Source organism: Lissotriton helveticus, chromosome 12, assembly GCF_964261635.1.
Source record: "Lissotriton helveticus chromosome 12, aLisHel1.1, whole genome shotgun sequence".
NCBI classification, from domain to species: domain Eukaryota; kingdom Metazoa; phylum Chordata; class Amphibia; order Caudata; family Salamandridae; genus Lissotriton; species Lissotriton helveticus.
In genome coordinates this window covers 828,958,743-829,030,831 of record NC_136073.1, presented here as the reverse complement: position 1 = coordinate 829,030,831, position 72,089 = coordinate 828,958,743, and the positions used below count along the sequence as shown (strand labels likewise).

General features: G+C 44.5%; 1 protein-coding gene across 1 annotated transcript; it reads right to left on the bottom strand.

The window, feature by feature from the left end:
- Positions 1 to 23,172: 23,172 nt before the first annotated feature.
- Positions 23,173 to 62,325, bottom strand: LOC144798972 (uncharacterized). Its single transcript, XM_078670113.1, has 3 exons — positions 62,124 to 62,325; positions 35,005 to 35,089; positions 23,173 to 26,948 (listed from the first exon to the last, which is right to left on the bottom strand). The coding sequence occupies exons 1-3, from the start codon at positions 62,298 to 62,300 to the stop codon at positions 24,481 to 24,483; spliced, it is 2,730 nt and encodes a 909-aa protein (XP_078526239.1). The 5' UTR covers positions 62,301 to 62,325; the 3' UTR covers positions 23,173 to 24,480.
- Between the last annotated feature and the right edge of the window lie 9,764 nt (positions 62,326 to 72,089).

Genomic DNA, 72,089 nt, shown 5'->3' with positions numbered 1-72,089 from the left:
CCTTCTGGCAACAATGTGGAGTGTCGTACAAATTCACCACCCCGTACCATCCCTAAGGAAATGGCCTAGTGGAGCGGTTCAACCGGACTCTCAAGGGGATGATCATGGGTCTAGAAGAGCCCCTCCGACGCAGGTGGGACGTCCTCCTCCCCTGCCTCCTGTTCGCCTACCGAGAAGTCCCCCAAAAATCCTTGGTGTTCAGTCTATTCGAGTTACTCTATGGACACCGCGTCCGGGGACCCCTTAGCCTGGTCAAAGAAGGGTGGGAAACGGCACCCCCGAGAAAAAGATGGCTCCGTAGAGGGAGTCAGCCTCTCCTCCTCCCTCACTCCACAGCAACGCGAAGACTGCCGCCAACTGTTGGGGCAGTTCACCGACCTCTTCTCCCTCGTCCCCAAGGTCACCGACTGGTGTGTCCACGACGTAGACACGGGAGACAGTCCACCGGTACGGCACAGAGCCTACCGCGTCCCTGACAGAGTTCGGTCCTGCATACAGGTCGAAGTCGCCAAGATGCTAACGGCTAGAGTGCTCGACCTCGGGACCTGGGTTCGAGTCTCGGTAACGACGCCAAAACCTCCTGTGATTCTGGGCAAATCACTTAATCTCCCCGTGCCTAAAAATGAATGTTTGTGTCCGTCCTCATGTAACGTAACTGGTGCTATGTAAAGCGCTCTGATACCTGATTCGGTTCGGGTCTAGTTCGCGCTATATAAAAAAAAACAAAAAAAAACTCTGCTGACCCTGGGGGTGGTCGAACCCTCCAACAGTCCCTGGACCAGCCCGGTGGTACTGGTCCCAAAAGCAGCTGCCCCCGGTGTCGCCCCCGAACTCCGGTTCTGCGTGGACTACCGGGGGCTTAATGCGGTCACCTGAGCCGACGCTCACCCTATCCCCCGCGCAGATGAGCTCATTGACCGTCTCGGGTCTGCTCACTACCTCAGCACCTTCGATTTGACCTGCGGCTACTGGCAAATTGCGCTCACGGAGGGAGCCAAGGAGCGGTCCGCTTTCTCCCGCCCGGATGGGCACTATCGCCTCTGGGTGGTGCCCTTCGGGATGAAAAATGCCCCAGCTACCTTCCAGAGACTAGTTAACCGGGTCTTGGCCGGACTAGAGGAGTTCAGCGCCGCATATCTGGACGATATTGCGGTGTTCATCTCCCAGTGGAAAGAGCACCTCCAGCATCTCCGGAGGGTACTGATGGCCTTGCGCCAGGCCGGCCTCACAGTCAAAGCCAGCAAATGCCAGATCGGGCATGGCTCAGTGGTTTACCTGGGTCACCAGGTCGGAAGCGGGCAGGTCGCCCCTCTACAACCAAAGATCGATGCCATCTTGGCCTGGGAACCCCCCACGACCCAAACAGAAGTCCGGGCCTTCTTGGGGCTCACAGGTTATTACCGCCGATTCATAAAGAGTTATGGCAGCCTAGTGGGTCCCCTCACAGAACTCACTTCGAAGAAACAGCCGAAACGAGTGCAGTGGACCCCCTCCTGCCAAGAGGCGTTTACCGCCCTGAAAACAGCCATGTGCACAGCCCCCGTGCTCCAAGCTGCCGACTACTCCAAGGAGTTCGTAGTACAAACTGATGCCTCCGAGCATGGCATTGGGGCCGTCCTCTCCCAGCTCCACGAGAAAGGCCTCGATCAGCCCGTAGCCTTCATTAGCAGGAGGTTACTGCCCTGAGAACAACGGTGGAGCATCATTGAACGCGAGGCGTTCGCCGTAGTCTGGGCTCTAAAGAAGCTACGGCCCTACCTATTCGGAACCCACTCCCGAGTCCAAACCGATCATCGTCCCTTGCGGTGGCTCATGCAAATGAGAGGCGAGAACCCCAAACTGCTCCGGTGGTCAATCTCTCTCCAGGGGATGGACTTCACAGTAGAACATCGCCCGGGTACTGACCACGCCAGCGCTGACGGCCTCTCTAGATTCTTCCGCCTCAGCGACTAGAACCCCCAAGAGGATGGGTAGTTCTCCCCGACTTTCAGCTGGGGGGGACGCATGTTAGACCCGGCCTCGTGGCGTGGGCCTCCCTGACCCATACACCACACCAGGCCCCTGGTTACCCCGGCCTACCCGACTCCCTCCAACAGCCCACAGATAACACAGGACTTCCCCGGCATCACCCTCCATCTTCCCGGTACCGGACGCCCCCCCCAACCACATCGGCCCCAAGGGCCTCCGGTGCCCAGTCCCCTGCACCTAAAATGGCCGACCACGGCACCAGCGCGACCTAGGACCTAGACGCGCCATGCCCTGCTGGGGGGTAGAGAGTTCCCGGGAGCAGGACAAGGAGGAGCAGTTTTGCTCACACCTCCGACCTCCTCTCGAGAGATGGCTTTCGATCGCCCTCCGCCCCCCCCCCCCTGGGGGCTGGCTCCCCGCATGCTGGGTGTCTGGAATTCCTCCAGACCCAACTTCAAAGGATCAAAGGGCCGAGTGGCAGAAAACCCCGACAAGTGGCCCCCAGGCGCTAAGACCCCTGCCGGCGAGGACTCCGGACTCCAAAGGAGAAGCGACCTATAACAAGGGGTGCTCTGGAAAAGATCAGCAGTTGAATCCTGGAACGAAGAGAGCCCTGCTGACTTGGTCGCGGATCGACAGAAAAACGAAGACGAACTACTTGAACCCTGGAACCTTGGTGAGCCCTGCTGACATCTTCGCGGCTCAAGCTTGGCAGAGAAGGACTTCTGCCGGGAACATCTGAGCCCTGCAGACGTGGTCGCGGCTCCCTTGCAACCTTGAGAACACCTGAGCCCTGCTGATTAGATCGCGGCTCCCCAAAGATCGTAAGAACTCTTGTGACTTCCTTCTCAAGCCCTGCTGATTTTGTCGCGGCTCGGAGACTATCCTGGTACGGCTGGACCCAAGATCGTAGCGTATCCCCCGGCTCGAGGATTGAGAGCTGTGCGCCGCATACGCACCTGCCTTGACCCTGAACCTTAAGACTGTCCCGCTCTGCTTGTAAATACGAATCCTGCGGATCATAAAGATCCAGTTCCTTGCTAAGATAAAGAATACGTTCTTCAGAACCTACGGTGTGGTGTCCCTTTGTCAAGTGGTGCTAGCTCAGCGCGTGCGATCCTAGGTACGAGACTCTTCCCCTGAAGGGTCTCCCGCCAGTGCTCGGCCGTGTTCCTAGAAGAGTTGGGTCCCAGGGTGGTCAGGTACACATTCTGTCCTCCCCTGAGATCGCCCCTTCTAACAGATCATGAGGACTGTGCTCCCAAATACTGGAAGTGTACTGTTTGCATTTCTGAGCAGGAGGGGGAAGACCCAGACACTGAAGCAAGGAAAAGAAATGTTATGATGCTTTTGGTGAGCAAGAAGTTGCTGATTAGTCTGCTATTGAGTGGATGGCAAGGCTGTGTGGAGAGACTGCAGACTCCGTTTGGGAATTTGAGGAAGAGTCCAGGAGAGGTTTCTCTTTTTGCGTTTGCTTAATTATTCCTTCAGTTGGAATGATGACAACCAAGTGCAGAAACCTCACACCTCTTTGTGCCTCTCTTGTCTGTTGTTTAGGATGGAGCTAGTCCCATTGCTGCCTTCTGTGTGAAGCCTCACTTTACAGAACAACCTGGAAAGGACGCTGGTGCTTTCATTGCTCCCGTCCAGATTGGGCTATACCAGTGGAACATCCCCAGGGCGCCTATGGTATCTTTTTAGATCATGTGCAAATACTGCAAAAGATCACAGTCAGCTCCCTGGTTCAGAGGAAGCACTGGGATCATTTGCTTTTAGGAATATGATCTCTCCACTAATCAGCTGGATGGAGAGTCCTACTTTAATCCATGTGCACTGTAGAAGGGCCAATGTGTCCCTGATTTTCCAGTAACAGAAGTAAATGGTATTAGCCAAATTAGGCCCTGTTACAAGTGAACTTCAGGCAAATAGTTGTTCCTACATTTAGGAAAGGGTGAACTGAAGAATAAACGTTCTCAGTTCAGGCTGGGCCTGGCCATCTCTCTCAATTAATTTAGGGCCAGCCTAAAGAGCCTTAGTGCCAATATAGGCAACTCACCCAATATGAAGGACATAGCATGCACATCATAAATAAACACACAAGACAAATTTGTTGGGAAACCTTTTGCTGCACGTTTATTTCAGGTTTATTTCATACAGTCAATGGCCAGGAAAGGGTCAGCCTAAAGCCTATTACTAGCCACTTGATAGTTTAGGCCATTGTTAGCATGCATGAACGACTTCCCTGTCTCACTGGGCCAAATGTAATCTAGAACTGTGGGTTAACTACTCCAATATCTACCGCTGTCCTATTTCTGTTTTCCACAGTGTTACTTTTTTGCTTCTGTGCTTCCTCAATGGATGTGCTACTATGTTTTCACCAAATATATATAACAATCTTGCACACTTGTAAGGGTCTTCACAGCGCTAAACAACAAAATCAATACATAAATAGATGAACAAATATATAAATACATACATAATACGCAGGGCACAAGTCCTAAAAAAAGAAGTGGTGGGGACGCTGACGTCATGACACGAAGTGACGTCACGAAAGGTGGCTTGCACCATCAGACTCATTGCCGCCCCTCGCTCACCCCTTAGATGAGATTGCATCAGAGAAGCCTGCGCGTGAGCAGCGTTATGAATGGGCTCCGATCTCGCCCCAGAGAGGCCAAAGAGTGAATGTGTGGCTCCATTTGCTCCAGTTATCGAGCTCCCGGTAAAACAAGTGGGGGGACGCCGTGGTACCCAGACTAGTGCAATTTTATGAAAGTATTAACTTGACATTTTTCATTCTTATTAGCTGCGAGTGCCAGTATATGAGGCATAGTTGTCTTACTGTAAATAAAAAGCACATTACAGAACTTTAAGCAACAAAATCTGTGGATTGTGACAACGTCCTACCTGAGCGGGGTCGGTTCTTCCCGCTCAATAAGTATCGTCTTTGCCAATTAATCAAATTTATTGCTAACAGATTCCCTGCTTGAACTGTGCTCTTCAGGAGGCGTTGCTACCTGTACTGAGTAATGTATATTGTACAGACAACGCCGTTTGAATTCTTCATAGTGCAGCAGGGAGCATGGTTATGTAGCAGTTGTGTGTTTTGCTGCTTACACACAGCTCGTGGTTGTTTTTTTGCTGCTAAATTGATTGAGCTCTGGGGCTCAAGCAAGTCTCGTTATGCTAAATTGATTGAGTTATGGTTATGGGGCTCAAGCAATTCTCTTTTATATGGCCACTGGGGCGAAGACAACATAAATCTATTCGTCCTTGCTGCTTTGGGTGAAAAAAGGGAAACAAAATGCTCGTCCGGGTACATGGCCTCCTGACCATAAACACCCCCCAAAATCAGAGCACAAAACACGTGTAACTAGACGGGAGCTCCATTTACAAGGATCCCGGCTTGTGCTGGCTCTACCCTTTGTGACCCGGAAGAAGCTCTTCTTCTCACCAAGCCCAGCAGCCACAGATCTAATAATGCCCGAGACGAGCCTGTTTTCGAGCCCAAGCTATAGATCTTAAGGCTCTACGTCTCGCATTTCTCTCTAAATCGCGTCTGTATTGATCGTAACACTGGATAAGAGACCTAAAATGTGTAATTTTGAAAAATATTTCACCTTTTATTAATTTTGTCTTGAATATTGCTCCCTGAACACCAAAAAGTGAGGGTTTATGAATGGTTTTAGAATTGGGAATCAAGACACCAAATTGTTAGGGAGCGCTGAGCCATAAGCAGAGCCAGCCAACATATTTTTTGTATGTAGTTTTACAACAAAGGTTTGATAGAGATATAATGAGTTCTCGTTTTAAAAAAAAAAGTATATTTAATCATAAACAGAAGATTTTCATTTTAGTAAATTATATCATTGCCTTTAGACGTGATAGTTTCCAGCAAGAAATTTTAAACATTCATGCCCCCACCATCACCGCCTGGTCACAATGCCAGTAGTGAACCAAGAAGAAAATCGCTCCTCTTGAGCCTCCTCTCCTACATGTCACCCAGGGTGTTGTTATCAATACAGCACCAATAGTCTATTAAACAATGCACAAGAGGTCGAACCTGTCTATTTCAAGGTGCTTTCATGTGATGAGGAAATCATATAAAGCACTGTGAAGTAAAAAAAAGACCTAAAGTAACATAACATGGCCAAGCTTGGAAGATGTGACCGATGCCGGATTCCTAGTATCACATTGTGCATTTCAGCCACTACATGACTATCTTTTGCTCGATCCCATTTTACATCAAAACTAAGGGCCTGAATTAGATCTTGGAGGACGTGTTACTCTGTCACAACAGTGACGGATATCCGATCCGCCGGAATGTAAATCCCATAGGTTACAATGAGATTTATATTACGGCGGCCGGGATATCCGTCACCGTTATGACGGAGTAACCCATCTTCCAAGAACTAAATCAGGCCTTCAATACTTAGGCCATCCTGATGTGAAAAGGGACCGCCCACTATAAGTGCAGCAGTCCCGTGGGGATAATTAGGATGCACCAGCCACACTGGCAGGCACATCCTGCATTTATAAAATTGCGGCGGGCGGTGCTTTCAGCAGCACCCGCCGCAATGCCAAAAACGCATGTTGTGCATATGCATGCACAACGTGGCAGGCACCGCGCGGTGCTTGCCATGTTGTTTATGCACATTCAGGGGAGTACCAAAGGTACCCCCCATCCCCCCAACATCCATGGGGTCCGCAACGGGCTCCCAACTCCAGAATCTGCATGCCTTTCCATGGCGGCAAATGCGTGGCGGGCAGGGAAGGATGTAAGGCGGATCGCCACCGCCATGCGATCCGCCCTATATCCAAATGGACCCCATAATGTTTAATTCTTTGCCCTAAATCAGAGTTAACACATATTACATGTTAAATTAAGCTTATTAAAGAAGCCCTGTTAAATAAATACAAAGTTAAAATAATGGAATATGGGGTACTCAGAGCGTAACATTAGCTCCTGCAGCCCCCGGGGTAAAGGGGGTTGTGGTCCGGAGCTCCAGGGGGCCCCCTCCGGCACAGTGCATTGGTTGCGGGCCCTGACTTGAGAGTTCCTGCTTGGGACTAGGGGGACCTCCAAGTACTTTGCAGGGGGCCTCCTCAAGTTTCATTACGCCACTGGGAATACTCCTATTTTAATAGTGAATAGAACATACAACAGGTAACCATGAATATTGGCTGGCACTAATCCCCTCAGATGCACTGGTTACACTCCAGCGCTTTCAGTTACATATACCAGTTCGTCAGTGGTTCTCCGAAGGGGAAAGACAGTAAATGTTGATACTTCCTTTCTTATATTTAAAAGTCCATTTAATTCTTATAATTTTATAAAAGTTTGATCTTGAATTTCACAAGTTTCGCATAGGTCATGCCATTCACTAGATAAAACAGAAATATATTTTGTGGCTAAATCGCTTCTTCAGGGCTATCTGTCAGGTATAGTTGAAAATGAAGCTGATCATTATTCATCAAGAATTCCTAAGGGGTATCTTCCTCCCCCATGGTAAGGATATAAAACCAATACAAACTATTTTAAAGGTTTAATCCATTGGTCAGTAGCTTCTTGTATTTTTGTTAATTCACTGGGTTTGGGGGCAGCAGTTCACATTATCACATCTCTCTCAAGTGCTATGAAAGTACACCAGCTGCAAATTGATTTCACAACAAATAATAAAATCATTAGTATGAGGAGTACTTTCACAGCACTCCATCTGGTCTCCTGCATCTGCCCATCTGTGAAAATAGTGCAGCACAGTGAAGGATTTATGCTGCAGGACAGGGAACAAAGGGCATGCTCAAGGTTATATGAAGGCTCAGCTTTTTTTCAACTTGAGGTTCCAAGAAGGCCATGTGCTGAGCCAGAGCCATGCATCTAGCTCAAGCCAGGCTTGAAACTTCAATTGGTAGCTGTGAGAAGTTGGCCTGATATATGATGCTCACTAATTCTAGTGATCACCTTGTATCAGTCCAAACAACCCTTATGGTGATTGGTTGTAAAGTCAACCGTATAGACCAGCTATCCTAGTAGCGTGGACAAAAGCAGTCTTTAGGCTAAACTCTTTTGGCATGTGAAGCCAGCTGTTTTACCACAATATAACCCCTTGAATACCAGATGAAAGGACACCACACAGGTTGTTATGAAAATAAACGATATATTTATTAAAACAACACCTCTGAACTCTTTATGAGGTCAGAGGGCTAAGCACATGACAATACTACAAAAGAAATACGAGTTCGCACAATATCTACAAGTGTGCCTGAGGGGCACGGCAAACCATATACTCAAAACAATGGAATGTGAGGAAGGAAAATACTGTAAGGAGATCCAGAGGCTGGAGGATCGCTGGGACTACGCTACAAACGAGGTAAGTAAGGAGCAGGAGGCCCACGGGACTCACGTGCAGAGTGGGAACTCTCACACGGGATGCGTACCAACGTCTATGGATCTTACAGTTTGAAAAGTTACGGATTCCGGACGAACCCGGCTGGATGGAGGGAAAACAACAGTGGACCTGGACACTAGGATAGTGGACACAGACTTCAGCACCTAGAAGTTTTAGTTACCTAACCCACAGGCTGCGGGTGCATAGGGCTGAAGTTGCGTCAGGTTTGCTGCGTTGATCCCGGTGATGCCTGAAACAAGAAGTTGCTGGCAGGCAGCCAGATGGAGGAGTCCGGTGGTTCCAAGGATGGAACTGGAAGCAAGAAGTCCTGAAAGGGAAGGGGACAGAGTCTCGGTCACTAGCCAGTGACGGTGCTGGAACCAGGAGGGAACCAGATACTGTCGCCGCAGTCAGGTTATGGAAGGGTCGCTTCTCTCTGTAGCTGCGCGGACCAGGAGCTGCTCTTCGCGACCAGGCTGGAGGCACGAGCTGTCCCACGTAGTCTGCTGCTGTCGGCGGTGTCGGATCGTCGATCTGGACAACAGGCCTTGGCTAATGCAAGCCACGCGGTGGAACAAAGATGGCGTCTAGAGTGGACCAGGAGGGTCCGGGATACTTCTCTTTCACAAGGAAGCAAGGGCCAGTCTGGGGGACCAGACTAGCAGTGTTGATTTCTTCGGGTCGTTGCCTCAGAGGTCACTAGCCAGCCGGTAAGTGACCAGACAACAGGAAGGGCAGCAACCAGGCAAAAGGGCCCCACGCAGATCACGGGGATGCTGGGGGGGCTGGTCTTTGGTGCAGGAGCTGCGTCGGTGTGGGGCTTCTCAGTCCCCAATGCACTCACTCGAGGAACCCTCAGGAGTCGTGCTGGAAGCGCTGTGCAGGTTTCTTCAAGATGGCCGTCTCCACGTTGCTTGTCGCACCCACGGGTCCCAGCTGTGCTGTGGATGTGGGTAGAGGTCAGAGAGGTCTGGAGGTCCGGGTCTTGTCGAGCTGGGTCGTCGGATTCCGGGATGGAAGGACTCTGCAGCAAACCGCACAGGAGCTTGATGGTGCCTGCGAAGCAGGATGGTCACTCCCTGACCATAGCGGAGATTCTTCAGTCTTCTGATGATCAGGAGGTTGAAGGTCAAGAGTTCTTCGTGGAAGTTGTCAAGAGTAATCTAATCTGGAATGGGACCAGCTCCTACCTTTATTCAGCTAAAGGGGGCTGCACTACGACTAGGTCCCTCCCCTGGGTGGGACCAGGAAGGGGGGTGGTTAGACCCCCTATCCTTTGTCCAGTTTCCCGCCAGAGCTGGGGCTGGAGTGCCCCAGCAACTGGTTGGAACCGGTGTATGCACAGGGCACCTTGTGTGCCCCAGGCATGTCTCATTCCTTTCAGCCTGAGCCTACCTAATACACAAAATCCTGTCTGGGGTGGTGCTAGCACCTCCCAAGGCAGGAAACCCTTTGTCTGAGCCTCCCTCGCTGGAAGGACTCCCAGCAGCAGGAGGTCAGACTTGTGTCTGTGGTGGCAGCATCCATTTTGTGATGCTGAGGCTTGAGTTAACTTTAACCGGGGTTTACAGTTACATACATGTCGTGTCCCTCTAGAAGGGTGGAATGCTAACCCCGTCGCCAGAATTGGCGAGGGGTTAGTATTCCAATTCGTATGACACCTTACTCGACATGTTTTGATAATGCTATGCCAAAGTTAGCATTTAACCGCGAGGATTATAATGCACTTAAGAGTATATGGTATAGCGTTATCATGGAACAGCTATAAGGACTTGGTTCCGCAAGCTGCAAACGGGCTCAGCTCATGCCAGAGCACCATCTCACATAATTCTAAGCACTCTGCCTTCAGGATTGATAAGGCCTGCCATAGGAGTGACTGATAGGAATATATGTGTCCATTTTAGGGTTAGATACAGAAATACTATATCTAAAGCAAAGGGTGATTACACCACCTTGCCCCGGCTGTCGTGCAGCCAGTTGTGTCAGATTTGGGTGGCCAGCCAGGGGTGGCATAATACATGCTGCAGCCCCTGGTAGGCCCTGGGTACACCTATTCCCTGGATACCTAAGGTATACTGTACAGGGACTGATAAGGTGGCCCAGTACCAATTGGATATGTACCTAAGGTACATGGAGTCCATTTTAACAGAGAGAGCAGGAAGCCTGGGGTCCTGAATAGCAGGATCCCAGGCCAACTACGTCAGAAACCAGCAAAACACTAGGCAAAAAGTTGGGGGTAACCATAGTCAGATATCCACCTTCCTACAGTAGCCCACCTCTAAATGCTTCCAGTGTCACTTAAATACTTTACGTAACATTGAGTTTGGGCCTTTCTTTGTCTGTAGCTTTCCGATTATAAGAAGGCCACTAAAACTATGTATTAGTGGAGTCCCCACTTAGGCCACAGGTTTGATTAAATTAGGTGCCAAGAAAAGGCAAATTATACAGTGATGTGGGGTGTGGCAGTATTACTTTACTATTTTGTCCTTTTTACTCTGTTCTCCCCATTAATATGAATATAACTTTTAAATAAGGCAATCGGCAACAGAAAGATGACAGGTTAACATTTGTGAGGGGTCTGCCAGTGAACCTGATTTAGGTCACTAATACATAATCTTAAGAGAAAGATAGAAAAGGGTGTCAACTTGAAATGAGAGGCTTGCTTTATTGAGTGGACAGTGTTGGAAGTTTACTTTTTTTTTTAGATAGGACTCAGTCTGTGTCTTTTGTGTATTAGGCTCCAAAATTACATTGCTTGCTGCCTTCTGAGTCTGGGTCTTCTGGGTCTCGGTACTGTCACCTTTCGGTTGTAGGGTTCGGCTTATGTGACCCAGTCAGCCATCTGACTTAGAACTGTAATAATTGTAAGGCCTCAGAGCTAGGTCCCGATACAGTCCTGTCGGAGCAGAATGACTGTTTCAAATACAATAGTTTGAGAACTGTGTATATGGGGTATGAATCCCCTCAAGCGCAAATATATAAGAACATTTTTTTTAAGAAAAACATATAAAAGAGCATTATATAAAAAGACACATGGGTGCACCTATGGAGCAGCCTCCATCAACCTTTGGGAATTTTCCTCAACTTATAATTGTTTGAATAAATGAAAACACTGTAACTCAAACAGTCCTTTGTGTGATTTTATGTAAAGTCCTTTTATATGTCTTTCTTCAAATGTTTTTGTTCCGATATATTTTCGCTTGAGGGGATTCAGATCTCCTATATAGTTAGTAACATTTGTATTTAAAGGAGTCATTCTGCAATCCTCCTCTAGTAGCAAAGCTAGATATCTGAAATACTATTCAATGCACTAATTCTATCTCTGAGCCTGAATGTCTGTCTAAGGAGGGTATCTGATGAACGAAGAGACTTCCAAATCACGTTCTGTACACAAAACAAACCAGAATTTTGAAATAAATTGGAACTCTCTCTCAGTATACAGAACCTATAAAACATCATGTAATCGAACAATGTGTTATGCGAAAATCGGTGCCAATCTTAGTGGGCAACCCTGGCAAAGATATAAAATGACTCCTCTTATCAAATGGTCCTCCACCACTACAACTGCCATGCACCCCTGACTTTTGGGTTATTCTACAACAAAATCCCTTGACACTGTATTCCAAAGTTCAGGTGGAACAGACAAAGGTCTCAATAAGCCAACAGTTTAATGTGAGAACCCTTTAGCTAAACACTAATTGAACAGGTTTGTACATAATTGTTACCTTCAGCAAATCAAATTTACCACCAATAATGTCTCCTTATTTCTGCTATAACATTAGCTATTTTATGATGTCCAGCAACTAATGAATCATGAACCCAGTTCATAGTCTGTTTGTCAGGGTTGTACTAAAGCTGTGCAAAAGGTCCAAAGGAAGCAATGTCCTTTCTCCTTCTCTAACCACCCCTAACAATGACCATATACACCGATATGAAAGCCAGTGATAACGGTTGTAAAAGGGACTTGGGAGAAGAGAGAAAACAGAGACACAAGGCTCTACAATCTGCCTCATCAGTTCTGGGGGCCAATAAGGTCCAGATGTTGTGGTGGATCTTTGTATAATACAAAGAAGCCATAACTAACTTGTAATTAGAATATGGTGTGTTACTCTAATTGTGAATGTACATACCATAGCTGTAGGAGAGTAGGATCTGCTTCTTATAGTTACCCCCACTTTTTGCTGATGTTTCACTGTTTTCGACTTAGATTGGCTGGGATTCTGATATCCAGGACCCCAGCCTAGCTGCTTTCTCCTCTAAATTGATTGCATGTACTTTAGGTACACTCCAGATTGGATTCTGGGGTACCCTTATAATTCCCTAGTATTTTGTATACTAGGTACCCAGGGCATAGGTACCCCAGAGGCCTCCCAGGGGCTGCAGCATGTATTGTGCCACCCCTGAGAGACCACTGAAACTGACACCACAGGTCTGCTACAGCAGCCTGTGTAAGGTGGTGCATGCACCCCTTACTTAGACATAGGTGACCATTTACCCTGACTACACTTGGGCTGTGCAGCGCCAGCGAGACAAATTTGTGCCCATGAAGCAACTGCTGCAAGCTCTCGACTTGAAATATGAACTCCTTTCCCGAACTAAACTTTGAGTGGTGGACCAGGAGCGCACCTTCTTCACAACCGCTACGGAGGCTTTGAAATGGCTGGAGAGCAAGGGCTGCTCCCGCCCAATTGAGCGGGGAAATCCTACAAGAGAAGACTGGACAGTGATCTGGCTCAAAAGAAAAGTCTGCTGTGGATCGAGGGTTGCCCAAACGAAAGCGCAGGGGGAGAAGGAATGGGCAAAGGTAGTGACAGAGCTTCAATAAATGCGTAATATCGAAAGTTGTGAAGCTATGCTTTCTATGTTAAATGCAGCCAGGGAATCAGGCGTATTGCTGCCTGACCTCCGGGAAGCCACAATTGTCCTGATAAAGAGGGATAGATGGTTGAGGATTGTGCCTCCAATAGGCTGATCTCCCTAATCAATACTTAAAAGAAAATCCTGGCTGAGATTCTGGCAAACTGCCTCATAGAAGTGATTGATTCCCTTGTCGATCCCCACCAATCCTGTTTCATGCCATATAGGGCCACAAGGCACATCCTGAGGAGGTTGAGTGGTTGCTTGGCGCGCAGTGGACGCCTGCAAGAGCCGGGACTCCTCCTGGCCTTAGACGCCAAGAAGGCCTTTGACTCCCTAGAGTGGCCCTACATGATGGTAATCCTTCAGAAGATGAGCTTGGGCCCACATTTTTTATCCTGGATTAGCCTACTTTATAAGAACCAGGTGACGAGAGTTCGGGTCAATGGGGACTGTGAGAGGGATGGGCGAAAGGAAAAACGAGGAGGCCGAAGTACTGGATCAATTGTGACTGGATTTTATTCAAAGCCACTTCTCCATAAAACAAATCAAAAGAAGAATAGAGGACTTTCTCTTCTGACGTCTTCCTGATCTTCTTCCTGGATGGTAGGCGTCTCTTGAGGTGGCTGGACTTTCGCCCAGGTAGCCTCGGAAATGGAAAGAAAAAGGAAGAAAAGAAGGGGGTAAGTCCTTCTTGTCTAACGATACTGTGGAGAACCCTTCACCAGTACACCTAACGGTGCTGTACAACAAGGGTGTGAGAGTGACGGTTCGTAGGTTCAGGACGAAAAAAACAAAGGTGGAAGGCTCGAAAGGAAAAAATGAGGGGATACGTAGAGAGAGGCAGGTTTTTGAGTGTGGGAGGCCTTCAGTTGCTAGAAGGAAAGAACAGGAAAGTGCCAGTGTTTGTGACAACGTACTCGGGAGTGGAGGGGTATCGAAGATATACAGTGACGCAAGAGAATATTCACAGTGCCCAGGTATAGCCCATTAGACCCAAGGTATTCCCTCCCCCCTCTCGCGTCACGTACCGCGATAGCCGCAACTCTTCCAGAGTTACGGCGGCTCGTTCGCGTCCTCCGGGGGTGTCCACCACTCTTCGGACCAGGTTTCCGCTCCTCCTGGCTTTAGGGCGACGTCAGGGTCAGCGTCTGGACTTGGGTCTTCGTGCTGTTCTCGGGTTGCAGGGTCTTCTTCCTCCACGCTGTCCTCTTCCTCGGGTCACTGAGGTTCTCTCCGCTCCGTCGGTTCGAACAACCCCCGCCGCTGTTCTTCCGGGATCCCTTCATACGTCACGGGTGTTGCCTCCCCTTCATCCCATTGGCTCCTGCGCACCTCGGGCAGGGCTTCTCCCTGCACGAAAGAGGCAGTGGAAGAGATTAACTCCTTCTCTCCCTGCCTTCGTATATCGTTGTTGCTCTGTTCTGAGACAGTAGGGAGGAGCAGTACATCGGTTAAGGAGGCGACCTCCTCACAGGGACCTTTCAGATCGCTTTGGAATGTCCTGAGGCATCAAGCAGGGTAGCCCACTCTCGCCCTTATTATTTGCCATCACTCTTGTGTTTTTAAGCGGTTTTATATAGAGCACAGCTTCCCCAGCACAATGGCGTCCCGGCGCTGAACAGAAAACAGCAAATCAGAAAAACAACACACAACAGTCTATGATGGAAAAAGATGCGTTTTGATGGCCCTGCGGAATGCCATATAGTTTTCCTTGCTACGAATAACGGTGGGAAGCGCGTTCCAGAGTCTAGCCGCGAATACACCAAATGAACGTCCACCAGCACGCACCCTCCTCACCCGAGGGACCACCGCCAGATGCTGGCTCATAGACCGAAGTTGGCGGGATGGGATGTAAGGTGTAAACAGATTGGCCAAGATGTCTGGGGAGGAAGAGTTCAAGATTTTAAAAGACATGCACAGAGTCTTGAACTTGATGCGCTTTACTACAGGCAACCAATGTAGCGGACGGATAGCACTGGAGGTAGGGCATGTCCTGGGCACACCTAACAAGGCTCTAGCGGCAGCGTTCTGAACCCTTTGCAGTCATGTAATCTCCACTTTATTGACTCCAAAGTAGAGTGAGTTGGCATAGTCCAGTCTAGACAGAATAGATGCTTGGACAATTACCTGCCTCATGGCCGGGTCAAAAAACCTCAGCACTGGTTTGAGCCCCCGTAGAATGCCAAAACAAGTTCCTGTTACTTTCTTTGTTTGAGTCTGAAAGCTAAGGGTGCCATCTACCCACACACCCAGATTTTTTACCCCCTGTTTGGGAGCGGGCGCATCGCCCAGTTTGGCAGGCCACCAATGCTCACTACACAACTCAGTGTTTCTCCCGACCAGCAGGACCTCGGAATTGTTGCCATTTAACGGAAGACAGTTGGCAGTCATCCACTCATATATAAACTCTAGATCCCTCTAGAACTTGCAGGAGCCCTGTCCTGAGTCCTCAGAGAGAGCAACTACCAACTGTGTGTCGTAAGACACTGCTGTGAGCCCTCTACTTTTTGCCACTGCTGCCAAAGGTTGCACAAATACGTTAAATCAGGACCAGGATAGATGCCCAAATCAAGGGCATTCGACGGGACCCTGGCTGGGAGGACGTTGTCTCATTATATGCTGATAACATCCTTCGCTACCTTGCGGATCCCCGCGCTCTATGCAGAGAATCCTAGACATGCTGACATTTTTGGGATCTTACGTGGAGCTTTGAATTAGCTGGCATCAGTTAGTGGGTCTCCCGTGGGGTTGATGTCCCGCCAGTGGCAAGGGACTGCCCATAATGGTGGGCGACCCATGGGTTCCGGTATTTGGGTATTTTTGTCACACCCAAACATGAATTATACCGGCAGGAAAACCTGGAGAGGGTTCTGGAGGCCTAACATAGTAATGTGGAAAGATGGAGGAAGTTACCACTTACCCTCTTGGGTCAAGTGGCTCTATAGAAGATGATTTACCTGCCCAAATTCCTGTATGTTTTACTTAATACCCCTTACCGGAGCCCAGATAACTTCTTTCGCAGAGTGGACAGTGTGACAAGAGTATTGCTTTGGGATGGCGGAATTCCCAGAATAGCCCTTTCACAACTGACTAGACGCCAAAAGGAGGGAGGTATTGCCCTCCCGAACCTCCGACTCAACTATTGGGCCTCACAGCTGTTGACTGTCAATGACTGGGCCTTTTCCTCACCGCAGGAACCTTGCTGGCGTGCAGACTGTACCACAATGTCCCAGGAGGGATACCTCCATCGCATATACGGAGGAGGACTACCCTGGTACCATCCAGACACATACGGTAGTTAGTGTTGGAAGAGGGTGACACGTGCACTGAGATGGTGGGGTAGGATGATGCCGCGGACCCTCCTTTGGGACTCAGATTTTCTACATGGCTTGAGGGGCATAGAGGGCCATCCAAAATGGGACCTGCTGGGGATCTTCCAATTGGAAGACGTCTGAGCAATAATTCCATTTAATGACCTACAAACTGAATATGAATTGTCAGGGACTCAATATCTGAGATTTCAACAGCTGTGGTACCTACTCTGTAGGTGCAAAGTACTGCAGCCTGAGGAAGAGTACCCACTGAAGTGTAGCGTGCTGGGTTCCCCCCTGACGAGTCATGCAGTGTCGCAAATCTACTTTTAAACAATAGTATTCCCTGAGGGAAAAGTGGGAGAGGGATTTTACAGACTAAAGGACGACGACCAGAGTCAGGCATGTGGGTACCCTAAAGAGATATTGCGATCTGGGTGGATTTCCGACTGATCCAACTGAAGATCCTGCATAGGGCATTCTACACCCGGACCCATTTGCCAGGCCTCTAATGATCGCTGACTAAGGGGCTGCCACATGAGAGGAACTCTAATTCACATGATCTGGGAATGCCCAAAGTTAGGGACCTACTGGAACTGAGTGGGCGATAGGAACCAAGAGACCCTGGAAGACTACGAAAGGCTTACACACCAGTTGGTCACACTGGGAATCTGGGACAAACAAACACTGGAATGATATAACCTACTGCTTTGCAACTTGGCTTTGATGGCGGCCCGCAGGGATATTCTGCAACACTTGGAGGGGCACACTCCACCCATGATGCCGGAATGGGAGGAAGGTTTGAAATGGTGCACGGGGGTAGAAAAACTAGAGTACCAAACGAGAGGCCGCCCACACACATCTGGACAGAGGGGTGACAAGGGACTGAATAGGGGGGAGGAGAAAGGTGCCTGCCCAGACAGAGGACGGACCGGGCATCAAACATGGATTAAAAGACGAGGAGCCCCTTCAAAAACTGTGCTTGGGACGAACAATATCTGCTGCAATGATGCCCAGATCTGGCAAAGCCCGTGGGCTGATAACTGTATTAATGAATGTGTATTTTGTCTGCATGTCCTCGACTGGTGAGGGGGTGGAGGGGGATTTTGTTGTTAGCTTCTTTATGCAAAACAAAATAAAGAGATGTTTAAAAAAAACTCTGGAAGATCTAAAAATGCAGTCTGAAGCTATATGATTTAATTCATTAGTGTAGGTTTCAGATTATGCATTCTTGTCAATAAATACATTTGTAAGAAAGTAGTTCTGCAAGACAAACCTGGCGATGATAGTTTTATCCCCATTTTTATACTGTAACTCATCTCAATTCAAATACTAATTTCATGTGTCCAGGACATTTACTACAAATTGCTGTCTCTTTCTGTTGTTTTGAAAAATAATATACTGTCCATCTCAAAAACGTCTTCACTACTGTGGTGGACGAAAGATGTCTAGACTGTCGTACCAGGTACCTGTGGACGAGAAGCCCATGCTGCATAAAGAGGGTAAACATGGCGAAAACAAATATTTGTGGATTATATGCATGTAAGTGAATATTCAAGGAAAATGTATATTAAATTTACATTACAAAAATGCATTCTATCACTTCTCACGTGTCCTATAGACATGGGCGTGCATACCGGGGGAGACAAGTTTGCCACAGCCCACCTCTTCCCGCGTAGGACATACTACAACCCTACAGCCTGCAACTCAACAGAGGCACGCCTGTCCTTGCACTGCACAATTTGGGTGGTACTTGGCCATTTTAATGATGTTCATGCACTATGCAAATGCTAAGCAGCATAAAATGATGACTTATGAATGTACTACGCTAGACATACCAACAGCACAGTAGGGCTCACAAGGCCTTTAGAGGTAAAAAAACATATATTTTAGAAAGCTGTAATATGGTTGCTGTATAATCCACCACTGACTACGAAGTCACATCCTGGAGGCATGTAGTGCGTAAGAAGAAACCACCAAGTAACATTTCATAGCACTCAACTACCAGAGCACCATGAATACTGTAGATCTATTTCTCAATGGAGCATCATCAGGCAATGGGTATCTTTAGTCCATGTAGCTAGAACATGACGCGTGAGGTTTATCTGACAGCACCTTACATGAGATGCGGACCAAAACAAAATACTTGGATAGCCACCCTTCTTGGCGTCACAGCTAAGGAGGCAAAAACCGACTCCCCGGATATCCTATGTGCGATGCTATCCCTCCCAGGAAATACGTTTTTAGCTATTATCAATATATACTCTAGACCTACCAAGAGTGGACAAGAGTCAGTAGTCTTTAAACAACTGATGGAATTTGCACAGACTCTTGACCCTGGGACTGGTTTGATCATCGGGGGGGGGGGGACTTTAATTGCCAGTTTGACCCTCTTATGAAATCTGGCACGGAGGATATTGATGAGGAGAACCTCCACTGGAATATTCCCGAATCTAATATCCCACCGGTGAAAGCATGGACCCCTTTGGTTCTCCAAATACGTTCCCTTACTTTGTCTCCGTCTGTAAGGCCTTGCAATGGTCGGTTTATTTCGGACAGCCCAGGAAATGCGACCTTCAATAGAGTGGGCAAATCATCAATCATTGATTATATCTTGATTGAATTAAGGGCATGGGACAAGATCCAGGATTTTAAGATCTGTGAGCGGACGGACAGTGACCACAATGCCCTAGTTCTGTCATGAAACCAGGGAGTTGGGGACTGACCAATCCCTTGACTAACCAAGACTGTGCCCCACTGCCTCTCCTTCTCCATAATAATAGGCGGAGAATTAAATGGCCACACATAAGGAGCTGTCCAAACAAACATTCCCAAATCTATCACCAGGTTCTCCCTTATCTCATGGATATGGCAGAGGCTGAACAACTGTGCCTTTTAGAGGGGAGGAATAATAGGCCCGTTGAAGTTCACAACCAGCTATCACAAAAAATGCTAGAGGTCTTTTTTCCAATCCAGACGCATAGGGAAACTCAGGTGAAAACACACCCATGGTACACCGCTGATTGCCGCATACTGAAAGGGGAACTAACTAGAGCAATCAAGGCAAATAACCGACCCCAAATTAAGCTATTAAGGGTACAGTACAAGCGAGCTACAGAAAGCGAAAGAAAGTCTTGGGAGGCAGAACAGTGGGATGAGCTAAAGATGGCATTACAGTGTAGAGATCTCAAAACATTCTGGGCAATTGTTACTAATGATGGCGGGGCTGTAAGGAACGCAGTTAGCCCAAACATAGCCCCAGCTGTTTGGGAGGAACATTTTGGTAGTCTCTACACTCGACCGCACACTGGTGACTCCGAGCTGGTATCCCTGAGTCCCCCCTACGAGTGCAGACTGGGGGGGCCCAGGAGATATCAATACTCGAAGTGGAATCCGCTATTATGAAGCTGCTGCCCAATAAAGCCCTGGGCTTGACAAAATCCCTGGTGACTTGTTCCGTTCGGAACAGAAAATATGGGCTCCATATCCCTGTGTCCTTTACAACTCAATCATGATGGGGGCTGACCCGCCAGAGACGTGGCGGGGGGCGGAGATTGTTCCAACCTTCAAAAAAGGCTTCCCTCTCCTACCCTCAAACTACAGGCCAATCAGCTTGATAGATATCCCACAGAAAGTACTTGGGCGGGTACTTCTGGAAAGAATCCAGACCTGGGAGGAGGACAATAGTATACTGAGCCCATTCCAAGCAGGTTTTAGAACCGGTACATCCACAATTGACCAGATCTTCCGACTCCAGGTGTTATACTGGAAATCAGTGAGTGTAGAGGGTGGCAGCCTCTACCTCATATTTGTGGACCTGCGGGCCGCGTTCGATCTGGTCCTTAGAGACAAATTGTGGAAAGTCCTCTACGACCTGGGTCTCCCATCATACTTGTTGGAAGTACTGAGGAGACTCCATCAAGGTAATTTTGCTCAGGTCAGATGCGGAAGGGGGGGGGAATTGTCCGGAAGATTTGAGGTGCAGAGGGGGGTGCGCCAGGGTTGTGTGATGGCTCCCACTCTCTTTTGCCTCTACATTAATGGGCTCATTAAATATCTTCTAAATACAAAAGATACAGATGCCCCAAGGTTGATCACTGGAAGAGTGCCCGCATTAATGTTTGCGGACGACACTCTACTGTTGTCGCGAACAGCCACCGGTATACAACGTATCCTTGATGGTTTCGCAGATTTCTGTGAGCGAAGCGGTCTAGAGATTAACCAGGCTAAAACCAAGTTCATGGTTCTAAATCCCCCTAGGAAGACGCGGCCAAACCCGGCCCTGAAGGGTACACCCCTTGAGAGAGTAAAAACATTTGAATATCTTGGCATTACTCTCGAGGAACATCTGGGGTGGAATGCACAGATAGCTAAGTCAACCCTGAAATTGACTCAGATTGTGGGCGGGATTTCGGAAATGTATAGAACACTAGCCTGGAAACCGGCTGCGCCTGTTGTAGAGATATATAAGCCTCAAGCCAGAACAGCCGCTATATATGGGGCGGAACTATGGGGACAACATCGGCCCAAAAGCCTGGCAAGGGTGGAACATACCTTTATGAGAAACCTGTTTTCCTTGCCAGCTAGTACCCCCCTGGTTCTACTAAGATTAGACCTGGGGTTATTCGGTGCGGGAGAAGAGGTGGCCTTGAGGCCACTCACCTACTGGCGAAGACTGTGGACAGTCCAAGAGTTAGCTCCCTATCGGGCAGAGTTCCAGGAGGTTTGGGTCTCTCTTAAAACCAAGAAAGTACCATGGTTATCCCATAATTAAGGATTTGTGTGCTAGGTTAGGTCTCTTGGAGCTATGGGAATCCCCCGAATCAGCGTGCCCTGTGCGTTCTAGGGCAGATGTGATAAAAAGGTACCGGTCGCTTAACTCGATGACTCTACAAACTAGCAGCTCAGTTGGGATACTAACAAGCCAATTCCTTGATATTAAAGTAGAATATAAAAAAGAGGAATTCCTAGACATGATACATCCTCCCCAAGCAAAAAAGCTTTTTTTACAGTTTAGACTGGGTACACTACCATTAAGGTCATATACTAGCAGTTGGGATGCAAACAAACTTTCTGTGTGCCAGGCGTGTGAACACTCTCTGGAAATTGAAAGTCATGTGTTCTTTGTCTGTCCGGCATATGGGCTGGCACGCCGCCGTTGGGTCAAACCTATTTGCAAGAACCTGGGTTTTCGTAAGTGCAACCAAGCGCTTAGAATCCTAAAATACGACACTCACCCTCCATTAGTTTTTGCTGTCTCCCGTTTCTTAAACTGTATGTGGATTAAGCGCAGAATCCATGTAACGACTTGAAATAGACCACGGGTCGGCGCTTAAAGTTCCGCACTGCATTGATAACATAATGGATGGTTTAATTCTACTTTTAAACGTTAGATGTTTGTAAATATGGTGTATATATATGAAATGTAATTTTATCAAATTTTATGTATCATTTGTAAATGTATTTTTATGCTATGCTGTTCTTTTTAACATGTACTTTTATGACCCGCAGTGGTCGAAATAAAGTTATCAATGATGATGATGAATATGTAGATCGAGTTCAGGATAAGGCTTAGTAGAACATATATATTTTTTGCAGAACGGGCAAATACCTTGCAGTCTCACATTGTTTAAAAATATGAATTTACTAGTACCTTAAGTGATTATGCATTTTGTTGAGCTCTCACCTCACTACCATCTCATTGTTTTTGCTGTTGGCAAATACATACTCCTACCGCTCTGGTGGGTGTGAGAGATGCAGTATTAAAACAGCCATTTTCCACCAAGTGATTATAAGAAAATTGATGCTCACCGCATAAAGAAATGAAAAGTGATAGAGTTTTGCCAAGCGTTAAATGTCACAAATATATTTTGCATGCCTAAGCAGCTGCAAAATGGCGTGGTAGTAGACCGCACCTTCATCATACGTGAATAATACACACATCCAGATTGAAAACACCACCAATGATGTTAAAGAGTACACATCATTTCGCATGAGAGAGAATGATGAGCAGATTGGTCAAAACTGGTGAAACAAAGTGAAAAAAACATATTCAATGCTCTAAACAACCAACAAGTTATAATGTATTGACTATACACCTTACCAAATCCAAGAAGGAAGCAAGTAGCAGTCATATACCTTAGGTACATTTATATATAATGTGACATCAACAGGGCATTTGCCAATGAGTGTTTCACATTAATATGGTGGTATTCAATAAGAGCTGGCTCATGGTTATCAAAAGCCGTACCACCACACGACTAGTAAGTAGCAATGTCTGGGAATCACTAACAAAGCCTATAGTGCAGAAATGTTTTCGGATGCAAATGGCTGATTCTTCTTCTCGTTCAACGCACATGGATTCTTAAATATTATCATATTTAGAGTGCCATATTTTTAACACACTGTTTTCATTGCATTTTCAGGGTTTTCGATAGAGATACATTTTTAATAGCACCTTTTTTAATTGTTACCTTTTTATATCCTTATCCTACTTGTATCCTACGTGTTTACATCTTAGCAGAGCTCCATTTCGATGTACTTTGCCTTGCTTTTCATATGTGTAATGCAGGGTCACCTTCCTTAAAGTCTTACAGTGCCATACAAACACTTAATCACAGGCAAACAATCAAGACCACTCAGTTGGATATATTCACATATGTTATGTTTATTCATGCACCGTTTTGAATAACTTACTTTCTAGAATACCATGCTGGAAATGGGTCAACTTTCTATCAAAAATGTTTCCTATGAAGGTAAAGATGTTGTATTTTACTGATCATCTTTTTTGCTTTTATGTGAGGTAAATTATTCAGTAATTCTTGCTGAATTGCTTTTTAGTCAATTGCTTTTGTATTGCTCTGCACAGGTAAATTCTTTTTTATTTCTGTTCAAATTTGAAGTCTCTGAATGTATTTTTCCATTTACTTGTAAGTCCATATCGGATGTTTTTCCATGTTGATTGCTAGAATGTTTGGTGCTCCTAACATATTTGATTCTTCTACTTCTTTTCGTGCATGGGTACTGCAAATGCGTAGTGAAACTGCCTCTGAAGCAGCACAGGTAAATTTGAATTTCTATAGTGTTTTCTTCGGATGGAGGAAACCATCCATTACGCATCACAAAATAATAATGACTTGATACAGAACTCATGTATTGTTTCTAGTTATAGCTGTATACCTTCAATATTTGACATGCCAGAGTAGGCAAAATGTATGTGGCTGTTTTTTTGTACTATAAGCCTTCAATACAATATTTCTGTAGCTAAGCTGATGAGCATGTGACCGTTTATAGATTTTATAATTAAAATAGCTATTTTCAGGGCAGTCTTCGTTTCTGGAGCAGTTCGGCAACAAGAAATGGGAGAGTGACTTCTAGCTTGAGCAATGTAACTTTCAGTTTTTTCAGGCATGAAATGTGTCAATTTTGTGATTCAAACTTCCGTAGCAACATCTACGCCTCCTCCTATTGTTAACCCCTTCCTTTTCGATAAGGTGCAGAATTTCAGTGGAAGACTTCCATTGACATGTGTCTTTTTCGTACATTTGCAGAACTACATCTCACAATTGAAAATATTTGTTTTACAGTTTGAAGATGTCCATTCTTATTATAGTCAAATGCATACCAAAGCTGTACATCACTAGCTTCCTTAGGAAGGAGGAGGCTTTATTTATTTTATGTTTTCCTAATAATGAGGTCAGAATTGCATCCAAGTAATGAACGTGGCTTCTCACTGAGTTTTCTGCTTAGAGCATAGGCATCTGGATATGGAATTTGCATGAAATATTTCTAGATGGAACTATATGATAGAATCAAAACTAACCATCTTATAATGACATGACTTATGGTGTTGTTATTTCGTTTAACTTCACTGAAGCTGGGCACATTCAGTATGCTTTTAGAAGCATGAAACCTCAAAAGATTTAACTTATATTATGAGCAATCTCAATATTTTATCAACTAACTCTCTTTCCTTTTCGTCCCTTCCTGTGTATTCTCTGATGTATGCCTAGGTGTGCTCTCTGCCTGAAAGATTTCCCACACTCAAGACATGGATAAGGCTTCTCTCCTGTGTGGGTTCGTCTATGTGTTTTTAGGTGTGGTAACTGGGCGAAAGCCTTTCCACAAACTGAACATGAATATGGTTTTTCTCCGGTGTGTATTCTCTGATGTATGACCAGATCACATCTTTGAATAAAGCATCTTCCACACTCAATACAACGATAAGGTTTTTCCCCAGTGTGAATACGTTGATGAGTGATCATGTGAATTAATTGTCTGAAACTCTTTCCACATTCAGTGCATTTGAATGGTTTTTCACCTGTGTGCATCCTCTGGTGTCTTTTTAGTTGTGACACCTGGGCAAAACAGTTCCCACAATCAGAACATGGGTATGGTTTTTCACCTGTATGAACTCTTTGATGTATGGCCATATCTGATGAGCGAATAAAAGTCTTGTCACACTCAGAACAACGGTACGGCCTCACTCCTGTGTGTAAATGTAAATGCTTGTGCAAGGATGACGAGCCGCAAAAACTCTTTCCACACTCTGTACATTCAAATGGTTTCTCTCCTCTGTGCATTCTCTGGTGCGTAGTTAAATTTGATAATGTGCTATAACTCTTCCCACAGTCACTGCATGCATATAGCTTCTCTCCAGTGTGTACACGCTGGTGTCTGGTTAGCTGAGCCAACTGATTGAAATTCTTACCGCATTCATTACATGGAAAAGGTTTTTCTCCAGTATGTATTCTCTGATGAATAAGAAATTGTGATGACAAGTGGAATTTTTTTAAACATACAGTACACGAATATGGTTTTTCCCCTGAATGCATTCTCTGATGAATGACAAAGTGTGACGAGAAACGGAAACTCTTCCCACATACAGTACAGCAATACGGTTTCTCTCCTCTGTGGGATGCCTGATGCTTCAATAAAGGTGATAACTCACAAAAACTCCTGGAACACTGGTTGCATCTAAATGGTTTTTCAATTGAGTGTGTGTGCTGGTGTTTCTTAAGGCTTGAGGAAACAACAAACCTCCTATCACATATATTACAAACGTATGGTCGCTCTCCTGTATGTGTTCGTTGATGAATAACCAATCCGGATGTCTGACTGAAATGTTTTCCACATTCTGTGCAGGCATAAGGTTTCTCTCCAGTATGTATTCTCTGATGAGATGTGAGGTGTGATGCCTTCCTGAAGCATTTGGAACACTCAATGCACGTATATGGTTTCTCTCCTGTGTGTATTCGTTTGTGTGAGACTAGAGCGGAGGAGACCGTGAAACATTTCCCACATTCACCACAGGCATAAGGTTTTTCTTCAGTGTGTATACGTTGGTGTGTACGCAGAGATGATGAGTCACGGAACAACTTTCCACATTCGGTACATACATAAGGTTTTTCACCCGTATGTATTCTTCGATGAGTGGACAAATGTGCTAACTGGGTGAAGTTCTTCCCACAATCTGTACACGAATATGGTTTCTCTCCCGTATGTATTCTTCGATGATTCCGATGGTGTGAAGCCTTAGAGAAAGTCTTACCACAATCACTACATACAAATGGCCTTTCTCCTGTGTGGATTCTCTGATGCTCAATAAGGCGGGCTGAGTCAAAGAAACGCTGATCACATTCAGTACACACATGAGGTTTCTCACCAGTGTGTCCTAATTCATGTCGTGATAGGTGTGCTACTTGTTTGAAATTCTTCCCGCATTCCTTGCAGGTAAAAGGTTTCTCTCCTGTGTGCATTCTATTATGAATAAGAAGGTGTGATGATCTGTGAAAACCTTTCCCACAAACACTGCACACATGTGGCCTTTCTCCTGTATGCATCTTTTCATGTCGGGTGAGTTGTGCCAGCTTGTTGAAACTCTTTCCACATAAAATACACTTATGCAGTTCATTGCTGCTCACTGTCATTGTGTGCACTGCCTGGTGTTTGGTTAGCTGTGATGAACTACTGAAACATTTTCCACAGTCACTACATTTATAAGGATTGTGTCTTGTTTGCAGTAGCTTCTTTGAGGTTGGCGGTGACAAGATGCTAAAACGCTTCACATATTCAGCACTGGTGGATGGTTTATCTTCTGGCTGTGTTGGTTTATTTTCAATTAGTAATGAAAACCTACTGAAAATATTTCCATTATCAGTATCTTGTAGTTCGATGTCTCCTATGTGAGATTTCAGTTTGGTAATAGGAGCTGGTTTTCTGGTACCTCCTGCATATTGAGTAGATGAATAGAGTCCATTTTCTAGATTGGCCATGCCCTTCCTTAGATACTTAGTTTGAGTACTGACAGTAGCTTCCGTTTCAGTACCATTTACTTTTACAGTTTCTTTCTCAAAGTTGTTTCTTTTTAGTTTAATTTTTTTTATGACATCTTCACAGTTCTCTTTTTCTCTGGGTTCACAGTCTGCAGAAACAAATGAAAAGATGTACAAACATGCTCTTGGCAAACCATAGAATATTACATAAAAAACATGAATTAAATCAGTTTCATCGACACCCTGATGAAAAATATATTTATTATACCAATATATTTTTCTAAAACCCCCTACTCAAACGCTACCTGTACTTTTGTCTAACATATTTTTTGTGTTGACAAAGCCATTAGGTCTGACACTGTATAACAGCCGCTAGACAACAGACAATACTACTGGCATACACTGAAAACATTTTATAGACGCACATTCCAAAATAAAATGCCCAGACAAAAAATCTACAGGCAAGCACTCTTAGCACCAAATTATGATCTACTTTGCGTCTCTACTCTCCATCTGGTGGAAGCGAGATGAAAATAAGGAAAAAGATTGAACGTTGTTGAGAAATGAAAGTCTACCATCTCTGAAAATTGGCAAAAAGACTACCAGCTCTAAATAAAAACATACATTACCAATGTGCAACTGAGTTTGCTTACACTCTGAATATAAGGCAGTTCTGCACACAACGGAGTACCTGCTTGTTAAACTGTGGGGATCACTTTCTGTATATAAAGTCATCATTTCAAGGCATAGTGTGTACCATTTAACCATCTGAGAAGTGGCATTAGTGTTGTAGACAAGGTGGTAAAAATACATTCCTTACATTATTAAAAATGTCTTTATTTTTAGTACTGCCATATCATGCAACAAGAAATTACTCTCGAAATTTGAGACCCTTGTGGACTGCTGGAATCCTAGGCTGATTACATTTCTTTGTAGGCTGGAGTCCCGGCTATTAAAATATGGACAAACAAAATGTTAAAATGTTTAAAGCCCAGCAGGATAAAGCGATTTGCACTATGTTGGGTAATACTGACACCAGCAAAATAACTCATGGGCTGAATACACAGACATCTGATTTACTGGTCATGAATTTGATTACCTGGAAGATCAACTGAAACTTCAGTCATTTTAATAGTAAGAAAACAGATAACCATTAAATTGGGTAATAGTAACATTTGTTAGTTAAAGCACTTGGGAAGAGCATTTAATGTAGTGAGAAGCAATAGATAAAAAGTATATTGTTAGGCACAGTGCTATGAAGCCTCAATAGCATGACAGGAATAACTCTACTGAAAGAAATTGTTGTTGTGGAACTGAAGTTGTTCAGGTGTATTATATTATATTAAAATAGTCTGACCCAACTTGATTCTTCAGGTCCTGTGAACCACCTTAAAAGTAAACATATTGATTTAGGAAAACTAAAGTTCTCAAAGGTTCAGAAAAACATCACTGAAAGGACTTTGGGGAGAAAAAGAAGTCACAGTGCTATACAAAATGCTAACTAATTCTGAGTGATCACATGTGCTCCACAGTATAACTCCTTGCATCATTCAGCAATAATAAAGGTATATGTTTAAGCCTATGATATTTATTTTAAACACAGGACAATAACTGATTACCTTCAATATGCTAAACAGGTGCTCAGTTTTCTTTTTTTAAATAATAATCTTTTTAAGAAATGTGTTTTCCATTTGTTGTTTTTTACGCAGATGGAGGTCCTCATACAAGAGAGATAATCAGAGTGTTTGGACGAAGATGACGAGTTCAGGTTGGAAATAATTATCACATTGAGCAGGTGACAGAGTAGTCAGAGAATTGACGGGACAGAGAAAATACAAGCTATGTTCTGAAACAGACCAAGACGAAAGCGTGTTACATGGCTTTGTCGTCATATAGGCAATTTGCTGCTGACACACAAATAAATACATAATAAACTAGGAAAGAGATTTAGGTTTGTTATACACAAAGTGAAATGGGTTTAATTATGGGTTAGAGCAGCCAGATCATACATTTGCTTTCAGCATATGGAAAGAGCATATAAAGGCATGAACAGAAGGTACTTTCCCCCAACGAGTCTCAAAAGCATGTTCGGATCATCAAATGCATGTTGCAAAAACTGTGAAAAGAGTCTATGTGCTCCATATGGAGTGGTCATGCCTACATATGCAAAATTATTAAAGGAGATCTTGACCCAGATTAGAACAATGACTGGGATCGCCTTGCCGCTCCAGCCCTGATATTGCTCCTTGGGAGGAATATCCGGGCATGTCGTGCTCCCCTGCATGAATCCCCAGGCTGAGGGGGCATAGAGGGCCCTAGTTTCAGCACCGCCCGCCTTTTCATGGAGGAAAGACCTCCGCGAAAATGCTGGTGGTCCTGAAACTTGTAATATGCATGGCGGAGCGCAGCAGTACCACCTGCATTTTACAATGGCCCTCCCTGACCGCCGTGCCACCGCCAGTGAACAGCGGTTCCCTGACGGAGCCAGCGGTCCAATTATGGTCCGACTGCCCAACTCGTAATAGGGTGGTCAGAACGCTGGATATACTCAGTAACAGGAATTACCGAACGTATTGCAGTTAACTGGGCAGCTCGTCATTAGGGTCAAAGTCTTTTGGCAAACATGTAGGCATCACAGTCCGAGCAATTTTTTAACTGTTCTGGGGAATGTACGGCTATGCAAATGACATTCCAAACTGGAACCACATGTGAGCTCGGGGGGGGAAAGCAAAAGGGTTGGTGCTCTAAGATATCAAACCATATAGATATCTGATTGTAACCTGAAGGCCCTGAGCTTCCAATACCAACAACAAAGCTCAATGGGGTAATACACCTGCTGCTTAGAGCTATGTGTTCCTCAGGTGCAGGTTCCAGGTTCCATTGATGGTAAGACAGCATATAGATGAAGGCACCTCTAGCCGTTATTGGGTTTGATTGCAGGTTCTAAAGTGTGGCTTGCAGATCATATGATGAAATTCGTCAGGACCAACCCAAACGCTTCACCCTTCCATGGTTGATTAAATGAACACATTTAAATGCGATTATAGTATCATATGTGTCTCAGATTTGGATACAGGAACAAGCAGCCTTTGCAGACTCAACTCACACATTTATGTCTTCCTAGGGAACATGTTAGTGAGTGCAAAAAATATACAGATACAAAAGAGTCAACTAAATAAGGAGAAATAGGCTACTACTCTAGCTGGAGGTAACACAGCACTGAAACGGCTATGACTCACATAATTGACAATGCCATCCAAATCCTAGATCAAAATAATACCTGCCTCCTCATCCTTCTTGATCTTTCGTCAGCATTTGACACAGTGAAACATGAGAACTTACTCGATCTCCTAAAGACAAGAATGGGCTTCTCTGGGACTGTGCTTTGCTGGTTCACTTCCTTCCTACACAACCGGTCTCAAAAATTCAAGAGCAAAAACCTGATGTCCTCCCCAGTTCCGGTGTCGTTAGGTGTCCCTCAAGGATCCTGCCTATCCCCTACTTTGTTCAACCTAGTTATGGAGCCTCTCACCACCCTGCTACAAACATCAAATGTACACTTTCACATGTACGCCGATGACACTCAAATATATCTCAAGTTACATTCCCCCAACGACATCCTGAGTCTGAACTCAACGATCAGAAGCACCCAATCCTGGCTGGCCGACAACCACCTCAAACTCAATGCTATGAAGACTGAGTTCCTCCTAATCTCACCTCCCTCGAAAATATCTTCCGCTCAAACATGGCTTAAACACCTAACAGCACTCAATGTCCAACCGACCATCGTGGACTCAGCAAAATCCTTAGGCATAACACTTGACACCAACCTCAACATGCAGCAGCATATCAGCAAGGCTACCAAGGGGGCGAACTTCCAAATAAATACCTTGAGGAAACTGAAACCTTTCCTTCCAGCAAAAGACTTCCAAATAGCAGTACAAGCTCTGGTCACTCCTCGCATAGACTACGGCAGCGTGGCCCTCTGCGGCCTCCCCCTAACGACAACTGCACCCCTCAGAGCGTCACTAAATGCGGCAGCGAGACTCATCACTGGATCAAAAAAACACTCGCATATCTCCCCGGACTTCAAATCCTTGAACTGGCTGCCTCTTGAAGCCAGAATACAGCTGAAAATTGCCTGCATGACGCACAAGGCTATACACCTGAAATCACCCAGCTACCTCACTCAGAAGTTGACAATTTCCGGGGGGTCCAGAACTACCAGGAGCTCAAACAATCTTCTGCTGAAACCGCGAAGAGTCCGGAAGGAAAAAACTTACAAACGCTCCTTCTCTGGAATGGCGCCCAGGATCTGGAACGCACTCCCTCCTGAAACGAGGCTCATCTCCTCCTCCCTTCTTTTTAAGAAAGAAGTCAAAAGTATCCTTATGGATAAATACACTTGAACAATGCGCTTGACTTACACTGCGAACAGTACTCCAGCATTTTATTATGATATAGCCTATATATTCCTCTGCACGTGTGTTGTGACCTATATTAGTCTGAAATGCTTAGATCCTTTTTTCTCCATCTCTGTATAATCACGGCGTTTTTGTTGTCATACGCTCCCACTATGCCTGGCTACCTCATACCTGTACTATACGTAATATTTTTGCTATGTACTGGAGCGTGATGATCTTGATGATGATGATTTTGACCTATATTAGTATGAAATGCTTAGATCCTTATTCTCTCCATCTCTGTATAATCACAGCGTTTTTGTTGTCATACGCTCCTACTATGCCTGGCTACCTCATACCTGTACTATACTTAATATTTTTGCTATGTAATGGAACGTGATGATCTTGATGATGATTACACCTGCCTCTGTAAAGCGCGCTGTTATCTGCAAAGATCTTGTTCGCGCTATATAAAACTTTCAAAATAAATAAACACTATTTCTAAGCTTATTTCTGTTTTAATTGACCAATAGGTTTTGTTGACAGTTGCACTGACACACCACTTTTTATAGCTCTATCACTGCCCATGTTACGTGAGACCTCTTCAGTCTGCAGACTCTGTTTAGTTAACAACAAATAGGAATTAATTAATTAGATTTATTAGGAGCACTATCCACCAAGAGGGGAATCCTAGCATTGGAGTGGATCAGGTTCAAGCAGAAAAAGGAAAGAAAGGGCCCCATCCAACCAGAGACAGGGAAAGAACATTATGAAGACTGACCAAATTACCAGATCTTTTTAAAGCTGGTAAGAAGAACTTCTTCCTTAATCTGTGGAGACGTTGGTTCCGAAGTTTCAGTGTGGAGGCAGAAAGAGCCCGGTCACCAGAGCAACTCTTTAAACGTTTTGGATGTTACATTTATTTTACGCAGGAACAGGTCCTGCACTCTGAAGAGCACGGGGATCCAAACAAAGTCATTTGAAGATCATATAATTGCAAATTGGAAGCCAATGCAGCTAGGAGAGAGAGAGACTCACTTCCTCTCTCTATTGATGCCTAGAATAAGTCTTGCAGTGATATTCTGAACAATCTGGAGTAGATCCAAAACATGTTTATTGATCCCTACTTACACAAAGAATTCCTGTCATACAAACAGGACATTGTTGCAGCCTGAACCCAGGTTTCTTAAAATGGGTAGGCTGGAGTGGCAACATCTTTTTCAGGGTCTCTAAGATTCCGGAGCTAGATGCAGTGACCCTGGTGATCTGAAGGGTGAGGATAATTTTGGAATCAAAGATTACCCAACGTGTCTGAATGTTTAGATGTATACTCTAGAATTTCTGGACAGAAGTCATTGCTGCAGATAGTCAAGCCATGGCCCAGAGTTACCACTTCTTTCTTAGCTCTGTTAAACAGCAGTTAATTTTACATTTTACAGTCTGCCACTACTGACAAACACTTCTGAAAATTAATATGATCAACATATTCTCTATTCCGATCAATCATTGAGTGTAGTCAGCATAGAAGCAAAAGGTTGAATCAAATGAACGTATCAGAAAGGAAATTGGTCTAATTACATGATGGACCCAGTGTTTGAAGAAAACTCCTAAAAATCATTGGATGGCCGCACATCCAATTGTCCACGGGAGAAGGCAACTCCATCAGAACACCAGGTCCCGGAGAACGTGATGGTCCCAGGTATAGGCCATCTGGACACTTCCTTCATCACCCAATCCCAGAGCTTTCAAGCATCTTGGGGCTGCAGCAGTGGTGTATGATAAAATAATAATAATATACAACTATCAAAAAGACTCCTTCCACAAAAGAGCAGTCCTTTGCCACTCCAAAGCTGTCTCGACAGAGACCCTTATCCGTGTAATCAGATAATTTGTGTCACTGTTCCACTTAAGCTAAAGGTCCAGTGTTTGGATGGACCAACATGCACACTTGAAAGCATCGCACACCCACTCTTGTGAACATTATGCCGAAAACCTGCAATCTCATTGAAACTGTGTTTTGCATTTAAACTCAAAAGAAACCTTTCCATCTTGGTCGGGTTTCTTGGTTTTAAACCTTGCTCATGGTTCTTGATCATGGCCGCCCTCCTTTCTGACAAGAGATGGGGTTCATTACAGATCTGATCTTATCTGGACAAGACTGAGTAGCACTATATACTGAAGTGTTCCTGAAGGCAAAAAACTGAAACCTCAGCCAATTCCAAACAAAACCACTACGGAATTGCTGCCCGAAGAGAAACTTGCAAATTAGCTCTCATGAACTATATGCATTGACTTCCAAACTAATAGGGAATCTCCTTGAATATACTGTGCCTACGACCCTACGCAAGGTTACATATAGATGGATTTCTCCAGTTTTACACTCCTACTACAATTGTATTGGTGCTAGTTACCACCAATCAAAGACAAAAGACATCATGTACAAAGACGACTCTCTTAAGATTTGAACATACTGTAGTTCCAAACTCCCTACTCAGAACGTTTGAGAGAAAGAAGGGGTGGTCAAGCAGCAAACACGGGGTACGTCTAGAGTGGGTGTTCTGCTGAGACTTGTACTCGATCAGAGCGTCCCTCATATGCTTTCACCCTTGAAATAGAGCGATCCCCAACAAGAAAGGCATAGAATGACTGCTGGAGGCAATGGGCGTTTTACAAGGGTTCTCTTTTCGAAGCAGCAGGATTATAAGGCAAGCTAGAGAAGGCAACACTGGCCTCCTTTTGAATACGGGTAGACAACAGGGCGTGTGGCAGCAACGCCTGAGACCCAAGCGTATGAGAAAGGTAGACAATCTCAGGATATGTCTATGGAGTGCAGTGGCTTCTCACCTTGAGTGCTACAAAATGGGTTATGGCTGGACTGCAAGCATCATTGCAGAGAGAAAGAGGAATATTTGGCCAAATGACTGGTGATCGGGTGAAGAGAGTTTGGATGGGTGGAAGCTCTTTTGGTTTCCTTGCATCCAAACTATGGAACTCTGTCCCTCTGCAGATAAGGGATGGAAAAACTGAACTTTGGTTTCGGAAAAATGTAAAAACTTGGCTTTTTAAATAATGTAATCTGTTGCTCTGTCTTTTTGTGCTCTTGCTAGGAACTTGATCCTCTAGCGCTGGGACACTCCTGGTGGAGTAGCTATGCGCCTAATAAAAGTCTTTATTATTATTACTATAGTTGCTTTGCTTTGATACTGTACCAAGGGGTTGAGCAGCCTTGAAGTTGCTAACAGGATGTTAGTCTGCAGATTTGTACCAGCAGCTTGCCAAATACTTTCTCGCCGTACTTCCTGCACCTCCTCAAAGTCTATAACCTAGGAGAAAACTCCCAAAGCCCCTTAAAGTAACTCATTCTGCAACTCAACACTGTTGTAATTTCTTGGCTCTCCTACTGCCATCATGTCTCTAACGCCCTCCCTTAGCTCTGGGTATTCCTGAGCACAGCAAACACCTCTGAATCACTTTCATTTTTTGGACTGTACACTTACTGCACCTCAGCACTCCCAGCCTCTTGGTCTCACAGTATCTGCACCTCCAGATGCCCACTCTCTGAACCCCAGAGCATCTCCAGTGGACGCTCTATGTTCTACAACACAATTCCCAACCACCCAACCATAGACAGGTAGAACTCCCATCCACACCAACGAATACCCTCAAGGTGACAGACATTGGTAGAAACATTATTAGATACATGGACAGACAGACTTTAGACATAAAAGGAACCAATGAAACCCCCCACCCCCAGCTCAGCAAGCAACTGAAAGTGAATACATTTCCCTAAGAGCCCGCTCACCTTCAGTCATATTCCTCTTGAACACCTTCTGATATTCCTCAAAGAGGGATAGTTTTCCGGCATTCTCCTCCACTTTCGCCAACGTCTGAAATGTTAATATTATTAAATATAAATTTTCTATTGATTGGAAAAGAGATCGCACAGAGAGGCACTAAAACGTACTGACGCAGTATGTGGAGACAGCGAAAAAATATACACTGATTTTTTCATTTATAAATAATGAATAAACAAATAGCATAAAAGGAAATTATACTGAGACTACTATCAGCATCAAGATTGTTGACATAAATCATGTATTTTGTATACTATTATTGAGATTTCAATATACTAACCAGTATTATTCATCTTTACAATGAAAGAAATGCAAACTTCTGAAATCTCAAAGAGAGTGAAATAATAAGGTATTTCATTAGCGGCGGCGCTGATCTGATATCTGATGGTCAAACAGGACGAAAACTGTTCAGGGTTCCAAACAGATCACACTGTTGTCATTCTATGCTCATCTTCATCCCTCTCATCCTCCAGACCTTGTGAACACTGCAGTGTTTTCTGAACCAATATATACACTGGGGATTTTTTAATGACACTTATGAGGCATTACAGGGTTTTTGTTAAACTTGGACAAAGATTATTTATTCTGCCTCATTTTCACTACAAGTAGATAAGGACTATATTTTCGAATCTAAAACTATGAAGTTGATGTTTCTCTACCTTACAGCCCCTCAGATGCAGTTAATGCATCCTCAGTCAAGCTTATCTCCATAGACCCATGTGACTGGTCTGACCACCACTCCATCGCCTTCATCTTACCTGGGACCCGCAAGACAAAGTCACCGCAACCAGTGATTCCCAAACGCTGGACCAGAGACACTAAGAACCTCGACCTTATGAAACTGGAGGCTCGCTGCAATTCTGATCTCCCCCCTCGCACATAACCACGGTCAGCGACCTCAATGAACATTACTCGGCGTCTATATCAAACATTCTGGACGACCTTGCCCCTCTAAAACTAAAAAGAACACAAATCAAAGACAGTAACCCCTGGTTCACCCAACATGGAGAGGAGATCCCTATGGCAATCTGAAAGAACCTGGAGACAAAACCCCTCTGCTACGCATCTAAAACTTCTCCGCCAAGCGAGAAACTCCTACAACAAGCACATCCTCAAATCCCAAAAAATAATATTTCAGATCGGAATTGGGGAACGCCAAGAATAGACCCCGTAAGATCTTTGAGCTGGTAAAACACCAATCTCATAAACTGGCTAAAACACCAAAAGAATCCCCCAAATCTCTAATATCGTCAGAGGAATTCTCCTCTTTCTTTGCTGATAAAATCACGGCATTAGGAATTGAACTCAGTACCGCGCCCTACTCTCAACCCCTTGCGGACCTGCCCCCTTTTTCAGCACCACCCCCTCTGGCCTCACCTAAAAACCTGGACTGGACAGACTTCGAATACTATGACGAAGACTACTACTGTATACTGTCTACTGTATACACTGGGCCTAAATGCACAAATCTTTATTTTAACCCCTCTAATGCAGTCTGTTTGTATAAATCATCTTTGAGGGTGCCAATTGGCGGCCAGCGATACAGTAGCCTTGAACCTCTACCTACATTATGTCCTATGCAATACCCAATTTGTGATTATATAATTTTTAATTTTCTATGTGATGTTGTGTGTGAGATTTTGAGGAGTATGTCAAGAATAGAAAACTAAGGCATTAGAGATGATCAGTTTGCCATAAATGCGGTCGTTCAATTGTCTTTTTGTTTTTAATTGTGTCCATCCTCACCACCCCTTGTTGTAAATATTTTTGTCCACCCTAAGCGTGGAAGGGTATACTCAGACATGAGTCCCTTGCTCATTGCACCATCAGGATTCAAGCAAGCCGGGCCGAAGACGGCTGTAATGCCAGAAACCGGTCCCCGGAAGCTTGTTTCCTTCCCAGTGTAAGAATTGGCTTTTGTAGTCTGGTCTGCCCTGTTCCCATGATGCACTGGGCCAGGGACAGACTAATTTGCATACAGCCAGGTTCTGAAACTGGGATGGTGCAATGAGCTAAAAAACGGTGTTGGATCTAGCCCTGATCTCTTGACTGGGTGAGAGTATTCTGCTTAATTCAGAGACTCTGTCCCTCACCACCCCTTGTTGTAAATATTTTTGCCCACCCTAAGCGTGGAAGGGTATACTCAGACATGAGTCCCTTGCTCATTGCACCATCAGGATTCAAGCAAGCCGGGCCGAAGACGGCTGTAATGCCAGAAACCGGTCCCCGGAAGCTTGTTTCCTTCCCAGTGTAAGAATTGGCTTTTGTAGTCTGGTCTGCCCTGTTCCCATGATGCACTGGGCCAGGGACAGACTAATTTGCATACAGCCAGGTTCTGAAACTGGGATGGTGCAATGAGCTAAAAAACGGTGTTGGATCTAGCCCTGATCTCTTGACTGGGTGAGAGTATTCTGCTTAATTCAGAGACTCTGTCCCTCACCACCCCTTGTTGTAAATATTTTTGTCCACCCTAAGCGTGGAAGGGTATACTCAGACATGAGTCCCTTGCTCATTGCACCATCAGGATTCAAGCAAGCCGGGCCGAAGACGGCTGTAATGCCAGAAACCGGTCCCCGGAAGCTTGTTTCCTTCCCAGTGTAAGAATTGGCTTTTGTAGTCTGGTCTGCCCTGTTCCCATGATGCACTGGGCCAGGGACAGACTAATTTGCATACAGCCAGGTTCTGAAACTGGGATGGTGCAATGAGCTAAAAAACGGTGTTGGATCTAGCCCTGATCTCTTGACTGGGTGAGAGTATTCTGCTTAATTCAGAGACTCAGTCCCTCACCACCCCTTGTTGTAAATATTTTTGTCCACCCTAAGCGTGGAAGGGTATACTCAGACATGAGTCCCTTGCTCATTGCACCATCAGGATTCAAGCAAGCCGGGCCGAAGACGGCTGTAATGCCAGAAACCGGTCCCCGGAAGCTTGTTTCCTTCCCAGTGTAAGAATTGGCTTTTGTAGTCTGGTCTGCCCTGTTCCCATGATGCACTGGGCCAGGGACAGACTAATTTGCATATAGCCAGGTTCTGAAACTGGGATGGTGCAATGAGCTAAAAAACGGTGTTGGATCTAGCCCTGATCTCTTGACTGGGTGAGAGTATTCTGCTTAATTCAGAGACTCTGTCCCTCACCACCCCTTGTTGTAAACATCCTTAAACTGGGCATTTTCTGTTTTTTTCAGGCAAATTATATATTTCAAGAAGCAATAACCTGTCAATAGAAATCTCGGAGTAGCTTAGTTCATAAGAAACCCATTCTTTGACGCTTATTAACTTTGGCCCATTCACTAATTTGCATGTAACATTTAAAGAGGAACTATATGGATACATTTGAATTTGTGTAGTTGCGTTACAGTGGGGGTGGAGTGGGTCAGAATTGATGGGGAAAAGATGCATCATAAAAGTGTTTCTTATTTAAAAAAAAAAAAGATTTTTCCTCAATCTTTTAGTAGGGAAGGAAGGGCTTATTCATACTTTAAACCCTTCTGTGATTTGGTGCAATGTGGGCAGAATTATTTGAAATGTAACCATTGAAAAATATGTACATATTTTCACCTAGATATCGAATCCTAAAATTGGAGGAATCAGAACCTCAATTTAAAGATCTCTCAAATGTCACAGGCTACTTGAAGTAGAAGATACTTTTTTATCCAGTAGTCATTACTAGGTTTGAGAACTAGCTCTGTTACTTCCCAAGTCTCGCTCTGCGAAAGCAATTATCGATGCCATGGTATGCAAGAAAAGCACATCATACCCCTAGAACAGAGCTTTCCAAACTCTGTGTCACGATACGGTACTGTGTCGCCTGCCATGTGTGGGTGTGTCGCGGAGTTGCTGTGTCTTAACTGCTCTGCCCCCAATTTACATGTACTTGTCTGACCCTCAGTCTCTGCATGGCTCGCCAGCCTCTACCGGGCTTGCTTGCCGTTTCAGTACTGCTCTTCAACCATGCCCTGCCCCCTCCCCAGACACTACTCCTCTCTCCCTTTACAACTGCCCGTATCATCCCTGCTGCCCTTCACTGCTCTAAGCGGCTCTCCGCGCCCGAAGTGTAATTTCTTGCCTGAAGAAAAAACTGAAATGGGAAAAGTCAGTCTGTGGTTATCGCCGCCCAAGAACCTTCTTTTCATAAGCTGACATATTGCACTGTGCAGTGAGACCACAGGTCTAATTTTGCACTTGTATGTAGCCAAACTCGGTCCGAATATATTGGATCACTTTAACATGTTATATTACACAAGGTCACATTCGTGTTTTTAGGCACGAGAAAATTCCGTGATTTGGCCAGAATCCCAGGATGTTGTGTCGGCCCAGAGACTTCAATTTTGTTCTCTGGTGCCAGAGTCGGCAGGTCTGTCGCTAGGGCCACGTCTTCTCCAGAAGCGAATTTGCAGTCAGTAGAGCCGCCTCTGCCCCCCCTTTCCAGGCGTTCGGTAGGCGCAGTTTTGGGAGATGATGGGGGGAGCACAGCACTGAGGCCAACGGGGCGCGGAGACACCCGTGTCCTCCTGCCACCATGATGTAGGTCACAAAAAAGGTGATATCAATATTGGAGCTGAGATACAGACAGAATAGATGAGAAAGAGATAAGATTGGTGAGAGAAAAATTATAATAAAGCAGAGACAACTGCTGAAAGAAGGTAGACAATTTTGAGTGGTGATAAACTGAGTGCTTAATGGAGACAAAGTGTTTGTACAGCCTTACTCAGGTTCCCTGCATACAAATTTGGGGTTGTGTAGGGAGGGAACGTTTGGCTTGCAGTTTATTTTAAATCTTCATCTTACTGTTTAGAAGACCCTCTGGCCCTCAACAGCGTGGTGATTACGCTCTGTTTGAGTGGAGAAGGCAAGTCACTCCACATTGGCTGCTGCACACTCCACCATTGGTTAGCAGTCTAGCGCTCATCTCTGCTACGCTATTTAGCCAGATGATAGCATGGATGAGCCCTTGCTCATGTTCCCTGTAACCAGTTTTAAAAATCGCCATGTTTTAAGTATTTGGGGTTGTGTTGGGAGGGAACTTTTGGCTTCTGTTTATTCTAAATCTCTGCCTTAATGTTTAGAAGACCCCCCGGCCTGCTGCAGCATTGTGAGTATGCACTGTTTGAGTGGACAGGGCTGGTCTAGGCAGGTCACTCCTCATTGGCTGCTGTACACTTCCCACTGGTTAGCGATCTAGCCCTCATCTGAGCCACAAGTTGGCATTCCGGACACACTTCTGCAGGAAGCAGATAATCATTATACAGAGGAGGAGGCTCACGAAACAGTTACCATGCACCAGGGATCAGTCAGCGAGCCTCTACCTGAGTGTACCTGGCCGTAATTGTAGAGGTGGGCGAGCCAGAGAATTCATGGGAGGGCGCTGCCTTGGCTCTAAGAGCCGAAGAATGTGCAGAGCCCGGGGAAAAACTAGCACTGGCAAACCAATAGATCTTGTCTATCTCTTTTAGCCATTCTGTCAGCGGATAAACACAAACAGGTACTGAGCACCAACGCAGGAGCAAGCAACAGACACCTGCCCAAAAACACATAATAATACTTGAATTATATGGCAAAGTGTCACAACCCCTGAAGGACACAAGCAGGGCCTGTGCACCCTAGTGGGAGCATGAAACAGCCATCTGCTCTGTAGGTTTCAGCACCGTATACTACTCCATCACATTTCTGGTTCCTTGGGAAAGTGTGTCGAACAGCAGAGAACTGAAGTTGTCAGGACCGTGAGTGAATACTACAGCCATCTGTTTGGTTTTGCCATAGTGATGCATAAAGTTACTGTAGCCTTGGCATACAAGGCAATGAGACCTGAGCAACCCGCGACAGACCACACACATCTCATCCAAACAGATGCAGACACACACACTTGGCTGTCCTCTACAAATAGTCATTCAATCCTTGTGCATTATGCTGCAGCATAGGGCTCCTCTGGCTGACACTGACTACACTACGCCTCGTTGGAACTGGAGCCAGAGTTCTGCCAATTACTCCTCTTTAAGCATCTGGCTACACTACAGGCAGCATTTGTGTGCGCTAATGTGATCAATAGACTGTCCAGGCATTTCTATTGCAAACGCAGCCAGCGCATGTCTGTCAGCAGCAGAAGCCCCTTCTCCAGCTCCGACTGGGGACATCCACCGAACCTCGCAGCCCCACTGGCTGTGCTCAACTAGCCCACTGCAGCTGAATGTAACTCTTCACTCAGCCCAGGCCAGAAGCTCATTTGTAAATGGTCTCTTAAATACTGTTTGTACTTTATTTTTTTTACTGTTTCTTTGTTGGGGTATGAGTTTGGCAGAATATGTTAGCTATTTTTTGTAGCCTTATCTCTTATATGCAGTTAATTTTACCTTTAAGTGCTGAATGGAAAAACATATGACTCGTCTTATTTTCTGTTGGCTTTTGGTGAGCTGCGCTGAGGAAAGCGGTCCCACCTGAGTTCAATGCACAGCAACCGGCTGATAAGTTGCATGATTGTTTTAGCACTCACAATTCCCCCTTCCTGAACGGATTTTTGCATAACTCATATTCAGCAAGGCAGCAGGCGGACTTTGTGCATGGTTGAAAGGGTTGGCAGTGCATTCACCCACCCTTTTTGTGCTGTAAATCACTGGGGCATGTGTCAATGTGTGCATGATTATATTCTTGTTTCAGGCACAAACCTAACCTTACACCCATTATTGCCAGTCACTATCTTTGTTAGAACAGATTCACAATTGCTTTATTAACCTTTCTGCTTTCTCAAATTTGCTTGAAAATGCACCATTTGCCCAATATTTTTTTCAAAATTTTCTCGTGGGGAGAACCCCCCCAAAACCCCCTAAGGTGGTTCGGGATTGCATGCTACGCTCGCATTGCTGTGTCGCAAAATGATGAAGTCTAAAAAGTGTGTCACCAACATGAAAAGTTTGGAATGCTGTGCGCTGGAGGAACACAGGAAGACTGTAAAGGGTTGGAAAATACAGTCTGAAATTATGTTTTTGAAATTCAACTGTTTTTGCATGTTCTTTGGTTTTTAATCGCAGTTCCCTTGTTTTCTTGCTCCAAATTTTAAATCATTTCTGTACATTTTCACATATTTGGCATGTCCTGCTCATGGCCGACTACTTTGGAATTGTATTCTCAACATCCAAGACCTCCTTCAACACTATATTCACCATCATTCAATCCGCTCTCGCTCGCCCTACGGTCAGTCCTTTGATATTCAATCAGCCAAATGTTCAAGCGCCCTACGTACCCATCTTATCCATTTCCCTGTCAAACAACCTGTATATTTCAAGCTATCCTCCTATTCACGGAAGTGAAGCCGCACCTCCTAGTTTGTAATTGTCCTCCAGTCTTCAAAACTGCAGTATCTATCTCCATTCACAATAAACCTTAGCAGAACCATTCACAATATAAAGCCCATCACCTTGTCCCATTCTTCTACAAGACCCCGAGAATAGCCACCATAACAATGGACCTGATTCACCAACCACACCTTGTAGTACATTTTGTAGTAATACAAAACTTACTACAAATGCTATTCACTAAGAATTGCATAGTTTACACCTCCATAATTCTCACCACACTTAAATATAAATTTAGTAGTAATTGTGGGTGGAACAGGAGGGGAGTGGGTGAGGAAAGAGGCATTCTTACTACAAAAGAGGATACTTAGGCTAAGTAAGAGGGGTTTAGGGGGGGTTATTGCTGGCATTTAGAGACGGACGTCACCCACTCACACAAGAGTAAGCCAATTGCATTATTCCGGGGTTGGAGACACATAACATACACATTTGTAGTAAGTTTACACTTGGAGTCTGTGAATACCAAAAGTAGTGAATGCATTCCCAAAGTATAAACTAACTCAAATGTGTATGTTACTTTTGTGAATCAGGCCCAATTCAATTTTTTTAAGCCCAATTAATTTTAGCATATCCTCTAGTTAACTGAACTCTGCAGTTTGGTGTATGCAGAACACATTCTATTGCAGCTGCAATCATACTTGTCTCAACTCCATCGCAACTGCCTTCACTTCATTTTCAGTATGTTGTCAGCTTCATTTAACCACATGGAGCTTTCTTCCTTATACCTATGTTGTCTTACTTGGGAATATCTAGCTCTCCAGCCTACCCTCTGACTAATCCTTCTTCGTCCCGCATTACACATGGCCTGGTGTTTGGTAGATAAAATCTAATTCAAAGGGGATTTGGGTGTGATAAATGACACCTATTACAAATGACTATGTATTTAATATAACTTGTATATTTACAAAGCGCACGTTCACTCAAAGATATCTTGGACCTGAATAAAAGATGCTTATTGTTACCCAACACATTGGTACTCATTTTATCAGAAGGATGAAAGGCTGAGTGGACCCACCGGGATTCGAACCTGTGACCGTGAGGGCGAACATAGGCCCCCTACAGTTGATGCATTAGTCCACTAAGCCACCAGACCCCGCTAACATATGGATATGATGCTTAATGAAATCAAAATCTGCATGTTCCAGTAATAACAATGCATTTTTTCCAGGTACATTTCAGCGGGTTTGATCTGCTGAAATTTACCACAGGAAAATCTGTGGGATGAGATGTTGAAAGCAAAACTGATAATTCCAATGTTTGCAGTAAATACCTTCATCGCCCATTGCTTAGATTGTGAAACAAATATATATATATATTAATAAGTTCAGTTGCCCAAAGCCCTCTACCGGCACAACTGCTGGTTACCAAGGCTGCCTTGTCTTGATTCCTCCTCGTGCATCTTTCTTTCAAATCCCTTCACTTTGTGGGAATCCACCAATTTTGACACCTCAAAGTGTTTCTCAACAGAATGCCCACAGTTTGATGAATCGGAGACGGTGTTAAACCTCATTTTCATGAGGCAATGTGTCCCCGAGGTAAGGCAGCGGCCAACACAACAAATGACAGCAAAATAAACAATTAGTAAAAGCGCCCATTCAATAACTGAGCTCTAAATTAGAGGAATATTTTAAATGTTTTAGTACATAATTAAAAATAAGACTGTACAGATTTAATGCCATGAAGGCTCTTAGTAAATAATGCATAGTAGGGAAGTGCAAAATCAAAAATATTCCAAGTCCCAAAGGGCAGTAAAATCAATAGAGATACGGGCTGCTTTCTTAGTAGAATAGGAGAATTCTATGGCTCACTCCTAAAATAGACCGTTTTTATACATTAATTTCGCATATGAAATTAACAGAACTGCAGAATCATGGTGGTGCGAGCAAAAGCATAATTGCGATAGCAAATCAGACTATAGGAATAATAAACGCCATATTGCCTTAATACCTAAACACTATCATGTTACAGGCATAATTATTCTGCCTTCTCTATGCTAATGCCATCCGGAGACAGTGGTAAAACCTAGATATATGAACAACAGTAAACTATTATGAATGAATAGGGTACAGTCACAGTGAACTAATGGAAGGACCTTGAGAATGTTTTTACAGTTTATGAGTGAGCTGGGGAAAGTTCATTGAAGACAGCATGAACAATGACAGTGGAAATAAACCAACATGAGCTCTGCTTGAACGTGTGCTGCAGAAAAAATAAATAACTAGAGGTGGAGGGGAGACACAAGAGTAACAAGGGTAACATCCATTTTGATTAACATGGCTGCTAGGCCCAAATTGAGGCCTACCTAACAAGAGTCAGGAAAACACACTTCTACAAAACATAAGGAAATAGTTTCAAAAGCAACAGTTCTATATCAACGTTTATATGTATATTTCTACACTATGCTGAACAAAAATATAAATGCACAAAAATCCTTAACAACTTCTTGTCATTTTATCTAAATATTATTGATCCTTTTCCATCCCTATGTTCTCTCTTTGTCACTGTTTTACTAGCTTTTTCGACCTCTTTTCTGCACTTCTCTTGCTGTGGGGAAAAGTCTGATAGCTAAAATAAGTCCTGGTTTTCAAAGGGGAGTTCCTGTGCCCACCGCCTGCAAATACCAGCACAAATTAAACATTAACCGTCTTCCTAGGCAACATCCCACTCCTTTAGAGTCATCTTATTTTGTTTTTTCCTCTCATTTCTTTGTGCATAGAACCAATCGCCTACCCATCCCCTCATTTGAACACTCTCCCAGGTGGCACAAGTGATTGTTAGGTCTCGCGACCTATCGATGCGCGCATGCGCATCGAGCGGAGCGGGAATTCAAGCGGCGAAAACATCATGAAACCACCAGCTTTTTGCTGGCGTTTTCATGGCGTTTTCATGCAGTTCATGTGAACCACGTGTTCAAACATGAACGCGCATCAGCCTCCCTCCATTTGCCGCACAGCACATCAAAGGGCTTCGCCCAGCGTGCGCTCTGCGGCTTCTCCTCCCCTAATTAGTAATTTTCGCCGCTCCCCTGGCCGCCGTCTCGCATTTCTCCTCCCCCCTCCCCTTCTCTGCCTTCCTTTCCCGGCGCACGCATTTTCTTCCCCCAGGCCGTGTTCCCTCAGATATGCTATTGCATATCGTTTGCTACCTCTTGTATTTGTTGCTCTTGATACTTGCACAACTGTCACTATTGCCTCATGTAACGTAACGTTTGCTTTTGTAACATGCTCACTTGTAATTTTTGCTTCATGTATCACTACTGCCGCCATGTAACGTAACGTTTGATTTTGTAACATGCTCACTTGTAATTTTTGCTTCATGTATCACTACTGCCGCCATAGTACTATTTTCTTCCAATGGACTTTGACAAACGGCTAATTCAACTAAATTCAAGCGAACTAAATGATCTTCAACCTCACTGACAGACACAGCCTTTTACTTGTTTTTTTTACAAGCCAAGCCGGCGGTAAACTGAGGTTTTTTTTTTGCCGAGTTTTATACAGCGCGAACTAGACCCGAACCGAATCAGGTATCAGAGCGCTTTACATATTTTCCTTCTTTGCTTTCCTTTCTTTAGAGTCCCCTCCTTGCAGCTCTGGAGCAGTTTAGGGTTAAACATCATCCAAGCCAGCAGTGTGATGTGGAAAAGTAAATTTTGCCATGTTCTGTGTCCCTACGTGTTCCCCATCCTATGTTGTATGTGCATGATTAATATGCATATGTATTCCCCATGATCGATTAAAGACGCAATTACAGTTGTGTCCATCTCTAGTATGCCAGTTTCCAGTTCTCGTGAAAGCTACGAGTATTAGGCCTATGTAAAAGTTACGTTGCCACGTTTCTCAGTGTGCACGTTATTTCATTGAAAAGTCCCCGTTTCTAGGCCTCAAAAGGGCCCGGACACCAGATTCAGCTCCTGTCTCCTGAGCCCTCGCTGAGGAGCGATACAGCCCCCACCTGTGTTCCTGACCCTTCACTTACTTCCTGCCTCACAGTGCCCGGCTCGGCCTGGCTCTGCCTGCCAGTCTGCCAAGAGTATGTTATGATTCTAGTTATCAGTCCAGCCCTCCTTCTCTGCATTCCTAAAGCTACTGAATCGCATCAATAGTTTCCGTCATCGTCTAGCCTTTACGTCTCCATGTAAGAGAAATACTGTATTAATGGTCATTTAATATTCTTCAACACGCACTACATGTAGAGTAATGCATGCACCAGTCTTAGAATCTGTTAGCCTTTACCCCGATAACTTTTGGATTCTATCCACATGTTCTCTAAACATCAGATACTAGATAGTGTTTAGGTACATGTCGCCCTGACTCTCCAGACTTCAGTCTCTGCTCCTAGCGCAGAAGTCATAGCCCCCAGCTTCTCCTAGTAACACGTCATTGTCAGTTTACGCGCACCACTAGGTTAGAGGTCCCGGCTCCTCAGGTAGCCCCCTCCATGTTTCCGCCCCATTTTATGACATATTCTGTTACGTTTACATCACATGTCTATGTTCACGCCTCTTGTTACACCTACTTTCACCCTTATCTTTCGCGACTGCTATTGACCACACCCACTGCTCCGCCTATCGTATGTATTGTAATGCAACTGTTTTAGTATATATGCTTGTGCACTGTTATTAAATGTTACGCCGATTCCGATCCTGCCCCCGGCAGCGCTGCCACCCTAGTCCTGTGCAGGTTGTCCTGTTCCTGTCCTTATGCTGTATTAAACCTGCATACTCCTACTACCTCGAATCTTGACTCTTATTTATTGAGCTATCTGTTATTACTATATCCAGTCAAAAATAGATCCGGTATTATTTATTTATATACCACATAATGGCGCCCGAATAGGTACTTGCCCTTTCCCCACGCGCCGGTGAAGCCACGTATGCCCCCTGACCCTCTGCAGCCGTGACGGAACTCTTCTGCGCACCGGCAGATATTTCTGCTTCAAGTATCCCTCAGGCCCACGGAGGAGACGGAGGTTGCGGTCCAGCATCCAGACGAGGCGGTGGAGGAACGCGGCGAGTCCCGACCAGAGCCCAAGCCGAGAGTCCAAGGTCCGAGGTATCCGGAGGCCCACCCGTAACTGAAGTCCGAAGTCCGTCCGGCGTCGAAGCAGTCCAGTCCAGTCCGAGGCCTTCCGTTCTTGCTGCCCGGTGAGTACCGTTGCTGGGGTAGTATCTAGACAGGGTCAATCTAATTGACTCTGGTCCGTGGGTTTGGTGGTACACAGACCCAACACGAAGTGTCCACTCCGGTGGATGCGGGTCCTGACGTGTCTCTTTATGAGACCGGTAAGTTCGTACTGTTTTAGCAGTGCATCTAGTTTCTGTTCTAGTCAGTTCTGTTCTCGAGAAAATTCATGTATCCTGTTTTCAGTATTCCAGGTAGTATTTTGTCAAGACTGTTATTTTAAAATGTCATTCATGTATTTTAATGTCGTGGAATGAAAGTGGTGTAATTATCGTGTTCATTGTGTATTGTATTGTGTCTAGATTACAGTCCAGTCATGCCTTTGTTTTCCAAACTACGTCAGTTAAAAACTAGAAAAGGTCTGTTAGAAGAAGCAGTTCCTGTCCCGCCTAGGGACAGTCCAGGTCATTTTATGTATCAGAAGCATGGCATAAGTGCCATATTATATCTAGATTTATGGGTGGAGTACACCAAAGAGTTAGAAGAAAAGTATAAATGGCCCGTATCAGGTACGTGGGCTGCCGAGTGCATCATGCGAGTAGAAGAAGCATTATGGAAAAAGAAAGCCAGACAGTCACAGAAAGATGCCATCGAGTTATGGCGCAAAGAATCTCATAAGAGAACCGAAAAAGAAATCAGAAAGTCAGAATTAAGTAGAGAATCCATAGAAAGAGCCCAAGAAAGGGAATTAATCGAGATAGGAGAGCGAGTTAAAACCGAACAGTCAGACAGACAGAGGAATGCCCTCATTAAGGGTATGTATCCTCTTCTTGCCGAGGGCTTGCCAAAAGCAACCCCGGAGGCATCCAGTAATTTTCCGCCACCATTAGTTCCGACCAAGCTACGTCACAAACCGACCGCAGCTGATATTTTTCTCTCGTCCTATTTGGACGACACAGTCCCAGAATATGCAAATCCTGTTCCACCAGCTCCTGTAAATAATGTAAATCCTGCTCCTCCAGTCACCAGGGCACCTGTTGCAGTACCTGCTACGGTACCCCCGGTCCAGCCCACATTGCAATTTCCCGCTGCGCCAGCACGAAGAGTATCAGTCGACGATTCTAGTTTAGGGGCCGCAGGAGGAGGTCCTCCTGGTACCCCGCCGCCACACCAACGTGTAACGTTAGTCGAGTTACATGAACGTGCGTTACAGCGTACGCCCAAATATAAGTCCGTTGCAGAAATCCGACGAGCTCTTACTGAATGCCGCTATGATCCAGTCACAGGCGATGATAGTACGGTTATATATTCCATACGTGTAAGACGGGTGACCGGGTATTTGGACACCCTACCGGATATGAAAGAAGATCTAGACAGAATATATCGTTTCATCCGTACAGGGGATGATCCAGAAAGTATTGGCGAAACCATGTCCCAAAGGAAAGCTGAGATCCAGCTCATGATATTAAAGTTTCTGATTAATTGTTTAATAAGGGAACAAGATTACCCGTCCAAAGATCCGACAGAAATGAGAACCCTGACAAGGTGGAGTGATAATATAGCCGAGGGTAAACACAGAACTATCAGTAGTATAGAGAGTATGTACAAGAAAATTCGTAAGGAAATAATAAGGTTACACGAACAACGTAAAACAGCACAAGTAAGCGAGAAAGAGAATGACTCTCCTACAGAAGAGGTAGACGACGAGAATCCCGCCAGAATAGCGTATGTAGGTAAATCTAGATTTCCAGACCGCCATTCACGTTTGGAACACAAGAAAATCTTTCATCATCCAGCACCAGAACAAGGTTCTCTAGAACAAGTATTTCAAGCTACCGATCACATTTTGAAATCACGAATTGGTTATAGTGAGTTAAGTACTATGCATGAACAAGAACTAGCCCGATCAGCAGTCCGATGGACTACTGATTCTACCACTTTTCCAGACGAAATAGTGGCACAAATGTTTCTGAAACTGCCCACAGCCGAACAGCGACTGGTGGGTATGTATATGATTCAGCACCTCATCACGCTGTATGAGGGTCAACATTCTGATCCAGGTCCGTTACATGATGTCCTGAACGAGTTACTCCAGTATAGATGGAAAGGTTTAGGTACCGATTTAATTAGTGTCATTCTAGAACAGCGTCATAAATATAGTATGTTTTTGAACCCGCATTTTGTTCATGTCTCACCTCCAGAAAGTAAACCGTTTTACATAGATAGACAGAATCCGTTACGAGAAGTACACCCAGTCAGGACAGCAGATGGTGAAATGCAACGAGTATTTGTTTACACCCCGATTACAAAGATGGAACTCTTAGAGATGAAGAAATTAATTCCCTGTCACGACAAAGATCCAGCAGGGTTCCACCGAGAGTTAAAGGACATGCTCCGTATGGGAGAATATACGTATCCAGATATTATTAAAATGCTAAAGGTCCTGTTGCCCGCAGGGGTATACGAAAAACTCAAGGAAAAGGATTGGGAGGTGGGAGAGAAAAAGATCGATTGGACAGCTCTAGAAGCTGAAGATAAGATAAGAGTACCAGGTACCGGTCTTGGAGAGAAATGTAAAGAATTACCAGAACTGTTAATACAAGTTTTGCCCAGATTGTTAGCCACTAAAAAGGAAGACTGGGATGCAATCTCAGCCTGTAAACAGAAACAAGACGAAGACACTAGTGATTTTTATTCTAGGTTTGAGAAATGTTTCATTATAAACAGTGGCTTGAAGACGAGTAGCGAGTCATACCCTCATCTTTTTGTTACTAAATTAGTCGAGAATTCAAGTCCACAAGTTAAGAATCGAGTTTTAAAAGTCGAAAGTACATGGCAAGCTAGTACCCCATCCCAGATGTTACAGATGCTCCAGTACCACCAGAATAGAATCAGAGAAGAGCAAGATCACGAGAGAAAACGTATGAAAGACACGAAAATGAAAGTACTAGTTGCACAATCTGTTCCACAAGACAGTCAGAAGAGGGGTCCGAATCAAGCCAGTCATCCTGCAGCTCCCGTTAAAGGGACATGTAATTATTGTAAACAGCCAGGTCATTTCATAAACGAGTGTGCAGTTCTGAAACATAATATAGCCACTGGTAAAACTAAAGAAAGACCACGTCCGCCTAGACAAGAACAAGTTTCACAGACTTCTCAGCCACAGAATACACAACAGACAGTTCCAGCACCGCAGCCTATTGCTGCAACACAGCATGTTACACAGCAGATGTACCAGTATGCTCAGGCAGAGTATCCAGAGTACCAACAGTATTCATGAAACAGCCTAGAGAGGGAGGTAGGCTTGCCTCTCATCGAGATTCCTGTAGATCAAGAAGGTCCCTATATTCATAGTCAAGTATTAGGGAAAGACAGAAAGTTTCTGATTGATACAGGGGCAAGTAGGACTACCATAAGTCACGCCGAGGTTCCAGGGGCTCCGCTCTCAGGCTCTAGAAATGTTTCCCTTGGATTTTCAGGAAAGCCTATTGTAAACGAGATATCTAAGCCAGTTACTCTAGACGTAGGTCCATTGTCCCGTACTACTGATCTATTACTTACGAAGTCATGTCCAGAAAATCTGTTAGGCATTAAGACACTGAAAGAATTAGGTGCAGTTATTTGCTGTTCCCCAGAGGGAATACGTTTGTTTTTACGTGACTTCAAGGGTCACTATGTATTACGAGATTTTGATCCAAGATTGTCTAATGTTCCGCAGCATCTATGGGCGCAAGGTCCAACTGATGTTGGTTTCATGCAAATCACACCCCATCGTGTGACTCTCAAACCAGGTGTAGTGTTACCACGAATCAGACAGTACAGATTGCCACCTGAGGCTGTAGCAGCCTTATCCAAAATAATTGACGAGCTCATTGCTCAAGGAGTAGTTGTAGAGACTGACTCCAATGTATGTAATTCTCCGATTATTCCCGTCATGAAACGTACTGATCCAAATGCACCCCCAGTATATCGATTAGTGATTGACCTTCGAGAACTCAATAAATGTATTATTCCCCAGTATCCAGTAGTCCCAGATATCTCTTCCCTATTGACAGCCATTGATTCTGAGGCAATATTTTTCACAGTCATAGACCTCAAGAACGCGTTTTTCAGTGTCCCCATTCATCCAGACAGCCAGTACCTTTTCGGTTTTTGCTTAAATGGAAGGAGCTATAAATTCACACGAGCTCCTCAAGGTTTTACAGAAAGTCCTAGTATTTATAGTCAAGCACTTAAGAGACAATTAGACAACATTCACATGCCAGCTGACACTGCCCTGCTCCAGTATGTCGATGATCTACTGATTACAGCCCGTTCTGAACGTGCTTGCGAGCGAGCATCACTTACAGTCTTGTATTTCCTAGCCGAGATGGGGCACAAGGTGTCCCCTTCGAAGCTTCAATTCTGTGTCCAGCAAGTGATCTACTTAGGCCACTTACTGTCCAAGTGGGGTAGGCAGTTGACACCAGACCGTATCCAGTTAATAGCGAGTCTTCCTCAGCCCAAGACACAGAAGGAGGTACGTGCTTTTATCGGCCTTACTTCTTATTGCAGACAATGGATTCCTCAGTATGCATTTCTAGCCAAGCCACTGATACAGTTAACGACACAGGAGGCAGCCGTATCGACTGTCCTCCCTTGGACATCTGAACATACTCTTAGTTTCAATGAGCTAAAGAAAGCTCTATGCCAAGCTCCTGTTCTAGCCACACCGAACTACAGTAAGCCTTTTACACTTTTTGTTACAGAACGTGATGGTACAGCATTATCTGTTCTCACACAAGATCAAGCAGGACAATACAAGCCCTGTGCTTATTTTTCGAGCACATTAGATCCTGTAGCCCAGGCTTTGCCTGCGTGCCTCAAGTCAGTTGCAGCCACAGCACTAGCTATCAGACAAAGTGATTCCATAGTATTAGGACACTCTCTGACAGTACAAGTTCCACACTCCGTGGAAGTTCTTTTAAACCGAACACAGACTCAGCACTTGACAATTGCACGTTTGACAGGTTATGAACTGACACTGTTCCAGCCACACATAGAAATCAGACGCTGCAACGTTCTAAATCCTGCTACACTGTTACCGTCAGTTAATTCAAATCCTGCCACACACGACTGTGTGGAAGTAGTTAATACTATGACTAAGCCAAGACAAGATCTGACAGATATTCCATTACCAGATCCTGACCTGACACTTTATGTGGATGGTTCATGTATGAGAACAAGTACAGGAGAACTAGTAGCCGCGTATGCAGTGACTACTGACACTGAAGTTATAGAAACACACCGTATTGACACCCTGTCTGCTCAAGCAGCAGAGCTAGTTGCTCTGACACAAGCCTGCATACACGCCAAGAACCTGAAAGTCAATGTTTATACAGATTCACGCTACGCATTTGGAGTCGTACACGACTTTGGAGTGCTCTGGCAGGAGAGAGGTTTCATGACTTCTCATGGAACCAAGATTCAGCATGGTCTCCTTATTCAAGCTCTGTTAGATGCTATACACTTACCGACATCTATCGCTATCATGAAGTGCAAAGCACACACGAAAGTTACAGACATTATTTCTCAAGGTAATGATCTAGCAGATCGAACAGCCAAGCTTACAGCACAGACTCCAGACATGACAGTTAATCCGACACCGACACATACTCCAGATCCGACTACTTGTATGACAGTTAAGGACCCCACTCAAGATGTCATAGATATCCAGTTACATGCTACTCCCGATGAAATCAAGAAATGGTCCGAACAAGGAGGGGTCCAGACAGATCAGGGATGGGTAATGAAGAGAAAAGCCACATGGTTTCTCCCCGACTCTATGGTTCAAGTCATTATCAATACCGCACATAGTCCAGCACACTTAGGAGAAAAAGCTATGTTAGACAGTATCCAGAACATTTGGTTCAACAAGCATTTACGAGCTGCAGCCAAGCAGAAAGTCCGTAACTGTATGATATGTTGTCAGTTCAATCCAGGTAAAAGTGTCCCGGTGGAACAAGGTGGATTCCAGCCCCCTGACCACCCTTTTGAAGTCCTCCAGATGGATTATATTCAGATGGAGCGATGTCGAGGTTTCAAGTATGTCCTCGTAGTTGTATGCGCTTTGTCCAGGTGGACAGAAGCATATCCAGTCCCAGATTACACAGCCGCGACCACTGCCAAGCAGTTGGTTCGTGAATTCTTCCCCCGCTATGGACTCCCAAGGGTCGTATATTCTGATAACGGCCAGCCATTCTCATCTGAACTGATGAAACACGTTTCCCTGTTGTTAGGATACCAGTGGAAGTTCCATTGTGTACGCCATCCTGAAGCAGCCGGTCTCGTAGAGAGACATAACCAGACCCTAAAAATCCGCATTGCCAAAGTCTGTCAAGAAAAAGGTGTAGACTGGCTGGTAGCTCTGCCAGTCGCTCTGTTTTATATGCGCATGGTCGCACATTCCAGATCAGGTCTGTCCCCCTATGAGGTCGTATTTGGCCGCCCCCCTAATATGTGGGGTACACCTAGACCCCGAAGTATTACAGATGTTTCAAGTAATATGCTGACAGATTACCTAGCTTCCTTGATGTCTGCCCTACACTCTTGTCGTTCACAGGTTGCCGCCGCATTTCCAGACAATACCGAGGTGGCACCGCATGAAATCGTTCCCGGAAGTCTGGTTCTTGTAAGGAACTTTGATCGTTCAAGTCCGCTGGAGCCTCGCTGGAAGGAGCCAAAGCAGGTCCTCCTGGCCACCCGTACTGCCGTCAAGCTGGAAGGCAGGAAGGGGTGGGTCCATCTGTCTCACGTAAAGAAATTTTATGGACTAAAGACTGTTTCCAAGAACATTTCCGAGGATTTTAAAGACTGCCAAAGTACTATTCTCAAGGACTGTCCCGCAAAAGACAATGATACAAAGCCCTCCCTGTTAGAGAAAACTCCGCAACAGGAGTATAAGTCGAAATTAAGGTCTAGTAAAATAAGTCAGCCAGTTTGATTGTCTAAGTCCTCCCCTAGGTGAAACGGTTAAACCGGTTTCTGACATGTATAAAATAGACCCCCATAGAGAGAGAGTTAGTGAGAACTCTAAAAGTTGCATTATTATTTTATGTTTTCTGCTATATCTCAGCCTTATGATTGCCTGCACGAGTTATGCATTTTATTTATGTTTTCCACTTTCTCATGTAAATAAGTCTTCTAATACTACAGTAGAACACACGTTTAGTGATCTGCCTCCTCATGAACTATCTTATCGTCTTGCTATGCGAAATAATTCCTTTATCCGCATGTTACATTATTCACACCAGACCAGCAATGCCACTAATTGTTGGGTGTGTGGTCGACTCCCCCCTTTCCAGACACCGAAGGGAGTTCTGCCACTATTTCCTTATCCATTTTCACATACTGGTTCGTGTGGAGCATGGTCCACGTTAACATTATCCTCAACTGATATGTCCTTTCTTAACAGTACATGTTTTCCAGGCAAGCAAGGTTTTCCCCACAGAACAGGGTTAGATCTAGAAAATGAAGTTTATAATTTGAGTAATTATTCTTCGAATTTTATGGTCCTGAATGTTCAGTCTGATTCTACTCCAGTCTTACCTGCTATGTCAGTATTACCAGTCAAAGGCGAATTATGTGTCAGAAATAATGGTTCCGTACATGTAGGACATAGTGATTGTACTACTATTGTCAAGTATAGTGACAGCAGGAAATCTATTTTCAAAGCTTCACGTCATTCTTATTTTGTTTGTGGTCAGACCGCATATGTTCGTCTGCCCCTCGATTGGGAGGGAACCTGTTACATTGCATTCCTTCTGCCACCAGTTTTTCTAGCCCCACCTGACTATCATAGGAATTCCCACCTAGTACATACTAGACACAAGAGAGACCTCCCGATTGTCGATTATACTGAAACTGCTCTAGAACAATACATAGATATCAATAAAGGTGTCTTCCCCTACTTAGGTACTGTCGTGAATAGTAAACTGATACGTAGATTAACCAGAACCCTTGAAGCAGTAGTGATTGAGACTACCTCTGCTCTAGGTAACTTAACCGAAGAGCAATCTTTTATGAGAATTGTCGTGCTCCAGAATCGTCTCGTCCTTGACGTCATACTGGCCGATAGGGGCGGGGCATGTAGAGTCATCGGATCTAGTTGCTGCATTTTCATTCCTAATAACGCGCCGTCTGTTTATTCAGCTATAACCAGACTCCATAAAATTGCCCATCTGTTACACCAAAATCCAGGCACCTGGACATGGTCCGGTTGGTTCTGGAATATAATTTCTGCCTGGGGATGGAAAGTGTTGTCCTTTCTAGGTATTACAGTAGCGATCATATTCAGTTGCTGCCTCTGTATACAATGTGGCCCTGCGATTTGCGGCATTTGTGCTACCTCTTGTATTCCTAGTCCCAAGTCCCGTTCTAAATCCAGTTCCAAGAAAATTCGAGACGAGCAAATGATACTATATGAAATGATAGATGGTATCATGAATATTGATGTTTCCTGATGGAAACGTAGTGACAAGGAGGGAATGTGGAAAAGTAAATTTTGCCATGTTCTGTGTCCCTACGTGTTCCCCATCCTATGTTGTATGTGCATGATTAATATGCATATGTATTCCCCATGATCGATTAAAGACGCAATTACAGTTGTGTCCATCTCTAGTATGCCAGTTTCCAGTTCTCGTGAAAGCTACGAGTATTAGGCCTATGTAAAAGTTACGTTGCCACGTTTCTCAGTGTGCACGTTATTTCATTGAAAAGTCCCCGTTTCTAGGCCTCAAAAGGGCCCGGACACCAGATTCAGCTCCTGTCTCCTGAGCCCTCGCTGAGGAGCGATACAGCCCCCACCTGTGTTCCTGACCCTTCACTTACTTCCTGCCTCACAGTGCCTGGCTCGGCCTGGCTCTGCCTGCCAGTCTGCCAAGAGTATGTTATGATTCTAGTTATCAGTCCAGCCCTCCTTCTCTGCATTCCTAAAGCTACTGAATCGCATCAATAGTTTCCGTCATCGTCTAGCCTTTACGTCTCCATGTAAGAGAAATACTGTATTAATGGTCATTTAATATTCTTCAACACGCACTACATGTAGAGTAATGCATGCACCAGTCTTAGAATCTGTTAGCCTTTACCCCGATAACTTTTGGATTCTATCCACATGTTCTCTAAACATCAGATACTAGATAGTGTTTAGGTACATGTCGCCCTGACTCTCCAGACTTCAGTCTCTGCTCCTAGCGCAGAAGTCATAGCCCCCAGCTTCTCCTAGTAACACGTCATTGTCAGTTTACGCGCACCACTAGGTTAGAGGTCCCGGCTCCTCAGGTAGCCCCCTCCATGTTTCCGCCCCATTTTATGACATATTCTGTTACGTTTACATCACATGTCTATGTTCACGCCTCTTGTTACACCTACTTTCACCCTTATCTTTCGCGACTGCTATTGACCACACCCACTGCTCCGCCTATCGTATGTATTGTAATGCAACTGTTTTAGTATATATGCTTGTGCACTGTTATTAAATGTTACGCCGATTCCGATCCTGCCCCCGGCAGCGCTGCCACCCTAGTCCTGTGCAGGTTGTCCTGTTCCTGTCCTTATGCTGTATTAAACCTGCAAACTCCTACTACCTCGAATCTTGACTCTTATTTATTGAGCTATCTGTTATTACTATATCCAGTCAAAAATAGATCCGGTATTATTCATTTATATACCACAGTGACGTAGCATCATGTTCCCTCTTTCCCTCACTCCAATTCCCTAAAGTATTCCCCCCCCCCAAACAGTCCGAAAAGAACCAGTCAAACTGACTTCGGTTTGCAATCCAAGTAACATTCGCGATAATGTCACTTTCTTCGGACCCAGTCCCAGTTCCTTGCCGCAGAAAGGACGATTACGACTTTGGTTTACGGAATGTCGGTGACACCAGCCAGCAAACGAAATACTGGCTTGACGCTTGCTTTGAGAAGATACTGATAAGACCGACAGATGTTCAGCTTTCTCGGAGGCAGGATGTAGGTTTCACAAGAAGCACTGATCATCGACCCGCCCGCCCGCCCGCCCGCCCATACTCACTCAAAATCTCAAAGATCTCCAGGGAAACATACATAATTCACTTGTTAAGCCCAAACCTTTGTACATGAACGGATGAAATGCATCACCATGTAGAGAGAATACGCAATTTAAAAGAACGCTGCAAAACAAGCACTGCCCAGCACTGATTTATTTGCAGAAGCGTTTGGAAAGGAAGTGATAATGCGGAAAGAATAAGTGTTTCTACCATGGTCACTGTCCCGCACGGACTCAAAGGAAGGATACGATAAGCAGACAAGGAAACACACAGATCACCCTTTTTCCTCTCCCGACCCAATGGGGCGCATGGTTATACAGCGACACAGCCCATTTTCACGACCAACATTTTTGGTAAAAAAAAAACTGACGTTACAGATAAGATAAATAACTTGATATCTAAAATAAATAAAACGAGCAAATGGCCAAATCTCTTGTGCCCCTCCTCAGGACTTTCTGGTCAACAGAAATCATCACATCTATTTGCCTGCAAGGGTTTCATGTGTCAATCTTACAAACTTCTTAAGTGAGGGTGTAAATCAGATACATTTATGTACATCTTCCTCCCTCCCCCGAAGTAATCCGGCTGCCCACGAAGCCCGAAGGACCAGAAACATTCGGAATTAACTGACCAAACTTTCTGGAAACTAACCGACAAAGCAAACAAGCATTGGCATAGCCAATAGGTCTCGCTTGTAGGACCTTATAAGTATTTAGTTACAAGGATATTGTGCTGCAAAACAAAATACTTATAAGGTCCCACAAGCGAGACCTATTGGCTATGCCAATGCTTGTTTTTCCTATTCCTGGTGTTGGATTGACCTGTGGGGCATGGTGCTCAACCCAGCCAAATCCGAAAATATTTAAGTTGCCTTGTCTCCGGCATGAAAAATATCTCTGTCCCAGCACGATTCCATCATTTCCCTCCAGACTTCATCATAGTAGCCTTTTCTCATCAACTGTAAATGAGTGCTAGGGTTTCCAAGTTACTTCATATCACCTGGATACCATGTTCCCAGACTTGGGGTTTCCTTTTTTTCAAATCGTTGTTTTATGGTGTTAATACATTTAGTTCATTTGAAGCAAACCTGGACTTCACCCCCCAGTATGCAGTAATTAGTTACAAAAGCCAAAATCTATCCATAGTTTTGCTGCCTACCTTAAGCAACTAATCTTCCAATACACTTCCTAAAATACCCTCTGAAGTAATGCCGGCAAATTGTGTAGTAGTGCGCAGCAGCTTATGAGCAGACCCAAGGCACACCTGCTCACCATCCAGTCCTCCTTCAACTCTCCGTCACTTAGTTACCAATCGGAATGTGGAAGTCTGTGATGCCAGGCTTTGACATCACAATACACCTCATCCAATAACACACCATCTTCTCTCGAGCCCTACAAGACCTCACCACGACCTTGCCACCAGCCAGTCTCCAGAGTCTACCATTTACACACATCATTTGACAGTAATAAATTTCATTCTTGAGCGAGTCATCGCGTTTGCATTTTTCACAAAAGGGGCGACTATACATTTTTATGGCGTGGGTTGACCGCGTAACTGTCACCAGCCAATTATGTCAGAATCACCAGAAGAGGAGCTATGTCTCCACCCACATGATGACAGCCAGGAGTACATGTTTTGATTGGGCAGAAGTTGTATTCTTCCACACAAAAACGTGCTTGCACTCCGCACATCTTTGAACATTTTGTTCAAATTTCCAGCTGCCTGAGTTTGAACTTTCAGGAGTACACACATGACGCAGTTATGCTATTATAGTGTCTTAGATAACTAGATCATTTATGGTGTTTTTTTCTGGCAGCAGCGCTGATGGGAGGGCAGTGATTAACATATTTGGAGTTTTAGGTCTAGCTTGACAGTGGAATTGGTGCCTTACCTTTTAACTAGTATTCTACAGTTATTTGCTGCCAAACAAATAAATATCTATCCCATGTGATCTACTTGTAATGCTTCACATTATAATATATCATTCCTTTAAAGCCAGGCCTACTAGCATTGCAAATGCTTGTGTTAAGATGATGTGGAACCTGCATGGCTTGCAACGAGGCATTAATGACTGCCTGGATATATCCTCCTATGGCAGAAAGTGGAATTTACGAGGTGAATTTAGGGCAAGAATCCCCTGGTGAGGCAGATTAGGACAGGTTAACTGTGGGGGTGGTGTGTTTAGAGGGTCAGTGGTAATAAAAGACAATATTTAGCATCCCAAACATCTATAGAAGAGCAAATTAAGTTGACGAATCCTGGAGAATATAAAAATTGAGCATATATGTAATATATTGGGCAAAGGCTATAACACATCTGAGAGCTTAAAGTATTATTGAACCTGTTTCACGTATTAAATGGCCAACTGCAGCTGACAGGTGAGACTCATCAGAAGTACAATAGTAGAGTCTGTTTACACTAGAAAAGAAATGCTTGGATGATCCGAATGAAGAGCCGAAGTCTCCCGGAACTTGAATATGTTTGCCATAATGGCTAACAGTACATCCTATGCTGATTTAGGTGCCTCGTTTGGGGTATGAAGTTCTACATAAATGCTATTACATGGTACAATTAATATATTCACAAAAAGGCTGCAAATATATTGAATAACGCTGAACAAATAAATATCCAAATGTCCCCCACTTAAAAAAAAATGTCCCACGTCCATCCATAACCAAATATTTAGATGGTATATAAATATAGAGTAAATCTAAATACACAAATAAATACATTAAAATTAATAAAAGCCTTAAAGGTACGATACAAGGTCACAAATGTTGTTCTCTGTGACAGTGACACGTTCAAAAGAGGTAGCAATTCTCAATATCTCAATAAGGCACCACAAAAAGTCAAATAAATTTCATTTAAGAAAAACAACACTTTTCGTTTAGCTCCTGTGCCCATCACCTGTAAATACCAGCACAAAGTAAACACCAGCCATCTTCCTATGCACCTGTCCACTCATTTGGTGTCATCTCATTTAGTTTTTGTTAGCAGAGACTAGTTATTTAAAAGCTAAATTCTATCCATAGTTTTGCCGCCTACCGTGGGCAATTAATCCTCCAAAACACTTCTCAATAGTTCCTCTGTAGTAATGCCGGCAAATCGTATAATAGTGCACAACAGTTTATGAGCAGCTCCAAGACACAACTGCTCACCATCCAGTCGTCCTTCAACAACTCCCAGTCACTTAGTTACCAATCAGAATGTGGAAGTCTGTGATGCAAGGCTTTGACATCACAATACTGCACATCCCACATTACACCATCTGCTATGAAGTCTTACAACCTTACAAGGTCTCACCGGCTCCTTGCCATGACCAGCCAGTCTCCTACCATTTACACACACCATTTAATTGCAATATCCTTATTCTTGAGCGAGCTAGAACCAAAATCTAAGAAGCAATAGTTTTCCAATCAGGCGTGGCTATTTTTATCGTCCGGGTTGACAGTGCAGCTGGTGCCAGACGATTTTGTGAGAATCACCAGGAGAGGAGCTTTGCCCACATGTTGGGTGCCAGGAGTACATGTTTTGATTGGGTAAAAATGGTGTACTTCCACAGAGAGTGCTTGCCCTCCACACAGCTGTGATCATTTTGTGTATTTATCCAGCTGCCTAAGCTTGAACTTTCAGAGGCACAAACATGAGACTAAAACGTTATTAAAGTGTGTTAGATAACTTGATAATTGATGGTGTTCTCTCTGGCAGCAGCACACATGGAAAAATTGGTGTAATTGACAACTGTTTGTATAGATCCTCCTATGGCAGGCTTTCCCGGTGAATTTAGGGATGGAATGCCCTGATTAAGCAGATTAGAGGCAGGTTAACGACGGGGGTCTTCGGGTGGGGGTAGGAGGAGGTCCCAAAAGTACAATGTTTAGCATCCCAAACAAATAGAGGACAGACACTAAATTGACGAATCATGGAGAATATAAACAGATTTAAAATAATGGGCATATATGTCATTATATTGGGTCAAGGCTGTAAAACACTTGATAGCTAAGTGTATATTTGAACCTGTTTCACGTATTCAATGGCCACCTGCAGCTGACAGGTGATACTCATCAGAAGTATAATATCAGAGACTATATACATTGAAAACCAGAAAATAAATGTTTGGCTGAGCCGAAGTATCTCCCATGATGCATGACAGAACATCTTATGCTGATTTAAACTACAAGAGCCACGTGTGGAGCATAAAGCGCTATAGAAATGCTATTAGTTAAATTTTACAATGAATAATTCCCCCAAATGGCTGCAAATAGATCGAATAGCACTGAAAAAATAACTATACCAAGGTCCTCCAATTTTTTTTAATTATCCCACGTGATTATACATTAAAAGGTCAATAGAAACGGCGTAAATATAAATACCAGAATCATAAAATAATAAAAATGCATTAACAGACTAAGCGTGCCAGCCACCAAAGGGGAACGTGCGGTGCACGAGGCCAGCTCATCCGCATGTGGAAACATATCTTGCAACATAAATCAGTGCATCTCCCTCAATACCTGCAGGAAGGGGGCGTGGTCATACCTGGGCAGGCGCCTGTTTAGGCATTTTCCGCTGCCTGGTGTCCAAATCCCTGCGGGGAGCGGTGCGGCAGGTGTCTGCCTGTGCGAGGGCTTCGGGGGCGGGGAGAGCGCCACAGACCACCCTCTTTGTCCCTCGCCTGGGGCACGGGTCAGGCTGGGGGGGGTCAGCGCCCAGCATCACAGGAAGGGAGCGGGATTTCTTCCAGTTCAGATTCCTGGATGCCGGCAGAGCGCCATCGAGACAGAAGAAGGACTGCGAGCCAAGAGCACCAGAGCACGCCGCCATCTTGCATTAGGAACACATGGAAACAATATGCATGGAATATTGGAAGGACGGTCCCAATGCTTTAGACAAAAATACTTAATGAAAATATTAATATTTTAATGCTAAAGCCACAGCTTTGTTGCCTTTTGGCTAGGTTTGCTTTAAACAAATACCTTATATTGCTATACTGTAAATATGTAATTCCCAAAATACAGATACTAACCACTTTAACAGTAGGATGTTCGTACTAGTTCAACATTTCTAACAGGTTGACAACAAAGTTGTTAAAATTAATGGCTTCCACCTCAGTGAAACGGTAATGAGTTCCCACTACTATTTAATTATATTATCATATTGAAAATTATCATACCTGTTCATCTCCTGATGCAAAAAAGGGGGTGAAGTCAGATTTAAGAGGGTGAGCCCATTAACAGGAATTTATTTATTTATGCGTTTTTATATAGCGTGAACTTTACCCGAAGGGGTCAGAGTGCTTTATAATTAAACCAGTTACATTACATAAGGACTTCAGAGCAATGTTCTCTCAATTTTTATTTCCTGTGTGCGGCAGTATAAGGTCCCTGTGCTCTGCAGCCAAGGCTATGTGCGCTAAGAACCCAACCGCATGTGTGGGTGCAGCGACAAATACCAGTGCAAATATCACTCTAACATTTGCTTTATAAAGTGAAAAGACAGTGCATTTCTACACATACAATGCCACAGGAAGGGTCTTAAGGCAGGTTTGCAACATACAACAAACATAAAAAGGATACGTATTAAAAAGCATATTCTAAAAAAGTATTTAAATGTAACAATGTGTCCCTTACTATCACTTGTCAAATGTGAATGATATATCCCTGAGTGGTGTCTGTGTTATTCAAGATTGCACCACAATGGAATGTGTGGAATGTATTGTTGCATCCTACCCGTAGCCAACCACAGAACATTCCTTATATGTTTTTTTATCTCCTGCTGCATATCTTGCATGCCTTTTGCAGCTCTGCCAAGCACCATACAGCAGGCATCAGACTATCGCATTTTAGTGTGGCGGTCTGCATCACTGCACTAAAATGCATTAATCACACATTTGTAGCGCCTTGACAACACCTGCGTGCTGTGAGGGAGACTGCTGGAACTGCAGCTGTCAAGTGCACTATTGCAGTAGATAACCGTGCTATATTCAAGCTGCCAGTTGGTGGTCTCATTGTGCAACATACTTTTGATCATCCGGATATTCTTCGGCTACTGACACTACTAGAACAGTAGGCACAATCGGGAACAATGAAGCAAATGGTAGCCATATCTAACTAACCGCCAGCATACTTCCCTCTTTTTCGAAATCGCACAGAAAACTTACTGGCTGTTGGATTGTAGAAAATGCCGCTTAAATTAAGCGATGGGATGACATTTGCAAACAATGGCAGTGTTGCTGTAGCGAAAGTAAGATGGCTGCTATGCGGTGGTGAGATTGAGACCCTAATCTCGTTCTGTTCTGGACGTGTGGGCGGCCGGGGCCTGGCTGCGGGCCTGGAGGGCGCTTGCGCCTGTCTGAAAGGGTAGTTAGTGACCTGGTACTGATGCACCACTGGAGGCATCATGCTGCAAATATGTGAAAGGTAGCACTGCAGGAGAGGGACCCCTCTGCTGTGCAGGAGGTGGTGGCCTGTCACTTGGGGATGCTGTGAGTGAAGGGTCCTGGGTTCACTGGGGCCTCCCCCGACCACGCACTTGGTGTGAGTTAGAATGGAAGGACCCATCAAACATTCCACTCACCTCCTGGGCTCCGTACCCAAATACAGCTTACCTCTCTGTTCATTTGGAGCAACGCTGTTGCCGGAAACACTCAGCTGCAGAACTCCACTTTGTTTGGGGACAATTAGATTTGCCATTGTCTGGACCACCTGGGGAACTGACAGTCTTTGGAATGAAGGAGCAGAGGGCTATTTTTCCACAGGAGGAAGAAAACCACACAAGGAAGAGAGCAAGAGGAGCACGGGGAGGGAGAGTTTAAAGATAGGAGAAACACAAGAGGGAGACAGCAGCATGGAACAGTTGGGGATTGCAGAGAAAATCACAAGAGGGACAGAGAGCATCATGGAGAGCAGGAGTGTTTTGTAGATGGAGAAACACATAGAGTGGAAAGCAACATGGAGCAGGGAAGCATACAAGGGAAAGAGCAACACGGAGTGCAGAAGTCAGTGCTTCGGTGACTCTGTTTCAAAATGTGCTTTCACATTTTATTAATAGATCTGGCACACCGCAGTGGTGCCGGTCCGTCTACCTCATACCTTGATTTTGCTTGCAAGAGAGTGTCACTCATAGTAATTGAAATGGACTAAAAATAAACAGAAATTAAGAAAATGTTACACGTAGCAGTCTGAAACCTTGGTAGCAATGCATTTGTTAATAAAGCGTGGCAGACTGTGTGCCTTCTTGAAAGTTTTCATGTTAATTTCAGAGCACGTCTTTCCTATACACGGCGCCGCAATTAACTTGAATACTTTCAAAAAGGCACCTAATCTACACTGCTCTGTCAATAGGTTGACCATACGTCACAGATTTGCCGGGACAGTCCCGTTTTTTCACCACCTTTCGAGGTAGATTTCGGAAAATTTAGGTCATGTCCTGGTTTTTAGAGCGGGTCGACTGAAAACGGTGGGAGCTGCCTTTTTATGTTTTCCAAAGCAGGGATAGTTAGCAGCTGTTATAAAAAATAAATGTCATTAGCTGTCATGATACTGCCTTTAAAACCTTTATTTTATTTATGTTTTACTGCCTCTTCTTTAGTTCTATGCAGAGGAGCGCTGGTATTCTGTGTGCTCCATTGAAGTAAAAATTGCAGACCTTTCCTGTTTGTGTGAAATGTCACAGTTTTTGGCTTTAAAATTCTGGTCACCCTATCTATCAACAAAAGGCACACAGCAAGCCAAACAGCACAACGTGTGCTTTCACATTCACTAATATATATTAGGGATTGTGGAAGCACACTTCGTGCTGTTGGGCTTGCTGCGTGCCTTTTGTTAATAGAGCGCAGCAGATTATGTGCCTTTTTTTAAGTGTTCATGTTAATTGCAGGGCCTGACATGCTTACACTCGGGATGCATTTAACATGAGCATGCAGCAAGCCCCACAGTACGACGTGTGCTTTTACAATCACAAATATATGTTAATGATTGTGAAAGCACACGCCGTGCTTTTAGGCTTGTTGCTTGCCTTTTCTTAATAGAGCGTGGAGGGGGCATATGGTCTGCTTTTCTTCAAGTATTTATGTTAATTGCAGCGCCCATCATGCTTCTACATGGTGCTGCATTTAACATGAATACTTGCCTCTCATGGTGTGTGTGCGCTTCAAACAAGACACAGTGCGCTAGGATTCACATAGGTGCGCGTGCGTACCTTACAGGAACAGTGCTTCAGAGTACATGAATTACATAAAAGATACAAAACAGATAAGCTCTAAACTCACATAAGAAAGGTAGTAAGTACATATGTCTACTACAGATACTAGTGGTTAGAGTTACTTATATACAAGTTGCAAATTCACTCAAATTTACATTTTAAGAAAAGTTGAAGCGATTATGGTTGGACAAATATATATTACATATTTACAGATCATGATCCTCTTGGAATTGCTGGGGTTCTTGCGGTGCTCGTTCTGCCAGGCCTTCAGGGTGCTGTTGCACTCACGGGCGGTGATCTAGGGCCTGGAGGGATCCCCAAACTGGTGATGACCATAGGGGTAGAAGGCTGGGTGGTAGTGGACAAAGGCGGCATGCTGGAGCCCGTGGATGTTCTTGAGCTCGTGCTGGGCGCCAACTATGGTAAGGGGGTAGCTCGGCATTGTAGAGTATGAAGGCTCCATAGCCGATGTAGGGGAGTTCGTAAATGGAGGAAAGGTAGTCATTAGTTCGGGGCTGTGGGAGAGATACTGGAGTAGCTGGAGCGGGCCAGTCTTGGGCAGTGCGAACAAGTGGGGTGGGCAGGCGATAGTATCAGAGGCAGGAGAGACAGCCTTGATAAACTAGCCCGACTGTAGATGAGCTGCAGGGTCACCATGGGGAACACACTGTTGGCTCCTTCAGTCAAGATGCGTCAGTCTCCTGGATTGAGGAGGGCAGTCAGGCTCACCTCTTGATCCTCCACCCCTCCCACTTTTCCACTTCCTCTCCATCTTGTTAATCTGGGCGCTCTGAATGGGGTCAGATGCCCTCCACGCCTGCCTCCCCATTGCCTCAAGAATGGTCTATTATGCCAAGGCCAGCCCAGCGTTGTGGGAGGCCGGCAGCTGAGGAGTGCAGCAGTGGGAACACCATGGCCGTCCCACTTACTCCATCACACGCTCTGGCAAGTCGCAGGCGGGCAGGGAAACAACCGGTGCAGTGTAAGGGACACAAGCTCGGGCCGCCATTCCCCCGATAGGGAAAGGGCTGACACGGGACAGCAGGGAAGGCTCGATGTGGGGTGTGGGGGGGGGGGGGGGCTCCCCGGGGACCCTTGCCGAATGGAGATCCCTGGCCTGGGAGTTCCCGGCGGGAGATCCCCACCTGTCGTCCACCTTGGGATTGAATGCAGAATGAACACTCTGAATGTTGGTAACACTTGCGAACTGCAGGTGACTTTATAGATAAAATGTATATAGCGCTTTCCATACTCCTGGTGCTTTCTAGGGTGCTTAATTGGGAATAGTGCTAAGACTCCACAGACTCAAACTGACTATTTCACATTTTTTGGTTGATCATGCTAGGTGCTAAATTCTGGGTGAAGATTAAACATCTTAGGTTAGCTGTTCTTGGAGGTGCATGAGGTCGTTTACACATACCCATCATTTTATCCTCACATCTCCTAGACCTTTGTTCTTTTTTTACCTTTGGTCTATGACCTCCCCAGCATACTAGATTGTAGCACTCTTTTAAAATGTTGTAAAACTTGCCCCCACATTCTACAAACAAGCATTACAAGCAAGACCCACCATCTTTATGGGGTTTCTGTGAAGCAGGATGTCTTCCCCAATTAGGGATGTCACCTTTATTTTTAATTCTCACTTTAAAAAGGCTGGAGAATGCTGGTGCATTATATTGGATTAAGGAATTCTGGCTTGATGTCTCTCTGATGCCTTATTATTAACTTGGGTAAAGAAGAGCTAATCCATATTGCAGCCGAATTGGATCCAATCTCCTTCATGTAAACATGCATTGCCTCTGGGCAGTGCCGGCTCTAGGGTGGTGCGATCGGTGCCACCGCACCTGGCGCTGACTTGGAGTAGGGCTGCCATGTTCCTCGTTTCAAAAGCACCTGATGTCACGCACGCGTACATTGTCCCAGCAATTTTCAGGCATCAATAAAAATGACAACTCTGGTGATTAATGTTCTTCCTGGAGAGAGACTGGAGCTTTGTCTAGTGAAAGCTTTGAGTCATCATAACCCAGAGGGTTAATATGCCTGCTGCAAATAACGTGTCCCATTCACATCACAAAGTGCATATACTGTAAATAGGTCAATGGGTTATCGCTTTGTCACAGATCCTTTTCTTACTTGCAGTTTATAAGTTAAAATCCTAATATAGAACAGTGAGCTATTAACTGCCATGAAAGAGCTGCATGCAAACTGCAAGGAAAATAATAACGCTATATATTTTTTGCCCAGTCATTGGTTGTTCTAATATTACAAAAGGGGTTCATTTGGGTAGAAATCAATTCTTATTAATAAAGAAAACCCCTAACTACGGTGTTACATTTTAAATTCTGAATTTGTGATTTTCCAGTCCCAGGACTCTTATACTATACTGCCTACCAGTATGGATGACATGTGACCCCTACATCTTGTAGGCCTCTGTCTTATGTAACATTTCCTATACGCTGATTTACACACCGTAGATTTATTGTCTCTGTGCAATGTATTTGGGATGTAAACTAAATGAATCTAAGAGACAGTGGTTATATAGCCTTGAGGGGCGCTGCCAAATGGTGGTAGTGAGGGAATCCGTGGCGGAGGTGGTCAATGGGGGAGGGGGGGCACCAACAAACTCTGTCATGAGGCATATATCAACCACAACAAAAACCATTAGGTTCTGCAGTGAAGATTCATGAAATCCACCCTCGTCACTGGCCTTGCAATTGTTAGAATCAACTGCTTTACATACCGTTAGTATTATAAACGTTACCTCATAGCCCCGTTTAATCTTTGTAGGCACACACTCACCTCACTTTTCCAAGTCCAAGCTGGCTGGTTATCCATGACACACTTGTTTATCTATAAACTACTCATGTTTGTATTTAAAGCTATCCATGGCATTGGCATTACCTATCACAAGCTCTGGCCAGATATGTTGCCATTCATAACTTAAAACCTTTCACCTTTAACCTTCTTGTGACCCCCTAACTAGGGCCAACAAAATTAATCAGAATTGGAGGACTGAATAATGCGGCATGGTTGACTTAATTAAGTGGTTATGAAAGGAAAATAATGAGGCATGGTGTAATACATTCTGCGGGAATACTATTCTGCTTTTTTGTCACTTAAGCACACATTAATACTGTCTGAGCAAAATTTTAATCTCGTTAGTACTACTTTATCACATCACCAGAATACAGCAATGACTAAATGAAATATGATTAGTTCAGATTTGTAACGGGTCTTGCAATGTGGGGCACAATATGTTGCAATTTCTAAAGTAATTTTTTATCCATTTGAGCTCGATATTAAATATTTTTGTTAACATATCAAAACTATGCGGAAGATGGAGTTGGTGGTTAGTGTAGTAAAGCCATAATTATGCAAAAAGACTGCAGTCAGAAAATTGAACATTTTGGGAGGCACCGCTCCTAGTGCACTCAATACTTCATTTCTATTTTGATTTGTTTACCTTTTCCTTTTGCTTGTACAGGCAATCAGCTCTCTAGCACAATTCAAGAAAGACGTGAACACTCAATTGATACTGCTCAATGCAATATAGACTAACTTTCTCCTCTTTCCCATCTGCATATCTGCAACAGTATGCAAGCTGTATTAATGTACACCGTTAATTTGTTTAAACGTCAGGATGGGCTTCCATTCTAATGACCCACAAATCCATGAAAGGCTCATCATACCTGGTTAACAGGAAACAATTTCACCTGAAATAATATACGGCCAACTATAAAGCGGAAAGGCAAAGAGATCTTGTCAATGTAATTTATTCACTAATTGAGCATTTATGCTGTGCACTAGCACCTCCTTAGAGGCAATACAATTCATGTTGATCAAGTGTGTGGTGCCTACATTTATGGAGCATCTTAGCACTGATGGGTCTACTGAGGTAGATTTAAACAGAATTGTGTGCGTACAGGAAGTATATTAAGGGAGTACTACTCCCCCTACTCATAAATGCCTTTGTGAATCACCCTCAAAACGTCAACTCCCAAATAGTAATAGTGCAAATAGACTGCAGTCCATTATATCTGTACTAACTGCATATTACCATTTTATTTAAATTTTACATGCTTTGGTGGCCAATTCGTAAAGGCCATTAAGAATACTTATAATTGTACTATAGGATTACTCCTATCCGTATTAGAAATGCCTTTGTGAATCAGTCCTTATATTTCTAAACATTTCCAGCGTATATAATTCCACTGATAGAATAACAAAAAAATCCTAATTTCACATTTTGTGAAATTGCTAAATTGTTCTTTTATTACCTAATCATGGATCTGACAAAATTCAACAAAAGCGTTAATACACAGGTTTTTTGTTTTTACTAAAATAAGCACAAACGCATTTTTAAGGGTGTTATTTCTAAAATTCATTGTAAACAATAAAAGTTTTGGATTTTTGGCTGAGGCAAAAATGTATACTCCCTAGTGATCTAAACTTTTCCATGCACTGTCCCAATTTCCACTGTCTATCAAGAGTGGTTTTGGAAAGATCTGACCGAATCTCAAAAGAAAAGTCTGGGCCCTGCATTGTTCTTGCCTTCAGGGCAAGATTCAAAATCTTTTATTTGAGTGCGTATGTCAACAAGTTAATTAACACCTTTCTAGGCTTATTTCTTGCCAGATTCAGACGGAAGGGGTCACGGTGTATTCGTTGTATGTCTCTATCAAGATCTTCGACCGTCTCGTCAAGATTAAGGGAGTCTTTTAGTAACTTTGTTATAAAGCTTTTGAGATTAGCTCCTTCTTTTCCTTCAGGGATCTTCAAAAGTCGAATATTATTCCGTCTGGAGTAGTTCTCCAACACTTCAATCCGCTCCCGCATACTCTCTCCGTCTCTTTGGAGGGTATGTATTTTAGATCTGGCAGACTCTAGATTTAGAGTCAGGGCTCCCACTGAGCTTTCCAATATTTCAGTTCTTTCACAGAGACCATCCACCTTTTGGTCCAGTATCTCGCAGGATGCTCTTATATCGTTCTGATTAGCTTTGGAGACTGCGAAGTCGCGTCTTATTTCCTCTCTCATCGCAGTTATGGAGCTGACAAGGGCCTCAAGTGTGCTGCCCACTCCTGGTTCTTCCTGACCCCGATCTGCTGCCTCCTGTCTCGCCTCCTTTCCTGATGTTAACGCAGACTGTCCCCCTTCGTCTTCCCGCTCCTCCTGCGGGATGGGTACCTCACTAGCAATATAGGCCTCTGAGACTATTGGAAGACTCAGCGGGGTGGCAATTAGGAGTGGAATAGGTTTAGGCATGGAAGCCCCTGAAGGTGCTGCAGATACTGTCCCATCCAAGAACTGAGTAGGGAAAGAGCTCACGCCTGAAGCAGCTTTTAACGTAACCTGCAGACTCTCTTGTTTGTCCTGCTGCAAACCCTCACCCCTAGATGTTGCCATTTCTTGTGGAATTTCTAACACTTGGGGTAGAGTTTTGAAAAAAGACCGCAATGATGGAGTTATACCTTTGGAGATCTTCGGATTTTTGTTTCTAGTCTTTTTTTTGTTTGACGTTTTTGATCCCCTCGATTGTGGTTGCTCCCTTCGTTTCAGTTGAGTTTATTTTAGAATCCAGACCTATGGTTGGATCTACCCCCAAGGTGCACCCTGGGACTTGTATTTTTTTCCCCCTCCAATCTGGACCCCTTATCACGGCCCCTAGTCTTACTTCTTGTAACTCTCACTGAAAGATCTGTGCTTTTAATTTTGCCTCTTAAACTTAACCCGTCCCTGCTCAACTCAAAATCCTTACTTTTAGATGGTTGGGCGCCTCCCGACTCTTCTGAGTGATTCACCTCACCAGCTGAAGTCCGTTCAGACGCCTTACCAAAGGAGGGAGAAAAAGATTGAGTCAGCGGCAATACAGTGTCTTTCAGCGTTCTTCCCCCTCTTCCTCTGCCGCCAGAAATCGTGCCGAGGAGCCCTCGAGCAGCGGCCGCCCGGCCTCGCCTAAGCTCCACGGCTGCCCGCCTCCAACACGGAAGAAAGGCGGGGGCCGGGGAGGAACAAGCCGCAGGCAGACACATTCACCGAGTCCTGGTGAGTAAAACGGCACAAACCTCTCCAGAGATTTAACAAACTCCGCAATATCATTCGTTCGATGTTAAGCCGCTTTCAGCTCCATTAAAAGTGTTTTTTACAGCGTTGCAGCAGCGAAGGATCTCAGAGGGCTGCTCGGAGCGCGCGGTCCGCTCTAGCAGGCTTAGATCACTAGGCGCCACAGTTCAGATGAGATTTCCTGCATTCCTACGGATCATGTACAATAATAAGATGCACAATATCCGCTCCACACAAGAT

Coding starts and splice junctions, on each gene's coding strand:
- LOC144798972 (XM_078670113.1), bottom strand. CDS start 62,300: ATGCTGGGCGCTGACCCCCCCCAGCCTGACCCGTGCCCCAGGCGAGGG. Junction 35,090..62,123: donor CTAAACAGGCGCCTGCCCAG/GTATGACCACGC, acceptor TTAACATTTCAG/ACGTTGGCGAAAGTGGAGGA. Junction 26,949..35,004: donor CAAGAGGAATATGACTGAAG/GTGAGCGGGCTC, acceptor TTGTTTCTGCAG/ACTGTGAACCCAGAGAAAAA.